The following is a 62,392-nucleotide window of genomic DNA, read 5'->3' as shown; positions in this document are numbered from 1 at the left end:
TTGCCAGAAACATTCTCTGTGGCCATAACTGGGGGCATAAGGTTTTGCTGGAACGGCTTCCTTTTAAAAGCATGCCTTGGCCCTCGAGTGCACATGATCACACAGTCATTGTCTAGGTTTCGTGGATGAGGTCAGCCTTGCTCACAATTTTCATTTCACGGGAAAGTCGTGCCTTATGGACTAGCATCACATGAACAAGGCAAGGAGAAATTTATTACTTGTGTACCATTTTAAATGCTCTTGTTCATGATGGTTGTAGATCTCTTTATTTTTTTGTAAGAATTTGCATGTAAATTTGTTAATAACTCCTAAAGAGGAACAACTATGTTCTGTGAACCGCCCTGAGACCTCCGGTTATAGGGCGATATATAAATTCTAATAATAATAATAATAGTAATAAAGTTAATTCCTGCCTTGGGATCTGCAGACATGCAAAATGGGGCCAGTGGAGAGAGCATGAGTGGACACTGAAATATTGGTTTTTTGAAGTTAAACCCTCCCCTATTCCACCTCCAAAAAAGGAGAAAAAAATATCTATGGGCACATGGAAAGGACAGTGGCCGCTGAGGGCAGAGCACTAGTGCAAGACTGTTGAAAGAAAGCTCAAGACTACTGAGGTTCTGGGTGCAAGAATTGAGCATCAAGCTGGACGCATGAAAAGCAGCAGAGTGAAAGGCTAGTGTTGAGCAGGAAGCTCACTGTTCGCTCCTCACTTACACTGCCAGTTAGGAAAATGCATTGGCCGAGTTTGCTCATTCACCACAAGCACACCTGACCCACGGCCGGGCGAGTGCACCTTTGCAGGAGGGAGAGTGGTAGGGTCAACGCAGCAGGCAGGACCATACTGTGTAAATTCTCTTTTAAATGACACTAATAAAAGGCCTTGTAATGACAAAAGAGTTGAAGAGGTTATATAAAGGAAATAATATGTAAAATGAAAATGAATATTTAAAATCAAAATATGTATTTATTGTAGGAGAAGAAGGGCCTGGTAACAAAAAAAAGACTGCGAAAATGTTTATGTATATTGCACTTATAAATAGTGTGTTTTGCTTTGGATACTTTTTTAAAAAAATATGATTGGGTTTTATAAACAAGAAGAAGGTTATACAAACAAGTATACCAAGTTTTATCATGTCATTTGTGTATCACAAAAAAAGGATAATAAATGTGGGGAAATATCTACAACATGTGTTTCATTATTAGTGGTCAATGTACAGGTTCTTGGTTCATGAATTGGTTTAGATAGAAGAAAAAGAAAGAAAGAAAGACAGACAGAAAGAGAGAGAAAAAGAAAGAGGGAGGGGAATGGTGAGTGGGATGGGGTCGGGTGGTTACGTTTCTATTCTACTTAGTGTGGGTGGATACTTTTTTCTTACTCTTTTCTGGTAGCAGTTTTTGCTGTTTTATTTTCCAAAGTGGGTCCCCTTTCTCCCCCCCCCCACTCTGGGTAAGGCTGATTTATTCAGGATGCTGATCAGGAGGGGGAATGGCTAAAACATAGCTACAGTGGTACCTCGCAAGACGAAATTAATTCGTTCTGCGAGTTTTTTCATCTTGCGAATTTTTCGTCTTGCGAAGCACGGATTCCCATAGGAATGCATTGAAAAAGAAAAAGGAAACAAACTCGCAAGACGTTTTCGTCTTGCGAAGCAAGCCCATAGGGAAATTTGTCTTGCAAAACGACTCAAAAAACGAAAAACTCTTTCGTCTTGCGAATTTTTCGTCTTACGAGGCATTCGTCTTGCGAGGTATCACTGTATCTAACCAGCCTGAGGGCAGCTGAGCGTGGAGTAGGGCTCCCTGTCTGTGCTGCATAAATTGAGAAGTGGCACATAATTCTATACTGAGTGTTCAGTTCATGAATGTCTTCAGAAGCAAGGTGCTGAAAATTCAGAAGACAGCTGAAAATTTTGATTATCTTGGTGAATGACTTTTTTAAAATGCAAAGCACATCTATCAGGAATAGAACAGTTTTTTTTCTCAGAAAGAGCTGCATTTCCTTGGAGTGGGGATGGGGGGAACTTCAGTCTCATGAATTAGTCTTGGCCCAACAGGGAGTCCAAGTTGCCCCACAAGACCCATTTTCCCCAAACTACGCCCACTTGCCCATCAGCTGACATCACTTGTATTCTGATGCACAAGAAATCTTGTGTTTCCAGCAGGAAATGGGCATTCAGCCATAAGAGCAGGATCCGCCCCCTGCTTCTTAGCTGGGGATTGGGGGTTAAGCCCTGCACAGTTTGGCAGAATTCCATGCAACTCTTTCGTGATTCAGGACCCCCCTGCTCCACTTACCGTATTTTTCGCTCCATAAGACATACTTTTTTCTTCCTAAAAAGTAAGGGCAAATGTCTGTGCGTCTTATGGAGCAAATGTGTGGTCCCTGGAGCCGAATTGCCCAGGGGCAAAAAGCAGATCATGCTTTTTTTTTTTTTGAAAGAGGGAAGTGGGTGTTGAAACAAAGTCACTGATCGTTTGCCGATTGGGGAGAGAGATAAGGGACGCTAGAGATAAAGGAGGCTGCCTGGGAGGGGGAGGTAAAAGCCCATGAATCCTCAGGATTTTTGCAGTGGGTCACCCCAAATTCACTATCAGCTCACATAGCATGTCCATGGCTGCAGCCTGCACCAAAAATATCACGTATCCACTGTTTCATGGGGCTGCAATGGTGCAAAAACGTGGTTACAAAGCATGGATCCACATGGATCCTCAGGATTTTTGCATTGGGCTACCCCAAACTCACTGTCAAATGTCTGTGGCCACAGCATGAACCACAAAAAGCATACATCCACTGTTTCGTTCAGAATATTTGTTTTCTTGTTTTCCTCCTATAAAAATTAGGTGTGTCTTATGGTCAGGCGCGTCTTATGGAGCAAAAAATACGGTAAGCAGGAGGAGAAGACATTCAGATGAGCAACTCTGCCTACAGAGACTGGAGCTTAATGCAGGACTAGCAGGTCCTCTTTCCTCTGGAAGTATCTCTTTCGCAACTGCTTTATTAAAAAGCTGCAAGTCAGTTCCCAGGACTAATACACTCCCAGTGTGAGCTTGAAAAATCGGAGTACTCCAGGGTTGTTAAGATTGTTTAAATTTTGAGTTAACAACGCCTCGAGACAGCAAAGGATGCTAGGTGTCCACTTCATCTGCTGCTTTAACAACCATTCCTGCCCCAGTCTCAATATTCATGGGGATGTGATGATGCTAATGTAACCTCCATCCATTTCCTTTATTTCTAATGCTGCTGTAGAGCTCACATCCTTGCAAACTGTTAAATGTTATATAGAAAGCATCAGTCTCACACTATGGGGTTTTTTTAGGAGCTTTCATCTGCTGGTAGCTTCAGAAGTAAATAGACATGTTTGTTGTTTAGTCGTTGAGTCGTTTCCGACCCTTTGTGACCCCAAGGACCAGAGCACGCCAGGCACTCCTGTCTTCCACTTCCTCCCGCAATTTGGTCAGACTCATGTTAGTAGCTTCGAGAACATTGTCCAACCATCTCGTCTTCTGTTGTCCCCTTCTCCTTGTGCCCTCCATCTTTCCCAACATCAGGGTCTTTTCCAGGGAGTCTTCTCATGAGGTGGCCAAAGTATTGAAGCCTCAACTTCATGATCTGTCCTTCCAGTGAGCACTCAGGGCTGATTTCCTTAAGAATGGATAGGTTTGATCTTCTTGCAGTCCATGGGACTCTCAAGAGTCTCCTCCAGCACCATAATTCAAAAGCATCAATTCTTCGACGATCAGCCTTCTTTATGGTCCAGCTCTCACTTCCATACATCACTACTGGGAAAACCATAGCTTTTACTATATGGACCTTTGTTGGCAAGGGGATGTCTCTGCTTTTTAAGATGCTGTCTAGGTTTGTCATTGCTTTTCTCCCAAGAAGCAGGCGTCTTTTAATTTCATGGCTGCTGTCACCATCTGCAGTGATCATGGAGCCCAAGAAAGTAAAATCTCTCACTGCCTCCATTTCTTCCCCTTCTATTTGCCAGGAGGTGATGGGACCAGTGGCCATGATCTTCGTTTTTTTGATGTTGAGCTTCAAACCATATTTTGCGCTCTCCTCTTTCACCCTCATTAAAAGGATCTTTAATTCCTCCTCACTTTCTGCCATCAATGTTGTGTCATCTGCATATCTGAGGTTGTTGATATTTCTTCCGGCAATCTTAATTCCGGCATGAGATTCATCCAGCCCAGCCTTTCGCATGATGAATTCTGCAAATAAGATAAATAAGCAGGGAGACAATATACAGCCTTGTCGTACTCCTTTCCCAATTTTGACGCTATCTGTTGTTCCATATCCAGTTCTAACTGTAGCTTCTTGTACTTCTCAGGAGACAGATGAGGTGATCAGGCACTCCCATTTCTTTAAGAACTTGCCATAGTATCATAGAATCATAGAGTTGGAAGAGACCACAAGGGCCATCGAGTCCAACCCCCTGCCAAGCAGGAAACACCATCAGAGCACTCCTGACATATGGTTGTCAACCTCTGCTTAAAGACCTCCAAAGAAGGAGACTCCACCACACTCCTTGGCAGCAAATTCCACTGTCGAACAGCTCTTACTGTCAGGAAGTTCTTCCTAATGTTTAGGTGGAATCTTCTTTCTTGTACGGTAGTTTGGATCCATTGCTCCGTGTCCGCTTCTCTGGAGCAGCAGAAAACAACCTTTCTCCCTCCTCTATGTGACATCCTTTTATATATTTGAACATGGCTATCATATCACCCCTTAACCTCCTCTTCTCCAGGCTAAACATGCCCAGCTCCCTTAGCCGTTCCTCATAAGGCATCATTTCCAGGCCTTTGACCATTTTGGTTGCCCTCCTCTGGACACGTTCCAGTTTGTCAGTGTCCTTCTTGAACTGTGGTGCCCAGAACTGGACATAGTACTTCAGATGAGGTCTGACCAGAGCAGAATACAGTGGCACTATTACTTCCCTTGATCTAGATGCTATACTCCTATTGATGCAGCCCAGAATTGCATTGGCTTTTTTAGCTGCCGCGTCACACTGTTGGCTCATGTCAACTTTTTGGTCAACCAAGACTCCTAGATCCTTTTCACATGTACTGCTCTCAAACCAGGTACTGCTCTGAAGCCATAGTTTGCTGTGTTCGACACAGTCAAAGGATTTGGGGAAATAGACATAGCACAGTAAGTTACAAATCCTGGAATATGGCAGCAGAGAGCTATGGGCAAAAACCTCTTTTTGCCTTGAGCGCGTTGCTCCCCTGGTTGGAGAAGACAGTAACATGTACATGCAATTCTCAGTAATTTCAGTATTTATCACGTGAGTGACCTTGAGCCATTTGCATTCTCTCAGACAGACATGGCTCACAGAGACTATTAAGAGGATTAAATGGGGGAAGGAGAGATCTTGTTTATTACCCTGAGATCCTCGAAGGAACTGCAAGATTAAAAGGTGCTTATTTATATCTTTATTTTATATGCCGCGCTTGATCTGAAGATCCAAGGGTGGTTTGTAGCAGAAAAATATAAAATGAAACCGCGGAATACATCACATAATAAAAACAAAGAAAAACCTATAGCCCCCCCTCCCACAAACACATTTAAGAGGCCTGACCTCTCATGGAGGAGGCACTTGAATAAAAGCTTCAGATTATGATCCCAGGCCAAGGTCTGTGTTGGTTCATATGGGGAGAAGCAGTGTTTGAGGTATTGCTGTCCTGAGCCGTTTTAAGGCTTTATAGGTCAAAAGCAGCACTTTGAATTGGGTCCGGAAATTAATTGGCAGCCAGTGCAGTGCGGGTGGCGCTGTGGGTTAAACCACAGAGCCTAGAACTTGCTGATCAGAAGGTTGGTGGTTCGAATCCCCGCAACAGGGTGAGCTCCCGTTGCTCGGTCCCTGCTCCTGCCAACCTAGCAGTTTGAAAGCACGTCAAAGTGCAAGTAGATGAATAGGTACCGCTCTGGCGGGAAGGTAAACGGCGTTTCCGTGCGCTGCTCTGGTTCGCCAGAAGCGGCTTAGTCATGCTGGTCACATGACCCGGAAGCTGTACGCCAGCTCCCTCGGCCAATAAAGCGAGATGAGCGCCACAACCCCAGAGTTGGTCACGACTGGACCTAATGGTCAGGGGTCCCTTTACCTAGTGCAGCTGGGCCAGGATAAGTGTCAGATGCCTAGAGTCATTGGGGCAACCCAATGAGATGGATGGCGTACAAATGCTGTTATTTTATGCTCAAACTGTCTTATGAATACATTTCAATTTTTCTTAAGGAATTTCAATATAACAAATTATCAAATCATATAATCACATACATTATCCCGCCCCCTTTTCCCCCACCCCCCTTCCATCCTTCCCTCCCCCTCCCACCAGGGGCTTCCCTCAGCTGCTCTCTGATTTCTCTGCACATATTTTTCTCTGCACGTTATAAAATTATACATATCCTTACATTGTCTATCTATCATGTTATCAACCAATAAATTTGTGTATGTTTATTGAAAACCTGCCAAGGAGTCTCGTTCATTTTGTTGTCTTTTTAGATGATTTGTAAAAAGTTCCCATTCTTCCTTAAAGTCACGGCTGTCCTTGTCCCACAGTTTGTATGTATGTTCAAACTGACTTGCCCTGGTGAACAGCCTGGCCACTGAATTCTGCACCAGCCAATGTTGCTGCCTTCAGAGGCACCCTCATATATAATGCGTTGGAGTAATCTAATTTAAAAGTTTGTCACAGCATGAATGACAGAAGTTAGGCTTTCTCCAGATAGGGGCATGGCTGGGCCACCAGTCAAAGCTGATGGAAGGAACTCTGCACCGCTAAAGCCACCTGAGTCTCAAATAAGCTACAAAGCTGTTCCTTCAGAGGGTGTGTAACCGCATAAAGAGCAGGCAACAACCCATCTATCTGGTCTAGGGTACCACTCACAGTCTTATCTGGATTGAGCTTCAGTTCATTGGCTCTCATCCAGTCCACTGAGGCAAGACAACGTTCCAGTACTCCCGCTGCCTCACCTGCACATGTAAAGGAGAAATAGAGCTGAGTATCATCAGCATATTGCTGACTACGTACTCCAAACCTTTGGATAACTCCACTCAGTGGTTTCATGTAGATGCTAACAGCATAGGGGCTAAAATTGAATCCTGAGGAACCCCACGTTGAAGGCTCCACGGGGCTGAAGAACATTCCCCAAATATCGCCCTCTGGAAACGTCTGTCCAAGTAGGACTGCACCCACCCCCTAACTCAAACTTAAACCCAAAGACATGGAGGGACGCTATTGGCCATCTAAATTAATGGAGAAAAAACAGTTCTAAGATGGCAGGCAACAAATGACTTTCTGAGCAGGTTTTCTTCCTGTTCATCTGATGCTTAGCTGCAACAACAGCAGTCTAAGGGCTTATACACACTTAACTTTCTTTTTAAAAAATGTTATTGAAACATTTTCATGGATAACAAAAGTGCATGTAACACCTCTGTTTTCAAGTCATAAGAGTCCTTTCTACAGGTCAGTTACATTCAGTGTGAGACACTTTTGTGGAAGGCATTGTGAGGTTGGAGAGGAGATTATTATTATACATACATACATACATACATACATACATACATACATACTGCAGCCACTCTGGGCAGCTCCCAACAGAATATTAAAAACACGATAAAACATCAAACATTAAAAACTTCCTTAAACAGGGCTGCCTTCAGATGTCTTCTAAAAGTCAGATAGCTATTTCCTTGACATCTGATAGGAGGGCGTTCCACAGGGTGGGCGCCACTACTGAGAAGGCCCTCCCTGGTTCCCTGTAACCTCACTTCTCGCAGGGAGGAAACCGCCAGAAGGACCTCAGAGAGAGAAGTGGGGAGAGAGGAGTCAATGATAATGATCTTTCATTCTTTTGCATAGTGTATGTGCAGAGTCTTTGTGTCAGCATCACGTCTATAGGTTCTTTCTTAATTTGCCCTCCTCTTCCCAGGCATGGTTCTGCACTTAAAAACTCCATGTCCCGGTGTTTGCCCTGAGTTTTCCCCATGAAACCTGCTCCTTTTTGCAGGGAAAGCTCCGGAATCATAATTTTTAAAATGGAAACCGAGCTTTAAAGTGCTTTGAAAGAGTGGAGGAAATGTTAAGCGTGGATAAGGCCCTACAGTGTTCACAGCAGTTGAATTAAAGCCCCAGACATCTGGGTTTAAACTGCTAACATCACTTTTATCAGGTTGAGGTTTTTTCCTCACTTGTGCAGATATTTCTTTGCTGGGCTGTGTGAACCATGCTGTCCCGATGGACTTAATATACCGCCCTGCACTAATATTTCAGTCCACCTGGCTTCCATAATTAGTTCAATATTTAACTGTTTGGTCTTCCCCTTGCATTTTGATGGTGTCATTTAATAAAGGGATTAAAGTATTACCAGTGTCTCTCTGAGACTTCACTAAACAGCTATCAACTGGTAATGACCTCAAGTCGCTGCTGGAACAAGTGATGTTCACACCAGTGAAAACTAAGCTGAAAGTCTCCGGGTCTCATTACTAATCCCCTTGAGCTCATCAGTTCATCAGCCGTCATCAGCCCTTCTTCACCTGCTGTCGCTGGGAAAAAGCTCATTTAGGGTGAATCCTACCTTATAATCACTAGCCACTAGGGAAATTGGTCCCTGTTCACCAAAAGCCTTTAAGAACGCTCATCCTATCTCCACCAGCCATGAAGGTGCTAGCCCTTGGTGCAAATATACCACAGCTGTTTAATTGAGTGAAAGTTGTCAGTCAGCATAGCCTGTGTAGCCTTCCTAATGTTGCAGGCTGCGACACTAGAACAGCTGAACTGGCACATCTAGAAAGCAATATGGTCTGAGAGGGAGAGGAGCGCAGACACAACCAACCAAGGTCCCCAGATTGGAGACCCCAGGTTCTGGCAGACAAACGGGGTAGCAGTTTGATTAGCCTGCCCAAACTACGTCCCTTCCCTCCGACTTTTCCATATATTTCTTTTTTATAATAATTTTTATTAGGTTTTTTTACACACAGTTTAACATTGTTCAATTCACCTTCAATATAATCATTTCTTACATTTTGACTTCCTTCCATCCTTTTGTCCGTGACGCTCCTGTTGTAATCCTTTATCTGCTGCCATCACTACCATTTATTTTCTATTATATTGTGACTTACATAACAATCATTTATTTATTCTCCTTCCATTGCCTATAGTTCGAATCCTAGTCGCAATTTCATTGGACTGTATTTTTTTCTTAAACAGTCTGAAAAGAATCATCACTCTTCGACAAAATGTTCATCTTTTGGATCTCTTATTTTTGCTGTCAGCTTCTCCATCTCTGCATAGTTCGATAACTTTAAAATCCATTCTTCTTTAGTTTGAACTTCTTCTTCTTTCCACTTCTGCGTATACGGGATTCTGGCTGCATAAGCTGGCATGATTCTGGCATGCATAAACAATTCAACCATTTTTTTTAGGACCTCTGCCCTTATAATCCCCCAAAGAAAAGCTTCAGGCATCTGGGGAATCCTTTTAAATTCATTATGTATCATTTCCCAGAAGCCTGTCGCTTTCTTTACAAGCCCTCTTTTCCATTATCTTTCTTGAAATGGCTAAAACTTCCTCAACTACATTGACTTACTCAAACAAAAACAAAAAAACCAACAGTAACCATTTTCTGTAACTATCCAATCACTGAACGTCACTTTCAATCTCTTATTTGCATATGTGGACCTGAACTATCTCCGGTATCCCCCTGCTGGCCCAGGGTGAGAACTTCAGTACATAACAGTAAAGAATACAGTCAAACATACAGCAAGTTGGTAAATTGTTTAGAATTAATTTCATCGGCTAGGTGTCTCCTACTGTCCATTTTAAGATTATCCCAAGGTGAACCATGGCAAATAAAGTACCTCTGGCTTGCAAGGAAACCCTCCCTGGAGCTCAATGAGGATGTCCTCTCTGGGCTGTTGATAGAGTCTCCTCATGAGCCCGGGGGGGGGGTGCTCCCTGCTTCTGGGTTCCCAGCGCCGCACATATGTACAGTCACGCACGGGTAGATGGTGTGCTAGTGGGGAGTTGTCTGTGTGGGAGGTAACATAAGCAGTCAAATACAACATTTCCTGTTTGCCTAGAGTGGACATGCAGGAGAATGTTGGTCCAGCCCGTTGAACTTCCTGTTACACCTGGTCTGGAGCATCCTTCCTTTGCATGTGACCAGGTAGGTGGGCGTGGCCCTTTCAGACCCCACAGAAGGTCCAGTCACACAGCCATCTCCCTCTCTTGAAGCCTTTTCTTCTCTTGGACAGCAACACAGGGATATACCCACATGGGGTACATCCACTCCTTCTACTTGCTTGTAACTTCAAGCCTAAAGCCCGCCTTTAGGGATCACACTGTGCTCTGATGGTGAGTAAACTTCTTATTGTTACTAATGAACAAGACTGTTGTGTCTTTATTAATTTATTAGGGAATCAAAGGGGTCTTACTGGGAATAATATAACTTTAGAGAGTCTAAGAAAGCCAGTGTGGTGTAGTGGTTAAGAGCGGTAGACTCGTAATCTGGGGAACCATGTTCGCTTCCCTGCTCCTCCACATGCAGCTGCTGGGTGACCTTGGGCCAGTCACATTTCTTTGAAGTCTCTCAGCCCCACTCACCTCACAGAGCGTTTGTTGTGGGGGAGGAAGGGAAAGGAGAATGTTAGCCGCTTTGAGACTCCTTCGGGTAGTGATAAAGTGGAATATCAAATCCAAACTCTTCTTCTAACGAATCTGCAACTAGCTGCCTGCTGTGTAAAAGGGGGAATGCACTCTGCTGTATGAATAAACTCACTAGCATGAGTTAGAAAGGATAGTATTTAATCAATATATCCTCTCCTGCTACCCACAACATTCCTGCAGTCTATATATATATCTCTTTTTTATTGGAAGTGTTTTGTTGCCTAGTTTTATGCCATTTGCCCAATGGATGCTGGGGGCCACTAGGGGTATTATATAACAGAAATATTAAAACTTTCCAAGCACATTCCAAGGTTCCGATTTGAACTAATCCACACACACACACAAACACCCTTCAAATTCTTGCAGGACCACATTTGGTAAATGGTTGTTCCTGTATTGCAACTTCCTTTCTGAACACATCAACAGCTAGTATAACTGTAGATGCCATAACTGTCATAAAAAGAAAAGCAAAAGACAGAAATTATTTGTTGTGAGTTTGGTTGAGGAGTTTGTCTGCATGATACCCGAGTCCCTTCTCATTCCTGGACTCCTGGATTCAGCAAGTGTTAAAATCTAATGGAGGATCCCATTATTAAACTAGTTAGTCCAATTTCTTTGTGAGACAAAGTACTAAGTGGCCTAAGTACTGTTGTTAGCATTACTATAGAAGTTGATCTGTGCCAAAGTGCAATTGGGTGGGCTGGCTCCCTCACCTGGATGGTGCTTATAAATGCCATCTCCAACTCCTCAAAAGATTCCATCAATGGTGTCTCTGAAAAAAATTACACATCATTTGGGAAGAGAGGTGAACTAATGCCAGTGTACTGGAAGAAGCAAAGATCACCAGTGTCGAAGCAATGATTCTTCAAAATCAACTTCATTGGACTGGGTCATGTTGTGCGGATGCCTGATGGTCGTCTTCCAAAACAACTACTCTACAGTGGTACCTCGGGTTACATACGCTTTAGGTTACATATGCTTCAGGTTACAGACTCCACTAACCCAGAAATAGTACCTCAGGTTAAGAACTTTGCTTCAGGATGACAGAAATTGTGCACAGCGGCGCGGCGACAGCAGGAGGCCCCATTAGCTAAAGTGGAGCTTCAGGTTAAGAATAGTTTCAGGTTAAGAACGGACCTCCGGAACGAATTAAGTACGTAACCAGAGGTAACACTGTATTCCGAACTTTAAAATGGAAAGCGTAATGCTGGTGGTCAACAAAAGAGGTTTAAAGACTGTCTCAAGGCAAATCTTTAAAAATGTTGTATAAACACTGACAACTGGGAAACACTGGCCTGCAAGGGCTCCAGTTGGAGGACAGCATTTACCAAAGGTGTCATGGGCTTTGAAGACACTCGAACTCAGGATGCAAGGGAGAAACGTGCTAAGAGGAAGACACGCTTGGCAAATCCACACTGTGATCAACTCCTGCCTGGAAACCTATGTCCCCACTATGGAATGACGTGTGGATCCAGAATTAGCTTCCACAGTCACCTACGAACTCACTGTTAAGACCACGTTAATGGAAAACAATCTTACTCAGCTACGAGTGACCGCCAAAGAAGAAAGAAGACTTTGAAGACAAAAGGCGGAGTGTGTGTGAGCTGAGCCAAAAGCAGGCAGAAGCTGGAAGTTATGTTGGAATTCAAAGCCATGGCAATGGGAGAAGCAAGACCTTTTCGGGAGTTAATGCTGTGAGCCGCTCCATCCTAGGCTCAGGTTGTAATGTACACAGTGTAAATAAACCATGTATCCTAAAGACACCACAGTCTCTGCTGTCCCACATTCCAAGGAAACCAAATATTGAGTAAGTGCCTGGAACCCCTGCAATTTCACACCACTTGGAGACTGGGGTGGTGTGTGACAATATAGTTCCCTGTAACAAAATCCAGGGTTTCAAATGCCTGTCTATTCTCAATTCATTTTTTTCAAAAGTTGCTATGGTCGTTTTCTGGGGGATTCTGTAAGGATGTGAAGTTGCCAAAAGATAAAACTAACTTATTTCTATACGCGACAACAGCGGCAAGAATTTTGATTGCTAGCTATTGGAAAGAAGACAGCATCCCAACAAAAAGAGAATGTTTGGGAAAACTTTGCGATGACCTGGCACTAGCAAAACTGACGGATATAATAAGGAGAAAATCCAAAACTATGGTTGTGAAGCAATGGGAGTGTTTAAATGATTATTTACAAAACCAGGGCTCGACTATAAAAATCTGGTTGTGTTTAGAATAATCTTGTGCGTAATATAAAAAAATGCAAAGTGAGACATTAAGGAAATCCAAAGGGAAAATATGAAGAACAGAGGATGTATAAGGTTGATAACAAATGTTGGAAATGTAAAGAGAAAGAAGGGACGTTCTTTCATCAGTGGTGGGAGTGTAAAAAAGTTAAAAGTTTCTGATTTACAACGAGATGAAAAAAATGTTAAGATATACTTTTGTGAAAAAACCAGAAGCTTTTCTTTTAGGGATGATAGGAACGGATATAAGAAGGAAAGACTTCAAACTTTTCCAATATGTAGTAACGGCAGCTAGAATCCTGTTGGCCCAGAAATGGAAACAAGAAGAGATACCGACGATAGAAGATTGGAGATTAAAACTAATAGACTATGCAGAACTGGACAAACTAACCGGGAAAATTAGATACACTAAAGACCAAAAGTTCATCGAGGACTGGGGAAAATTGGTTGATTATCTGAAGAATATCTGTGAGATGAACACAACGTTAGTGGGTTTTCAAGAGGCACTGTAAAAAGACAAACAAGTATTGTTTAAGGAAAATAAGGGGACTAAGGAGCAACAATGACAATATTAAAAAGAGGGAATGTGTTAAAAAGATAGAAAAATGGATGACTTGCATAGACGCTGAGGGAAGTCCAAAACAGACACAATTTGTTGAATTTGGGTTTAAATGTATAATTGCTGGAAAATTAATAAAAATCTATTTTTTTTAAAAAAAAGAAGAACAGAGGATTTGATGAATGGATTATTTAAAATGTGTGAGGTAAACGGTGGAAGTCTTTTAAAAAACAACAACACTTTTTAAGGTAGATAAGGATGGGAAACGGCTATGTATAGTGAATACTTATCTACTTTTTAAAATTTTCACCTATGGTCCTTTTCTTTTACTTCTTTATTTTTTCTTTGTTCTTTTTTCTGATATCTTATCTTTCATTTCACTCCTTTATTGTGAATAACATTTTATAGAGGTATAAATAACGGTAAATTTGAAAAGAGGCAAAGTATTCTCTATTTTTTCCCCCTTGGTTATATGTATTTTCTTTTTCCTTTGTAGATTCTTTTGTTGTAAGTATGTATGTTTTCTAATTTGTACTTAATAAAATATAAATTAATTTAAAAAAAAAGAAAAATATAGGATGTGAAGCTGCCGTATATTGTGTCGAGCTATTGCCTATTCTGACTGGCAACAGCTCTCCAGGTTTTTAGCACCCGCTGCTAATGTAAGATGCTTGGGATTTAAGAACCTAAGGTGCATGCAAACCATGGGTTCTAGCTGATGTGGGCTGTTGTTATAGCTATTTTTTATTTCATTTGAACTTCCCAGCAGCCTAACTTACCACGCACAGGAAACTCCATGTATTAGCCTTCTCTCCCTGCACATTATGAATTTTGCTAGTCTCTGAATAGTTCAGATTATAGGCTATGAATCAATAGCAGGGAGCACCAGGCTCTTGTCACTCAAACTATCCAGTAGTGGACATCTTCATGGGAGGGGATTTGGCAGGAAGCAGAAGTCAATACTGAGCAAGCCAACAGAATTCTCCATAAACGGGATCAATTGACTATATATCTAAATCTAATATAGTATCTAGAAGAGGGGGAGGGGGAGGCCTCATGTTGATAATGAAGGGGCTGTGGGCAAGTACAGTATTTTTTGCTCTATAAGACTCACTTTTTCCCTCCTAAAAAGTAAGGGGAAATGTGTGTGCGTCTTATGGAGCGATTGCAGGCTGTTCTGGCTTCTGAGATTCAGAATATTTTTTTTCTTGTTTTCCTCCTCCCAAAACTTGGTGTGTCTTGTGGTCTGGTGCGTCTTATAGAGCGAAAAATACGGTACACGTTTTCACGCCGGAGTAATCAAAGTTGTACCTGCTAAAATGCCCTCTTTGGACAACTAACAAAAAGATTGGCGTCTGTTGCCCTTTGGTTACCTGGAAATCGGGGCGCGGGGGGGGGGAATCATGATTAGTAACTGCTTTTGCTAAATGTTGTTACCCTTTTATCACTACTGCTCATTTTCAAGGTCAGCTGACTAAAGGAACACCGTGGCTAGAGCTTTAGGCACACTTATTCAAGAGCAAGTCCCCCTTGTTGGTGCAATGTGAGCAATGGGTTGAATTACACAGTGCTTGGTCTCGTGTCTGGAGTAGCACATCCCCCAAGTCTGGATGTTCTGAGATAAGGGTACCAGGTGCACTGGGTTACCATAGCAACAGAGCAAGGCATGACTCGCTGAGTCCTTCACATCCCCATTGGCTCAGGAATGTAGAGACAGGTATAATAATCTTTTATTATGTCCTGTTGCATATCTATGTCCTGCCACTGCACTGTTGGCTTCTCAGGGTCTGACTCTGAATCTGTGAAAGTCAGAGGACCAGGCTGTGGGTTTTACACAGCAGCATTAACTAGCAGGGTGACAGTGTTAGCAGATCTCTCTGTACATATGTATCTTTACTTCAAAGTCCTGAGGAACTGTATATCGTGTTCAGTTTTTGCCTTGTGTCTGGAAGCAATAAACACTTTGTTACTTCGTCACTTTGAACTGTGTGGGAGAGCAGTTTTCCCCTTAACTGGGGACCCTGGAAGAAGCAGTCTGCCGGGAGCAGGAAATCTCTGAAGTCTCTGCTGGGGCTCCTCATCCTTTGCTGACGCATCACACTGGTTGAGTTGTGGTGAAGTATCAGCTGATTCTCACAAGCCACCAACACCCTGAACACACCAAGATTACCAAGTTAAGATGTACAGCTGAAAGGGTGTGTTATGTGGGATGTGAAACACAGAGCAGTCAAATACAACATTCCTAGAGTGGACATACAGTAAAAGGGGGGGGGGTCTGGACCAGCCAGTCGGAACTTCCTGTTTCCTCCTCTGCCCAGGTGGGCATGACCTCACCTATGCAGGTAACAAAAGAACAACTTTCTCTCTGACTCCATTCCTCGAAGAAGCAACATCTTCTTAGTCTGAGAGGCTTCCAGCCAAGAGAGGAAAAAGGAACTATCTCCTTATGGGATAGATTCCAGGTGTATATATTTTGTAACCCAAGTCTGCCTTCTGGGATCCATCTGTGAACAGAATGTGTGTGAGTAAACTCTTTTATACTTTTATACAAGGTGTCATGTCTAATCTTTTTAAGACGGAATAAAGGGGAATTACCAGGAAACTTATTTTAGAGGCTTAAACAAGCCTGGCAAGACGTTATCCACTGTACAAGTTTAAAAAGGGGAATGTTACTCTGCTAAATTATAGAACTTGTTAACACAAGTTGGGAAGGATATAATTAAACAATATATCCTCTCTTGCCTCCCTGAACATTTCCACACTTTACAGTTGCACTTTGATGGACACTCACCAGCTACATTTTCTGTGGCACTGGCAATGTTTTCTATTAGGGGTGTGTGGCTGCGGATAACTGTTGCACAGCATTGCAAAGGTCCATTGAGAAAACACACACACACACACTTCTGCAAAAGGTGCAGGGAAATGTAGGATAACCACAAGCATTTATCTCCCCTGCAGTGAAAAGTGAAGGTTTTGGGGAAAGTGTGTATTGAAAACGAGCATTAAAATAAATAATATAAAATAAATCTGGTTCTGTCAGTTTTGGGGAGTAAAAAAGAAGGTAGCTCTTCCTTCCTAAGGATTCCATTCCACCTATCCGAGGTCGAAGGTTCAATACAGGTGAGAGGAAAGTGGCAAACCAGTTCTGCGGTGGAAAGGCACCAGCCCCAACAATAGTGAATAGTAGTTGGTTCACATGGAAATCTGTCGCAAGAGTAACCAAAAGAGTGCAGGGGAATAATAAAATGAGGAAAATCCTAAAATTAAAGGGCAGAAGCAGCTGAATAACTACAGGGTGATGAATTCACCATGTGGCTCAGGAGCAACCAATAAGTAGCATTACTACAAAAAACAAACAACAACAAAACCCACTAATATTGATGAGATCTGAGCCTTAGTAGGAAAGGAGCCACTGCAGATCTAGGATTGGAGGTGGTAGCCTGGCAGGGATCCCCTTGGTGTTGCAGATCCTCTGGGGCTTGCACGTGTTGCAGGCGCTTGCCCACAGCTAAAGGTAACACCAGAAAGGAGGTTTAAATTCCCAAGCAGCAGATGGGGACACTGTGCAGCAAGTCAAATCATAAGAACCCAGCCCAAATCTATCCCTCTAAAGCTCTTTCTTCTGTGGGACTTGGGATCCTCAGATAAAGGGTGGTATAGAAACATAATAAATAAAAACAGTTGGGTCTGGTATTATGAGCAGATGAAGAACATTTACCAGCCCCTCTTTTCTGCCTTGGCTCTCATAGCTGCTACAGGAGAAAGTACTGGCTCTGTTGAAATGTGCTTTTGTGCTCATGGGGAGGGCGTAGGGAGGGGGGGCAGTCAGTTTGGACCTAGGAGTTGCTGAGGATACAAACACGCGCACACACACACTTGAACTGGGGGGGCTTACTTCTGAGTAGCCACGTAAAGGGTGGGATTCAGCTAAGGAGTCCTGTCAGCTGCTCAACGGGTCCTGCTGGGGCAGCAGCGCCCCCTCTCCTTCCCCAAGCCCCCCCCCAATTGGCAGCAGGGGGTGGGAGAACCCCAGAACAGTGCAAGGGGGAGGGGTATTATTATTATTATTATTATTGCCTTGGGCAAGATAAAGCGGCTAATAAATTTAATAAATAATAAAATTTCAAGGCATGCCCCCTTGGTTTCAATGCATTGATGCGTCCGTTTGTTTGTAAGTTGCTTTGGGTTGTTTTGGGCAACATAAACGCGGGTGGCACTGTGGGTTAAACCACAGAGCCTAAGACTTGCAGATCAGAAGGTTGGCAGTTCGAATCCCCGCAACGGGGTGAGCTCCCGTTGCTCGGTCCCTGCTCCTGCCAACCTAGCAGTTCGAAAGCACGTCAAAGTGCAAGTAGATAAATAGGTACCTCTCTGGCGGGAAGCTAAACGGTGTTTCCGTGCGCTGCTCTGTTTCGCCAGAAGCGGCTTAGTCATGCTGGCCACATGACCTGGAAGCTGTACGCCGGCTCCCTTGGCCAATAAAGCGAGATGAGCGCTGCATCCCCAGAGTTGGTCACGACTGGACCTAATGGTCAGGGGTCCCTTTACCTTTAAAGTCACAAACAAACAGTTCCCACCCAGCGCTGACGACATAGCCCTTGGTGAATTCCTCCTTCCATTATCCAGTCCTGTTGCCATCCTCCCTAACCATTGGCCACGCTGACCGGCCTGGGGCCGATGCAACTTTGTATATAGTTTTTTGTTCCCTAGCCAGCCGCGTCTGGATATGTCAGTAGCAGAATTCTGCGTTTTATTAGCGGAATTCTTTGCCTTCCTTCCGCCTTAGCCCTCTTGGTCCCCTCGCCCCGTCACGCGCTCCTCCTGCTCCCTCTGGCGGCCGAGCGCGCCCAGCGCAGACCCAGCCAGCTGCGCGCCCCTCCTTCTCCCTCTCGCTCCGTTTCCATTCCCAGCCGTCGAGGCCGTCTGCGCGAAGCTGTAATTTCTCTGTCAGAAATTATAACTTCCTCGCTCCTCAAGTGTCAGCGGTGGCAGCAAGAGGCTGTCAAAAATGCTCAGCGGAGGAAGCAAACGAGAGGAAGGAGCTAATGGGATTAGAAAGAAGTCGTTTAATTCTGTCACCGCGCGCCAAGGAAGGACCGTCCGTCCCCAAAGGAAGGCCCTGTCACCTGAACGCCAGGAGCCAGCAGGGACCCCTCGCCCGGTCCCTCCGGTCCCGGGGCCAGCAGGACTAACGCTGCCCAGCCGGCCCCCTGCAAAACGCGGTGGGGTTTTGCGCCTCGCCAGCCGGAATCTTGCGCGCCGTCGAAAACGCGCCGGCAGCTGGAGGGCGCAGGAATGCAGCGGTCCTGCGCGCCTCCCGATGCGCCGCAGAGCTTCGGAAGATAAGCCAAATATTTCTGGCTTTTCATAGTTCCAGTTACAGATAGGTAGCCGTGTTGGTCTGCCATAGTCAAAACAAAAAAAATTCCTTCCAGTAGCACCTTAAAGACCAACTAAGTTAGCTTTTCATAAATAGCTTAAATGACAAATCATTATTATTGATAATATGCATCATCTCGTTTGACTTTTAAATTACACCGGCTACTGAGAGGGAAAGCGGAGTTTTTTTTTTGTTTTTGGCGTGGTGGGGGTAAGAATGGGAAACGAAAAAGCTCCTGAAACGCAGCTTGTTTTAAGGAGGGGGGAACCAAATATTGGCTAAGAAGCCGATTACATATTTTATGTACACAAATAATGGCAGTATTGGTACATTTAAAAAAATACAACCACGACCGGTTTGTTACACTTATTTAATCCCAACACATTATATTCGCTGTCTTTGGAAACTACCAAGAGAAGAACCTTTACACGCACACACGAATTATTGGAGAGGGGCCGGGGAATAAACGATGGGAAATAACGTCCACACAGAAAAAAAGTCTACATGCGGAATATGCTTCTCTCCAAACCAGAAACGCTGGAGGTGTTGGGGAAGACGCGGCAGCCTTCTCGGTGGGGCTTTGGGCTTATTTGAAAACTAGAAACATTAAAGGCAGCCGGATCCATGTACGGTTAAGCGGCCTGCACAGTTGCAATGGGAAAGCGGAGCGCGCGCCTTGAAATCTTCCGGCAATCACAAGGGGCGGGGGACTAAGAACTGCTTAACTTTGGCTGGATCGTGAGTGACCTAGATTATTTGCTTCTTCTGTCAGCGCCAACTAACTCTGGCGATGACCGCAGTGTTTTTTCTCTCTCTTTTTTCTTTTTTTTTTTAAAAGGTTAAAAACAGTCGCTCAGGCAGAACAAAGTCGACTAAATCAATTCTTTATTGATTTAGATTTCCAGCAAAGTGCTTTCTATACCTTTTGGATCAATGTTTCCTGCGCACTTTATACACAAATTATAAAGTTAAAATTTGTATAACATCCAGAAATATACATAGTTGACTGATGTTACAAAAAAGCTTGTCTCTTTCTCCCTCGTTTTTTTTTAAGCGCATTTCCGGTAAGACAGCCCCCTCGGTTTTCCATTTTTAAACTCCCTCCTCCCAGTTCCTCGTCCTTTTTTAAAAACAGCAACGCTGAAGTGCGTAAAAGCGCGGCGTCCCGAGGGCGGAGAGCGCCTCATTTCTTCGACGGCGCCTGGAAGGGACGCCGCGCCCCGTTTCACCCTGAGAGTCTGCGGGGCAGAGGCATCTTGGACAAGGGGCGGTGGAGGAGGAGAAAGGGGACCCGGGCAAAGACGGGGCAGCGCGCATTATTTACATGGAGAGACCGAGGCGGCCTCCTTGGGCCTCTGCTCAGTTTGTCCCGCAGCTCAGAGCAACGCGACGGCTGCCCGCAGGCGAGAATCGTCCGTGGACCAGGCGCCAGGGCACCTATCCTTTTCTCTCCGTCGGGTGGACGCGGGGACCGTAGGCCGGGGAGTGAGGCTGCCTCGGCCCGGCCCCGCGCAAGTCTCCTGCTCCGCAAGGGCTGGTGGCAGCAGCGGGGGCCCCGTCGGTCCCTCAGAGGTGCGGCGTGTAGAAGGCGGGCGCGCCGTAGGTTTGCGAGCCCAGCACGAAGGGCGAGAGGACGGCGGGGCTGGGCAGGAAGGGCAGCTGGGCTGCGCACACCAGCCCGCCGGCCGGGTGGCTGCCGTAGGCGCCCGGCGGGCCGTGCATGGCCAGGCCGTGGCCCCCCATGGGGGGCGAATGGCTGAGGGGGCTGAGTGCGCCGGGCAGGCCTCCGCCGCCGCCCCCCACGCCGCCGCCGCCGCCCGTCGGGGCGCTGGTGTCTGCGCCGGGGTTCTGCTTCTTCCACTTGGTGCGCCGGTTCTGGAACCAGATCTTGACCTGCGTCTCGGTGAGGCTGAGGGACAGGGCCAAGTTGAGTCGCTCGCACACCGACAGGTACCGCGTAGCCTTGAACTTATTCTCCAGAGCCACCAACTGCTCGTACGTGAACGCTGTCCGCGCCCTGCGGGGCTTTCCGGACTTGGAATCCGAGCCCGGGCGCTTGCGCTTGGCTTTCCCCGACGGCGCGGACGCCGCCGCCGCTGCTTGCTGGCCCTGCGCCTGGGCCTGAGGCTGCGGCGGCTGCCCTCCGGAGGCGCCTCCGGGCTGCTGGGGCGGCGGGGGCGGCGGGTGAGCCCCGAGGTCGTCCGCTGCGAGGCTGCCGCCGCCTCCCGCCTCGAGGGCGCCCCCCTCGCTGTGGCTGCTGCTCTCCTCGCTGCACAGCTCCTCTTCCTCCTCGTCCTCTTCCTCCTCGTCCTCCTCCTCGTCGGGGGCTTCGCTGCCCGCGCAGGGGCTCCTCCGCTTGCTCGGATCCAGCTCGGCCTCCTCGCTCCGGTACAGCTCGCCGGTCTCTGCACATACAAGCGAAAGAGAGTGAGCCGGGCGGGCTCCTGCGGCCGTCCTCTCCCCTACCCCTCCACGCACAAAGCACACATACAGACCGGCTGGGCCCGGAGTGGCCGGCGCAGAGCCGGGCCGGGTCTTCGCCCCCAGGACAGCAGTGCCAGGCGCAGCCCGTCAAAAACGGGAAAGGAGGAGACATTCCTTTGCCAGCCATTCCGCCTTGGGCACATTTCGCCACCCGCACAACCGAAGTCTCTCGGCTCTTAGTTTGCTCACCCTATCCCTCCCCACATAAGGTCCTCAGACTACAGTTCTGCAAACATACGTGGATCTGCGGTTCTGCCCTAGTAGGGGTCAGAAATGTGTCGTTCAAAAGCGAGGCGCGTCTACTTAGCCACTTTCCCATTATTCGTGATCCTGATGGTGGGCATTGGTGTCCGCACCGGGGAGGGGGCCGTCTCTCTTTCCCCCGCCTTAATACTCCAGATTCCCACTTTTCATTTAAAAGAGAAAGTTTCTAGTAGCCATTCTCATTTGTTTCGTGAGAAACTTGCCTCCCTGCCCGCCCTGCTCTCGGCGCTTTAAGAATTAAGTTGTATCAGGGACCGAGATTTAGAAAAGCAGAGCTAGCCAATGAAACAAACAGAAGGCGAGACTCTTGCCTGGTCTTTTATAAAACCTTTTCTGCTGGTCTTCGCTGGTAGGGGAAAAAAACAAGATTGCAGGAAAACAATTCGGGGGTCTGGAGTTTTGGTTTAGCTTTGATTGGGGTAGTATTGTTTACCGATAAATTTATTCATAATAAAAGCGTGTCAGCCAAGGTAACAGCCAAGACGGGAGCTCATAATATTTCTAACTTGGGTCTTATTTCATACCCAAAAAATTGTGATTTTCATCATTCTGTTAATACCAATGCGCATAAAATCCTCCATGTTTCTGCCATATTGCAGGGGACAGGAGGGTGCCTAAGAAATTGAGGGATCTCGCCAGCGCTGCAAAGTAACCTAGTGTCGTTATACCCATTTTGCTGAAGTACTTTAGGACAGCCCTAAAGCATAGCCCAGTGTTGTTAACCTGGTATTTGGGTCGTGTGCTTTTGTTGTGTTTTGTTTTAAAGATAAATGCAGTGGGCTGTGAAGTTGATTGTCAGAGCAATGCAATTAATAAAGGCTGGGAGGAAGTAAATGGAGTCAGGGAAATTATTCCGGTGGTCAGTGGTGAAAACGGACAGAGATTGGTCTGGACGCCATGTCCACCTGTAGGTGGGCAGCAGACCTGGAGAACCAGCTTCTCAGAGACCAGGTCTGTCCAGGCGTCACCGCTGAAGACCTGCTCTCTGATGCAAGTTAGCTTTGTCTATTTATTTTTAGTTTTTACTTCCTTCGCCTCCATCAGAAAAATCACTGTGAATGCCCCCTTTACGCAAAGCAAGGAATGCTCGGTTGGTTGGTTGTAAGTCACTTTGGGTTACCTTGGGCAAGATAAAACTACTTCAAAATTATTATTATTATTATTATTATTAGTCCCACCCTCTGCACGCCTTACTCCCACTCCTTGTCCTCAACTCGCGGCCTTGAAAGTTCGGGGAGTGGCAGGTGAAGAAGAAGCAGAAGCGGGGCCCGGGTGTGAGGTCAGCTCGTCCAAGCCATCGGAGGGGCAACCGGGGAGGCCCGCTGGCCGGGGGCTCTGTTTGGAAAGGCGAAACCTGAGCGCGGCAGAGGCCTTGGGACGCGGCCTGAAGGTGGGTGGCGTCGCCTTTGAGCCCCGGGACCTATTTGTTGAATGCTCTGCCGCTGCAATTTAGGATAATGCTGGCGGGGAGAGGGAGGGGGCTGGCGGGGGGGGGGCGACACCAGGAGCTTCCTCCTTCGCGGCAGGAAGGAGGGTCTCATTGCTTTGGGGGTCTCATCGCGCGCGTCCAGAGCCATCCAGGGGGCCCGGGAGCGGGGGCCTGCGGGTAGCGCTGGGAAGCGCCCAGAGGACCCCAGAAGGGGAGCCCAGGCCCAGGGGGAGGTTTCACTCCCCTGCTTTGAACCGCCAAACCACAAAACTCCGGGTCCCCCTTAAGTACCCAAAGCGCGCGTTCCCTGGCATGGCTTGGAGATGGGACGCCTGGGGCGACTTCCTAGGCTGCTGGCATCCTGCACTACAGTATAGACTTCAGGTCCTGTTCCCCTCAGCCCAGAAGATTATCAGTCAACGGAAAGGAGACGTTGTTTTGGCTTCCTAAAAGTACAGTACTGCCAGGAACGCGCGGATTCAACTTGGGGGACAAAACTCCAACTAATTTTTTTTTATTTTAAAAAAAGCTTAATGATTAAAAAAATAATAAGCACGATCTCATTGGTCAAAGGATCGGTGCCCTTCGCTTGCTGCCTTGCAGCCTGCGCAAATCGAAGCCGGAGAAGCCGGGAGCGGACCGCGGGGGAAGCTCGGAGAAACGCTTCTCTCCAGCCAGCTGAGCTGGGCGAGTGGCCGGCACTCCGTCCCGCAACACCCAGATTTCGTGAAAATAATGGCCCCCTCATTCCCTACTGCAAAGGACTTGTTGAAGGCAGGCAGAACACAGGCAGTTTATGGCCTGATTTTTAAAAAGCTGGTTGTTGTTCTTTATTTTTATTTTTTTTAAAAAAAGGTCAGAAAGTGCCCTTGATCCGAATGGAGCCGGAGAAGCAAGCAGTACGTCGCTCACTTCCCATCAAAGCTTTGTCTGTCCGTTATTTGCTTATTCCTTTTTTTTTGTTTTTTTGTTTTTTTGGTTATCCCCTGGAAGAAGGATTTAATTGGACCAAATACTTGTATCGATTGCTAGAGCAGATCCAAACTTAATTAAACCAATTCTGTGTAATGTACAAAGCAGTTAGCGGTCACTTAATTTGTTTGGGGTTATATATTAATCGCCAATTAATGGGACTCGGGCGAGAGTCGGGCTCTTGCTGGTGCCCCCAGACATCCCCAGTGTTTTGCTTTCGCCGACGAGGCAAATGAGCGAAGAAGAAAATCTCACTTTTCGAAAGCGAGCAGCTCCCGGGTGGCAAAACGTGGCCTGGGTTTGTTTGTTTGGTTTTAAAAGCCTTAAATCGCCAAGACCCCCCAAACTTCTCAGGGAAGTTCGCGCACTTAAATTATTGGAGGAAACATGAAATCCAGGATACAAGGCTTGGGCGTAAAATGTACAGATTTCCCTCCTGTGCAATATCGACCTCCTTTAAACCAGAACTAATTGTACAGCGGATCTCAAATTTGGCTCGGTGTAAACGAATTTATAGAGAAATTGTTTTAATCCTCGCCGGACAAAAGAAACCGCAACCTCATTTCTGAAGTGAAGAGTTGTCGGACAATCGAGCTCTCCAAAGCTTGGCTTGTCGCCTCCCCGGGGAAAGATGCAGAAACTCCGGCGCGCGTTCGGGAAATTTGAAGCTCAATGAAAGTTTAGGCAAACTGGTTTGGTTTTGCAAAGCCTTTGGACGTGCGCGGCATTTCTTGCGCGGGGGCAATTTCTTGCCACAAAACTGTATCCTTTCGGGGCGCTTCGGGAGGAGGCTTTCCGACTGCGCCCCAAAGTTTTGCCTAGAAGAAAAGTGCGAGCGCAGCAGTCTCGCCGATCGAGGTCCCCAAACTCCTCGAAGTCCCTCTCCTGCCCCACCACGCCCTTGGGATCTGGCCCCAGGAGTTGGGTACAGGCGGGCCCTGGCACTGAGAGTAGGACAGCTGGGCCTCCGCGCCTCCTGGCCAGGACTATTTGGGACATCCGCGGCCCCGAGCGACCCGAGGACCCCTTTGGGCTCCCTGGCCAAACAGCTGGAAGCCGGAGTATCCCGGAGTGCGGGGCCCAAGAGTAGATGCAGGCCTTGGCGGCTGGGTGCGAACCGCGGGGCATGGAGTTGCGCGCCTGCTGACTTTGCGCAGGCCTCCGGCGGCTCGCGCTTCCCGGGGATGTGGCCGGCTCTGCTGGCGGCAGAGACCAGCCCGGCTTCGGAGCGGAGCTTCTTCCAGCACCCCGACGCCCCCCGGTCCCACGCAGGGGTGTCCCAGCCAAGGAACCGGAGGGGAGCAAGGGCGAGGGAGGGGGCGTCGGGAGCCTAGCAGGGACGCGGGGAGGCAAAAGCAATCTGGCGCCCGGGTCGAACGCCCTTCCCGGTCGATAGGCAGCCCTAATAAGTGTAATAGGTTTTAATCGAGTAATTATCCGAATTTTGACCCTATAATTTAGATGTTAGGCGAGAGTTTGCAAGGTGCTTGAAAGAGATATGCACAATTCGATAATAGGATATCGACCCGCTCAGTCCTACACGCCACTCTGGGGCGATTTCCCCCATTATGCAGCCTCTTTACGCTGCTAAGCACATTTTACTTTAAATGTAATCGAAGGAATTTAATTGTTTTTCCAGAGATAACCAGCATTTTGTCACAATTAGTCTGATTTGTCCTTAAAAAAAGCTAAAGAGGGTGGGAAAGAGAGAAAATTGAATCTGTCGCCGGGAGCAAAAAGCCAGGTCTGTGCTTGTGTGTGTGTGTATTTTTTTTTTTTTTAAAAGAACATCCCTGGACCTTAAAGGCACATTTTACCCCGAAAAAGGTTAACCTGGGGGACCAGAACTCGCGCAGGAACCGCGGCGGTTGCGGTTCTGAAGCAATTGGAGGGCTCTGGCAGGCTTCCCGCTAACGCCAGCCGCTCTCCAGTGGCCCAGGCGGTTGTCGCGGCTGCCTCCCCCTCAAAACGGGACTTGGCTGCATGGTGCCATCTCTTGGGAACCTAGCCGGCCACCTGGAGTTGTAGGATGCTGCCTGGCTTGTCCGTTCCCTTCAGCCAAGAAAGCAGCGCGCAGAGTCTGCCCCTGGCCTTAAAGCTTAGGCGCGCATAAAGCAGGCATCTTGCAGCGCTGGAGGGCCGGCCCGGGCCCCTTCCTCTCCGGCAAGAGAGATTCTCCAGGCCGAGGAAGGAGGCTTCTTCCTCCTTTGCCAGGCTCCCTCTCCCTCTGCCTAGCATGGGAACCTGGAGGGCGAGTTCCCCACTTGGTGGCATTGCCTGGCACAAAACTTTGGGCGCGACTGACCGGGAAGAGTTCCGCCAAGCCCTCCCTTCTGCAGAGGGCCTCGGGGGCTTGCCCGCTCTCCTGAACGCCTCTGCTCCCCTTGGCTGGCCCGCGACAACAGAGGAGCGCCTCCTGCGCGGAGACAGAAGTGGCGGACGAGCCGGCCAATGCAGGCGACTAGACGGGACCCACCGGGGTCCTCCCTGGCTGCTGCTGCTGCGGGGTGGGGGGGGGTTGCCAGGAAGGGGGCGAGGGCGGCCCGTGGTACTTACTGCGCAGGTCGGCCGCGGACTTTCTCCTGGCTGCCTGGAAGTCGTCAGCCAGAGCCTTGGCATCCGCGCCCGCCTCGTCCAGTTTCTCCTCGTTCACCAGCGTGTATTCTCCGCCGGCCGCGGCTTTGTAGAGCACGGCGCAGTGCCTGCGGCTCTTGCTGTTGAATTTGTTGGGGTCCAGGATGTCCAGCACCGAGAAAGAGGTGGTTCTGTGCACCACGGGCAAGGCGCCGCCCGCCCCTTCGGGCCCGGCCGTGTTGTTGGCGTTCTCGCTGCCCTGCCTGTCCCTGCTGACGGGGCACGAGTAGACCGGCGGCAGGTCGCTGCTGGGCGTCAGGCGCTGCTCCGCCGGCCCGTCCATGCTGTCCCCCCTCGGCCAGCTGCACGACCCGGGCTCCCCCAAGAGGCACTCTGGAGGGCTCGCTGCCGCCGCCACCGCCGCCACCGCCGCCGCCGCCGCTGCAGCCGGAATAGAGACGTCACCCACCTGAGCCTTGTCTCGCCTCACGTTCATGACTCCTCACAGAGCAGCCCTCCCCCCTCCACCGCCCTCCCCCTCCGGATGACTTCCTTCTGCAAACTTCGCCTGGAAACACCCCCTCCGGAGGAGGAGGAGGAACTTGGCAGGGAAAGCGAGGCGCGGAGAGTGTGTGTGCGCGTCTGTGCGCTCCGCTCCAAAAGGTCCCTGCGCTGCTGCGGCTTCTGACCCCCGCCCCTCCTCTCTGGGGGGCAGCCTAGACATTTATCCCACCCTCCTTTCCAGCAGGAGGGGGGCGGCTTCGTTATGCATTCATATTTAGCACCCGGTGGTAATTGGCTGCAAATTAATCCCTTGCCCAGAACGGCCAGCAACCTTCGTCCCAGAGGAGCGCGCAGGAGGGTGGAGAGGGGGCGGCCGGGAGGGTGAAGGATAGCGGCGCTGCCGGAGATATACTTCGCTGTCAGCTCGGTTTCAGCGCCCTCCACTCATCTGGAAAGCATCTAAATAGCCTTATTTGGCGAGGTGGGAGGAGAAGGAGGCGCTCGCTTTGAAATAATTGCGGGATCCACCGAAACGCCGCGCTTGGGGGCTCAGCGACTGGAGAGGCTGCTTTCCACCCCGAGGCGCAAATTGCGCGCAAAAGTCACTCGCCCCCAGTCCCACGATGGGACTTTACCATCGCCGCCCTCCAGATCCGCCCATAAGTAGCAGCACTTACTCACGAACAAGGACACACTGACGTTCAGAAGAACCACAAATACGTGAGAAGCTCGGGACCTTTTCACAGGAGGGTGGAGGGACGCCAAACGGATTATCCGGCCCTCTTAGCGCAAGGAAACCCCTCGAATTCCACATTCAGGTTCCCCTCCTGACCCTGTTCTGGAATTATTGGGAGAGGAAATTGCCCAGGAGCAGAGAGCCGGAGCCAGATAGACCTGGGATGCCAAGACCTCCTGCAGAACAGTGTGAGGAGGGCGGCGGGATTAGAACTCCCCACCCAATAATTTGCACTTCAGCTGGAACATACAATAAAAAGAACAGGACTTTTCAGCCCATGGGGGTGGGTAGGGAGAAATGCAATTTCCTTTGCTATCTGTAAATTTCTGCAATTTGCTTCTTTGAGGGCGTTAATTCTGTTCTTGTTTTGGATGTCTAGAAGATCACGGCGGCTTGAATTACCTGCCAAAAGAAAGGCCGGGGCTAGAGACAGAATAAACGAAAAATTAGAGGGGTGGGTTTTTTCCCCCTTTTCTTTTTTTTTCTTTTTTGCCTTTGAGTCTAGTGACACATACAAGGGCAGGTCTTTTGCAATTACCGCGAGCAATGATCCTTTGGAAAGCAGAAATTAAAACTTGGAAGGAATAATGGGTAAAGCAATCAGCTGTAATTTTGGTCGGGCTCGGACATGATTAGCCCATCAGTGGGCCGGACCCAGGGGAGTCCCTGCAGGCAGGAGAGCCGGCGCGGAGCGGCTCTTTCTGGACACCTCGCTCGCCGGGTATCCGAGGGAGACCTTTCTTCTGTTTTACTTGGCGCCCCCCCCACCCCCGGCTCAAGAAGGGTCCTTTAGGACTTAGTAATATTTAGGACGCGTGGGGGAAACTCGTCCCTCATGATCTACATCCACCCCTCTTAGACATCTTGGCCACTTTGGGCCAGCAATTAATTGCGCATTAATCCGACGCAAAGCCCCCCAGGGGAAGAACCAACGCTGGATTTCTGTCTTTGCTGACAGGCCCCAAAGGGACCTTCTCGAAGCGGGGAGCCGCCTCCTGGGCCTCCTGCCTCCACCTCTCTCTCTCTCCCCCCCCCCCCCCATCCTGGCAGGAGGAAGGAGCCGGGCGCGCGCAAGGAAGGCCTTCCATTGCTCCTAATCACAATTGATTGTCAATTAGAGGCTCATTTGCGCAATCTCCATCCATCTGCCATCTCCGGTTATCTGTTCTCGGGAAAGTTGGCGCTGATTCTGGGGGCCTCGACGAGCTGTGGCAGGCAATAATATCTCCGTTCTTGCTCGGGCCGGGTCTCAGCCTCATCCCCGACCACAGGCGGGGCAGGAGCCAGGCGGCCACAGCCTTTTCCTTTCCGTTTCTCGGAGGCAGGAGGGGAAGGGGGCCAAGGCAGCCCGAAGCAGGGACAAGATTCTCCTGCTCTCCTCCCACTTGCGCGGTATGGGCGGTCGCAGGTGGCACCGGATCAGAGGGTCCCTGGCTTGGGGGCGCTCCTCTCGGACATCCCTTTCCCGCAGGCCCGTCTGGCCCCGGAAGGCAACCCCAGCTGCCCCCCCCCTCGGCCTCTTGGGCGAGGCAGCAGCTTGTCTTGTCCCTGAGCTGCCTTAGGAGCGATGCCCTCGGGGGGCGCCGCGTTGTAAGGCAGGTGGGTGAGAGACCTCGGCACCTCCGGGGAAAAGAAACTGCAGCAACCGAGGGGGCTCTTGGCCGAGCTCGTGGGACTCGCGGGTGCCCCGGGGCTTTTCAAGCGAGGCCCAGCGTGCGTCGAGCCGGCCACCGGGCCCTCGACGCCCGCTTGGTTCTCTGCCCCGAGGGCTGCCCAAGCGACGGGAGACCGAAAGTCTTTCCATGCCCCTTCCGCCGACCCGCTCCCCCTCCCCGCAGCCGGTTCCGCGTCCCGCTCCGGAGTTTCAGCGCCAAACTTCCTTTTTAATTAGATCTTCCCAAGTCCAGTCAACAAATGAACCTTTTCTTTTCCTCCATTCATCATCGCCCTGTAGCGGCGCAGGCAGATCTCAGGGTAATTAAGGACATTTATCGTGGTGGTAAAACAGTTTAGCAGCCCTTGTTATATTGGGAAGGTCACTTTGATGGATTTACACGGGGTGGGGGAAACTGGGCAGGAGGGGGGGGTGCTCATCCCCCCCTCCACCGCGCCTCCGAGCCGCGAGCATTGATCAGAAACGTGTGCCGAGAGCACGGAAAGGTCATCGCGGGGGAAGGAGAAAGGAGCCCAGGCCCCGGGCTGGGGGTACCGAGAAGCCAGGTTCCGGCCGGGGGGGGGGTCTGTCCTGCGCGCCCTGCACCCCAAGGTGCTCAGAGAGTGGGAGACCCGGGCGAGGAGGGAAGGCGTCTCTTCCCAAACCGGCCAATTAATTAATGAATGAATTTAAACGCGTGCCTTCAACGCCATTTCCGACGGGAAAAGACGAGAGCACCCGTCGCGCGTTGGCCCTTTGTCCTGTCTCGGCTGCACTTATTTGGAGCGCCGCGTAAAGAAACGATTCTCTTTCTTCCTCCAGGCCGCCATCATTTCCCGAGAGCGCAGCGACGGCCAATATGATGAGGACTGGGTACTGCCAAGAGGAGCACAGCCAGGCGGGTCATTTTGCCCCAGAGGAACCACCAGAAACGCTTTCAGTTCTGCTTGAACTCCCCCCGCCCCCAACACACACTTTGCAAAACGCAGAGACCTTTCTACTGTTGAAAGCAGAAAGACAAGCAGCTTTTACACCAACAGCACGACGGCCAGGTTTTGGTTAAAGAGCATCGCTTGCACCCTATGGCACGCGGGGGCTGCCCCGTTTTTATTCTGGCCACTCACTCGGGGTAGCTTCAACCGGAGGAGCGCCCGGTTGCAACGCGGAGCTGAGCTTGTCAGTTCTTTGGTACAACTCCCGTGCTGCAATTAAGTCTTAGAATCATAGAATTGGAGAGTTGGGTGGGACCCCGAGGGTCATGGACCCCAACCCCCTTCAGGGCAGGAATCTCAGCTAAAGCACCCATGGCAGAGGGCCATCCAATCTCTGCGTAAAAACCTCCAAGGAAGGAGAGTCCACAACCTCCCGAGGGAGTCCGCTCCACTGTCGAACAGCTCGAAGTATCTGCAGCTGAGAGGAGGACATAGCCTTGCTTTCTTTATCCCTGACTTTCAGTCCCTTTCAGGCATCATTGTGCTGAGTTATAATAGACTGGTAGCTCCTAGGGGGCAGGGACCATTTTTGGGGCACTTTGAAAATCTCAGGCACAGTGATGTAACCATGATTGCTTGGGCGAGATCCAAGACTCACGGTTAAACAACGTTTCAATCCTGAGAGTCTTTCCTCAGGGAAAACGAATCTGGACCGAAGCGAATGAAAGAACAGCAGGCTGCTGCTGTCCAGCACCGGTCCTAATCGCAAACCTGAATATTATTGTTCTTCCATTGGCTTTGCTGCTGATTCACTTCCCCCGAGGAAGGAATTTCGTGTTGGAAACGCGTCGGGAATTGAGAGCAAAAAATTTAAGCTGCGTCCGTTTGGTATCTGCTTGCCTCGTGGTTCCACACTCCCCCCTTTCGTAAATACGCAAGCTAGCCCGGCCCCCTAGGCAGTCTCTAAATAGGCTGGCTTGGAAAGGACTTTGCTCTTGTCCGTTTGCGGAGGATCGAGTGCCTTTGAAAAGCAGCACCGTCCCGGGACACCGCAGGCAAACCTCTGCGCGTGCAAGGAGTTAAACTTTTCGTGGGTACTTTTCCATTCTGGAGAGGGGAGGAGTCCTCACCTCGCTGAGTCCCAGACACTTTGTGGCTCAAGATAGAGAATGAGGTCTGGCTACTGGAGTTTTTTTTTTAATTGCTCGCAGGTTCTTATAAAACTCTCAGCAGTGGCAAAACCAGCTGATTCTCCTGGTCCCCACTTTTGCCCCCGCGAATTAGGGCACAGGCCTTCGCTCCGGACATAATATATATATATTAACTTGGCACACAAGGAGATGAGCTCCATGTTGTTTGGGTTTCTGCCACTTCCTGAAACGACGCGAGCAGAGATTGTTTTCACGATAAAGGTTAAAAATTATTTAAATTGCTAATCAAGCCCCAGTCAAAGAGACATTAATTCTCCCCAACAAATAGAATGGGGGGTAGGTGGGAGGGAAAAGGAGGCTACGGAGCTGATCTTGCCCTCTATCAATACATTGTCAGCTCTTCATCCTGGAAGATTTAAAAGCTCAGGGGATTTTCAGGTTAGGCTAGTAATGAGCTTAATTGAGGTTAATGCTTCCTGCACATCTCCTTGATTATTAAATTAATATTATCACACGCATGAATCATAATTAGAAGTTTATTTTTTTTTTTTTTATAATAATGTTTTTATTTGCTTTTTTCCAAGGTCAGATACATCGTCAGTTATTCAACAAAGGCAGTTTTACAGAAAGAAAAGAAAAAAGGTTATAAGCAAAAAAGAGATCTTACTTTACAAAACAATTTTTCATGATCTACTGGACTTCCCCACATCTTCCATCCCCTGCATCTTTTTCAATAAAATAAAGTTACAGCAAATTAATACCTTGTTTCCTGTGTTTTGTACTTTCCTCAATTGTATATTAGGTTTAGGGGAAATATTGTTAGTTCACAATTCCAACAGTCCTCAATATAGAAACTTTACCCTAGACTTTAGTCATTTCATCATCAGAACTTAAATTCAGCAATATCAAAAATTTGAAATCTGAAGCTTGTTGTCTAAAAACTTAACAAATTCTCAACATTCACATAACTTATAATGTTTTTGTAAATAGTCCTTAAATTTTTTCCAGTCCTCTTCCACTGCCTCTTCTCCCAGGTCTCGGATTCTGCCAGTCATTTCGGCCAGTTCCATATAGTCCATCAGCTGCGTATGCCACTCTTCCAGCGTGGGTAGCTCCTGTACCTTCCAATATTTAGCCAATAGAATTCTTGCTGCTGTAGTTGCATATAAAAAGAAAGTTCTATCCTTCTTTGTCACTCTCTGGCCCACAATGCCCAGGAGAAAGGCCTCTGGTTTCTTAGTAAAGGTATACTTAAATACCTTTTTCAACTCATTATAAACCATTTCCCAGAATGCCTTCACCTTCGGGCATGTCCACCAGAGGTGAAAGAACGTTCCTTCAGCTTCCTTACACTTCCAACACCTTTTATCAGACAAATGGTAAATCTTTGCAAGTTTGACTGGGGTCATGTACCACCTATATATCATTTTCATAATGTTTTCTTTCAAGGCACTACATGCCGTGAATTTCATATCGGTGTTCCATAACCTTTCCCAGTCTTCAAACATGATGTTGTAACCAATGTCTTGAGCCCATTTAATCATAGCTGATTTAACTAACTCATCTTGTGTATTCCATTTAAGCAGCAAGTTATACATTCTTGAGAGCACTTTCGTCTTAGGTTCAAGTAGTTCTGTCTCTAATTTTGATTTTTCCACCTGGAAACCAATCTTTTTATCTTTTTTAAACATCTCTTGAATTTGGGCATAGAGAAACCAGTCTCGCACCTTGTCCTTTGTTTTTTCTAAACTCTGCAGCTTCCAATTATCTCCAACTTTTTCTATTATCTCACAATATTTAGCCCAACCACTCTCCATGTTAAGTACTTTGGTGGTCTTCGCCTCCGTTGGTGACAACCACCTCGGTGTCTTATTTTCAAATAAGTCCTTGTATCTAATCCAGACATTAAACAAAGCTTTCCTGACAATATGGCTCTTGAACAATTTATGTACCTTTACCTTGTCGTACCACAAATATGCATGCCATCCAAAAGCATTGTTAAACCCTTCCAGATCTAGGACATCAGTGTTTTCTAGTAGAAACCAATCCTTCAGCCAGCAGAAGGATGCTGCCTCATAGTATAACCTTAAGTCCGGCAGGGCAAACCCCCCTCTTTCTTTAGCATCTGTTAGTATTTTAAGTTTTATCCGGGGCCTTTTGCCCTGCCAGACAAATTTCGTAATGTCCTTCTGCCACTTTCCAAAACACTCCACTCTATCCACGATCTGCAGGGTTTGAAACAAGAATAACATCTTTGGCAATACATTCATCTTTACAGCTGCAATTCTTCCCGACAAGGTAAGTTTTAGTCTTGACCAGATTTCTAAATCCTTTTTAATTTCAATCCAGCATTTTTCATAATTATCTTTGAATAAGTTCAAATTTTTCCCGGTCAAATTCACCCCCAGGTATTTCACTTTTTTAGCCACATTTAACTCCGTTTCTTTCTGAAACTCATCTATTTCTAAAGAAGTCAGATTTTTCGCCAAAACCTTTGTTTTTTGTTTGTTCAACTTGAATCCTGCCACCTGACCAAACTCATAAATTAATTCTAAAGCTCTTTTAGTACTAGCTTCTGGCTCCTGTAGTGTTAAAACCAAATCATCTGCAAAGGCCTTCAACTTATATTGTTTACCTCCGACCTGTATTCCTTGTACCTCCCGATCCTTCCTAATCAAGTTCAGCAGTACCTCCAGGACCGAAATAAATAGCAGGGGTGATAGGGGGCACCCCTGTCGTGTTCCTTTTTCAATTCTGAACTCTTCTGTCACCACATTATTCACTATCAATTTAGCTTTTTGCTCTGAATAGATTGCTTCTATACCATTTTGAAACGCCCCTCCCACTCCCATCCCTTCCAAATTTCTCTTCATAAATTTCCAAGATATATTGTCAAAGGCCTTCTCTGCATCTATAAAAATTAATACAGCTCTTGTGTTCAAATTTGTCTGTAGTAGCTCCAGAACATCTATAATGTTCCTAGTGTTGTCAGACAGATGTCTACCAGGGAGAAAGCCTGCTTGGTCTTTATGAGTTACTTCATTCAGAACTTTTTTAAATCTACTTGCCAGAATGTCAGCAAAAATTTTGTAATCCACATTCAGGAGTGAAATAGGACGATAATTCTTGAGTTGAGTCTTTTCAGATTCCAATTTTGGTATCAAAGTGATGAATGCTTCTTTCCACGATTCCGGAGCCCCCTTCCCCTCCATAATTTGGTTACACACCTCCACTAATGGTTGAATCAAATAATCTTTTAAAACCTTGTAATATTTGGAGGTGAGCCCATCTGGGCCTGGGGATTTCCCCAATTGCATGTTCTGAATGGCACTTTCTATTTCCTGCTGTGTTATTCTGTAATTCAGGGTTGTTTGTTTATCTTGGGATAATTTTTTCAATCCGTTACTTTTTAAAAATTGAATAATCTCCTCCTCCGCCTGTGGACCTTGAGTAAACAGTTTTTTGAAATATCTCTGGAAACACTTTCTAATTTCTTCTGGTTTCTGAATACTTTCTCCATCAACCTCCAAGTTGGTAATAGAATTCAATTTGTGTCTCTTTTTCAGCTGCCATGCTAATAATTTTCCACATTTGTTTGCTGATTCAAAAGATCTTTGTTTCATTTGTTTAATTTTCCATTCTACTTCTTGGTTTATCAATTTGGCATATTGTGCTTGATGGAACTTAATTTCTCTTAACACTTCTTTTGACTTTGGGTTAAGTCTAAGTCTTTTTTCACCCTCTCGTATCTTCTCTAAAATCTTATCTCTTTTCCCATTCCAGAGTTTTTTCTTAATAGAATTTTGTTGAATCAGAAACCCCCTCATTACAGCTTTGCTTGCGTCCCAGATTGTTCTCTTGTCCACCGGGGTATTCATATTGATTTCAAAATAATCCTTCAACGTTTTTTGGGCCTTCTTCACAATCTCCTGATCTCTGAACAAAGTGTCATTCATTCTCCATCTGAAGGATCCAGCTGGCACAAGTCTCAGATCCATTTTCAATGCGTTATGGTCGGAGCAGGTTTTAGGGCAGATCTCTATTTTTTTTGTCTTAGGGGCCAGCCCTCTAGTTATCCAAATTTGGTCAATTCTTGTCCATGATAGGTGAGCCTCAGAAAAGAAAGTCCCTTCTTTACCTAGTGGGTTTTTGGTCCTCCAAATGTCGATCAAGTCCATATTGTCTGTCAGTTCAAAAAAAGATTTAGGTAGTCTGCCATCTTTAGTCAAATTTTGGTTTTGTGACTTATCCATATGTGTAGAGACGACTCCATTCATATCTCCCATCAAAATGATGTTAGTGTAGTCTATATGATCCAACATTATCTCATGCAGCTTTTTGTAAAATTCCGCTTTCCCCTCATTTGGTGCATATACTCCTACTATCAAAAATTTTTCTCCTTGTGTTTGGATTTCAATCGCCAAAATTCTTCCTTGTTCATCTTTAAATATCAACTTTGGTGCTAGGTTCTCTTTTGCATAAATCACTACTCCTCTTTTCTTAACTTTGTCTGAGGAAACAAATTCTTGGCCTAATTTTTTGTTAATTAAAACTCTCCTATGGAGCCTAGTCACATGTGTTTCTTGTAGGCATATGATGTCCAATTGTTCCTTTCTCAATATGTGAAAAATCTTTTTCCTTTTCTCAGGGGAATTTGCACCATGAATGTTCCAACTAAATAGCTGCAGAGACATCTTGAATCAAATTGTTAGCCAGTAGGAGTGTCTTTCTTGCTGTCAAGATCTGGAGGTATTGCACCAGGCGGAGGTGGTGGCCAGGCACCTGCTACTCCTTTCCGAAGGTCCTCCCCGTAGTCGTTCAAAAATTTTTCTTGGTCTTCTGCTGATCTAATTCTCACTTTTTTCCCTTTAATGCTGAAGGATAGTCCTTGAGGGAATTCCCACCTATAAGGGATTGTGTTGTTTCTCAGTAGGCTTGCGAGGTCTTTATATGCAATTCTTAAATCCAACAGCTGTTTCGGAATGTCTCTGAAGATTTCTGCAGTTCTTCCCTGAATCACCAATGTATTTTTAAAATGAAGGCCGAGTATGTTATCTTTTTCTTGCTTAGATCTCAAAATGACCAAGCAATCTCTTGGTTTGTCCTTCTTTGCTACTCTTCCCAGCCTGAAGGCGGTGACAATTTTAAAGTCCTTGTCTTCTGCGATACCCCAGAACTTTGATATTTCTGCCGTCAGGTAGCTGATCAAATCTTCTTTCTCAAGTTCTGGTATATTCCTAATCCTAAGGTTGCTTTCCCGGTTTTTCAATTCTGCCATGGACAGGTAGGCTTGCTGTTCATTAAGCTGTCTGCTCAGTGGTCTTACTTCTCCTCTTACTTCCTCTATCCTCTTTTTATTTTGGTCTGCCTTTAAATTTGCTTCTTCGGCTAATTTACGATTTTCTGCTGTTGTTGCCTGCAAATTTCCAATGGCCTCTAAATTTTTAGAAACTTGGTCAGTCAATTTGTTGATTGTGGCTGTCACCTGATCAAACTTAGAGGCCTGCTCATCTGCCTTTTTATTTAACGCTGCCAGCTGTTCCAAAATTTCCTTAGATACAGGATCTAGTCCTCCTGCAGCCATGTCCCGAAAAGCTGGCTGTTTAATTTCTCCTTCTTGCAGACCTGTAACTATTGGAACTGATGATCTGCGAGGCTGCACCGGCAAGGTTGTTTGTATTAGCTCAGATTGTTTTGCTTTTTTGGCAGCTCTTGTTTTTGCGGCTCCACTCATTCCACAGCTGTCCATGTAGCAAGGTCAAATTGTAAATCCCATGGGAAAGACAAACCGAAAGGTAAACATCCAGGCAGAAGCTTTACAAAAAACCCTGCAGTTCCCAGAGACTATATATTCCACAATCCAGTAGGGGGAGCTCCCCAAAAGTTAAGAGAAAAAAAAAAGGTGAAAAGTTTCCACCATTAAATTCCCCTCTTTAAAAGTTCCAAAAAGTTCCAAAAGTTAGAGAAAAACCGAAAACCAAGGGGTAGAACCTTCAAAAGTTCATTTAAACTAGCAGAGAGTACGTGTTCTTTACAGTGGTGCATGCACAGTTCCTTATTTGTAACCACAAAAGTAGCCCCAAAGTAACTTTAAAGTCTTATATACAGTTACCGCAGTCTGATGATTTTTGTATCCAGACAGCCCGAGAGCTGTTTTGAAACTTTGTAATCCACACAAAAGAGAAAGGAAGAGGTTGCTGCCTATATCCTCTTGTAAAAAAGAAATTCTCAACTTTTCTTAACTTTCCATGCACTTTAATTCGAATTTGCAAGGTGTACTCCAACTTCTTAAAAGTCCCTCTCGGCGCTTCAGATTTATAGCTCTTTGCTTGGTGTTTAAACAGAGCCGGAAGACGGACTTCCTTTTTAACGTCTCCCGCTTTCAGCCAAATTTCAGAAATTTAGAGTCCCAAATCTCAAAAACCTTACTCACGAGTAAGTTAATTCCAATCGAATGTTCAAGGAAGAAAGGTCAGCGCTCATCAGCAGCAGCCGCGCGGCTTCACTCCCGCGGAAAGAGCGATGAACTCACAGCACCGCTACCCCCTCCACGTTCCGGAGCCCCTTACGGGGTCCCTTCTTCGTTTCCGAGGTCGCTCTTGGTGCCCGCCGAGTCCCACGACCACAGGCTCACTCTACCTGTGGTTTTTCTTAACGGGTCTCCGCTTTGCCGTAGCGGACGACCCTTTTCCGCGGAGCCCCTCTTCACAGCGCGAAGAGGACCGCCATTGCTGTTTCGCGCCGCCTCCGGAAGCCCCATAATTAGAAGTTTAAATAATGCTCCGGGAAATCCTCCGAGGGCCTATTAAAACGGGGGTACCCCCCCCCTTCTCGCTGGTTTCCCGGGGAAAGAGGCGCGCACTGGCAGCTGGGCTTGCAGGATCCAGGAGTGCTGCGCTCGGGCATGGGGGCCTGGGAACCTCGCGCGCGCGCAGAAGGATCTCTTCCCCGCCAGCCCACCCTCGCGGACCCTGATAGCGCCTGCTTCTCCCATGACGTCTCGGCTCAGCTCCTCTTCCGTGGTTGATCACCCCTGTACCAGAATCAACCAGAATCCTGCTTAACGTCCCCCCTCCTCTGTTGATCGGACCTCACACCTGATCTCTCCAGTCCCCGGAGTTGAAAAGACTACAGTATTAATATAAATGTTGTTGCCATGCACTGACGCCGTCGGAATAATTTCGTCTCTTGCCCTCTGACTTCTGTAGGATCCCCTCCCCTCGTAACTCATCTCGACCCGGGTAGATCCCTCAGAGAGGCCAGGCTGCCTCTCCGAAATCTGTCCCTGTTTGGGCGCAGGGATCCTTGGAAGACGCCTCTGCGCCAGCGCCTTCCCCCAAGGAGCAGCGCTCGCCTCGGCCCGGTGGAGTCCTCGGGGGCTCAGCTCGGAGTCTGCTCTGACCCCGCATAACGCCTCCCCCCCCAATCTTAACAAACCCAAAGCCCCCCAAGGGCCTCGATAGGGGAACTGCGCGTTTTGCCTTTCCAAATGAAAGGAAAACAGGAGTTGTGCAGTTCGAGGTGCGCCAGCCCCGCTTGGCTGCTGGACATTCTTCCTCTCCAAGGCCCAGATCCTAAACTCAAAGGGAGCCCGCGCAAACAGAAGCCCCGCCAGCCCGGCGAAGTGACCGGCTGAGCCCGAGGGGAGGCGCCGCGCAGCCGGGAGCCCCGAGCGGACTGGCGTGCGCGCTTGCCCGGCAGCCGGCAGCCGCGCAGGGGACGGCGAGAGCCGCTGCCAGGCTGCCGCCTCCCCTCGGGGAGCGAGAGGGAGGTCCCCCCTCTTCTTGCTTTAAATAAAACCGGGCCGATCTCGAAATAAAACAAAAGAGGCCAAAATTAGCCGCCGGGACCATTCGTAACGCTCGCCTTTTTGTCAGGGAGCGAGCGCGCGGGGAGAATCAGATGGCTTTTCCCTGCCACAACTATCTCTTTTCTCCCCCTCTATTTATTTTCCTCTCGGTTGCTGCAACATATTGAAGGGGGAGAAAAAGGAAACATTAAGATCAACCGGGAGCTCTGCCGACGGTTTAACGATTTCAAATGAGCGTTGACTCGGGTGAAAATCTGACAATTACCCATCAGGATGGCAGATGATGGTTAAAATTACCAGGAATCAATATTCTCACCGGGTGTCCCAGCCTGATAAGAGAGACCAAGACAATGTTGACTATTAAAGTCGACAGCTTGAGATATTACACTATTAGTTATGCTATTTTTAATAATCTATAATATTTGGGCTATAATTAATTAATTATACGGGTCAGATAATATCTGGGGCTGGAATTAGGTCTGAAAGGTCTATTAAGGTTGGTAATGAGAAAGGAGAAATCTAATCTAAGGACGAGGAGCCGTGAAGGAACAAATAGACAACCGACTTCAGCTAGACAGAGCGGGAGAGATGGGATGGCGCAGACCCGGAGCGCGCGGCTGCCTGGACCAGAAGCGCCCTGCGCCCGCCGGGGACGCCGCAGCTCCGGCTGCTTTTGCCTAAAAAGTGCTCAGGGTCCTCCGGTGCAACGGGAGAACATTCTGCTTAAAGAGACATTAAAACATTTTTTTTAAAAAAAATGCAAAACAACCCCCGCCCCATCCCTTGGTAGGTGTCTCATTAAAACGAGGAGGCGCAGAGACCCGGGCAGAAGCAGAAATTTGGACGGTCAGGGCACCCACCGGCTACCCAATTCCCTGGTGGGGTCCCTTTTCCTTTCTGAACATCAAAGATGCCTAATATTCTTGCACTGCGAAGAAGATGGACATTTCACAAGCCCATTCAAGAACAAACAGACTAGAAGGGCGCATTCCCACAGGGGTTCTTTTTTTTTGGACACGTGTCTGCGCGCGCGCGCTCACCCTGAAAGACACCGTCACGTGACAGCCTCTGAACGGGACCCCGCTCGCCGGATGCTTATCCACTCTTCACCGGATTCTAATAAATTTTCTATATTCTTGTCTTGGATACTGCAGTTCCAACCTTTGTACAGTGAATTTATTAAAATACATATTAATAAAGCTGGCTCCCTTCAAGGTTGTTAGGTGAGGGGTTTTAAAATCACCTTATAAATATGCCAGCCAAATTATTTGTGTTTTGCTTATACACCCATGACTTTTCTATAGATGCAACCCTCCAAAAAATTATTTTATCTGCAGTTTTGGAAAATCTCACGTTAAACTGTATCAGTATAATTCAAGTCTTCTGCTTCCCGAGTATCTCTAGGTTTGCTAACCGTTGCTATTATTTTACATAGATTCTGAAAGCAGAGAGGACAGTCCTATCCAAAATGAGGTTCCTTATCATATATATTCTGCCATTATGTACTCCATCACTTAGAAACAAGGCAATAAATATATCAAAATTTTCAGTCAGGCGAACTAGAGTTTTGCTACTTAAAAAAATAATCCATAGATAAATAGATATATATTTAGGAAACAGTCAAAATATATGCTGTCTAATACATTTGATTTATTTTTTCATAAGTTTTCATGGTTTTCTTACTTTGTTTCTTTATCTAAAGCCTGGGTACACATTTTCTTAATTCCCATTGTTATACGTACCATGAATGGCTAGCAAGGGGAGTTTGTGAAATCTTGGAAACCGTTGTCCTCACCAACATGAGAGCTTATGTTGTTCTGCATGCGAACCCATCATTTACTCTTTGTGACTTTATAATGGGTGGCCATTTGGCACTCCAGTTGTTGCTGAACTACAACTCCCATCATCCTTTGCCATTTGGCCACACTTGTTAGGGCTGATTCAGTTCAGCAACCTCTGAAGGGCCAAAGGTCTTGTTTTGGAAGAACATTTGGGCGATTGGCAGAAGTTCACTTTTATTATGCACTGGACAACTTGAATTTTATACAAGCTGCTTCTTGTCCACCAATACAAGCAAACAAAACCTCACGTGTATAAAGACTTAAACTTTGAACCCCTCATTTTTCATTTTAGGGAAATTAGTCACCACCACTGTTTAACACATAAAATCATGCTATCTTTTCCAATAAAACCACGAGAAAAATAGTACAATAAAACATGTTGTTCAACTCTCACATAAAGAATATTTTCATTTGACGAAACAAAAGGGAAGGGAATAATGAAACAAGGCACAGGAAACAGGCATTTTGCTGTTAACAGAAATGAAACAAGGGGAAGGGAGAAATGGCCACTTTTTATTGAAGCATTGGCTTCATTTATTTAAAGGTGCCATTTTAGAAAAATAGCGGCATGTTCAACCTTTTCACATTGTAGTGATGATCTAACTTTTCATTTTAAATTAGTGCTGTGCCAAAAAGCCTTTCGTTTTATTTTCTCCAGCAATTAATGCCAAAATAAATTGCGTATGAAATTACCATGCTGAGATTCTCATGGGTGGAATGTAGGGTTTTTAAAAATTGTACTTAGCTTACTTTGTGAGTGCCCTTTCTTTCGTTCTGCAAATCATCTTTTTCAGCACCCTGCAGTCCACATGGATGCAAGTGCTTTCAGAAAACACTATAACATCTTAAGCTGCATTCTCCTGCAAGCCTCATGTGTTCCTGACAGCTGTTCATTATTACCTTAAGTCAAACCTTTAAATGAAGAAATTCTAAAATGCTCTGAGAATGAGACAGAAACATTGAAGCCACTTTGCAGGGGGAATAAAAGTTGTGGCAAATTGGTAAAGGGTTTCTGGGAAATGATATACAATGAGTTGAAAAAGATGTTTAAATATACATTTGTAAAGAAACCAGAAGCCTTTTTGCTAGGAATAATAGGAAGAGAGATAAACAGAAGGGACTATAAACTTTTTCAATATGCAGTAACAGCGGCAAGAATATTAATGGCCCAAAAATGGAAACAAGAGGAGCTACCGACCCTTGAAGAGTGGAGAATGAAACTTATGGATTACGCAGAATTGGACAAAATGACTGGGAAAATTAGATATCAAAGGGATCACAAGTTCATCGAGGACTGGGGAAAGTTCACGGATTATCTGAAAAACATATGTGATGAACAGACAACGCTAGTGGGTTTTAAAGAGGCTTTGTGATAGTTAAAGGTGTATTGTAAAAAAGAAACAGAGATGAAAGGACAATATTAATTGGCAATATTATATATAGAAAATGCGTAAAGATAGAAAATATGGATGATTGGTGGAGGAGCTGGTGGAAGTACAAAAAACTGGAAATTTGAGAACATGGTTGTGTTGATCAATTTGTAAAGGAAAAAATTAATAAAAATTATTATAAAAAAAGTTGTGGCAAATTGGAGGATGGGTTTCAGCACAGCCCTATTTCAAACAGTTTTTCTTCTTTGGGCGCTGTATGTGCTTTGGGTCATGTCTTCTGGCACCCAGAAGAACGAAGATCAGGATCCACAGATTCTCAAGTGCAAAGAGAATAAGAGCATGCATGCTCTCCCGTGCACTCTGAAACAGATAATTGACACTGTCAGTTTTGACAAGACTGACCATTTGTTGAGCAAGATGGACTGGGTTCAGTCACCCCAGAACATGTGATGGATGTTGTCAAAACTGGCAATACCTGGATGGAGGAATCCAGTAAGAAAACTTGCTTATCCGGTGCAATTTTCAAATATCATTCATAGAGCTTATTATTGACCATAGCATCCTCTTGGACCAGTTCTAAAGGAATGGGAATTGGGCGCATTGTGTTACAGTAGTTCCAGTCGTACCTCTGGGATGGAGTCCAGAAAGTAGCATTGGGAGGGTGTCTTTCAGCTCCAACTTTATGGGGTGCACGGAACACTCTCTTAGTGTTATATACCACAAAGGACTGTGTCCTAGAACAGATGGGAGTGAGGAGAGGGATGGTGCCCAGGACCCGGTGTAATTGTAGCTGAACCAATATGGAACCGTGACCACAGCGCCATCAAATTCAATGTATCTCTAAATGAACAATTACAATGAAAACCAAAATCCACCACAGTCATATCTAAGTGTGCTGGGTTCTGCCAAACATTGTAACTAGTCACAGTTGCAGGCCTGGGCAGTCCCCCTTCTCCAAGGGTTATCAACCTTAGATGGTTGTTTCGTAGGGCTCAACCCTGACTGAAAACAGAAGGAAGCCATCATCACATGAAGCAGATTCCAAGAAACCCAGGACAAGTGTGAGAGAGGTAGTAGGTGGGAATGCAAATACTGTCAGTACAGAAAGTATTGATCTGATGTGTAGAGATCTTTCCTATTCTACTTAATTCAAGAATGTTCTGGAAGGTTTCCTTCCATGTGGAAGAAGTAGGAAGAAGGTTTCTGATGTTTGGGTTATTCCTTCTGGGAAGCTAGGAGTACAGCTGGTTTAAACTGGTTCTGTTATCCTTTCTGTCAAGGTTTTTTATATATATATATATATATATATATATATATATATATATATATATATATATATCTCACCTCTTTACCCACACCTTTCAACAGATAAGATAGTTTGCTTTGGGGGACACCACGCCTTTCTTGCTGAATTTATGGTTGTTCTTTCTCGTTTGGAACAATTTTATCTGTTCTATCATCGTAATGGTTTTGTTTTTATGCTTGCATATTTTGCAATTGTAACCTGTCCTGAGCCCTTGGATGAACACACACAATACTTTATTCTAGTATCAATGGAGGATGAGTACTTGGGTCCCGGCCCCCATGCAGTCCTCACACTGTCTAGATCAGGGGTAGGCAACCTAAGGCCTGGGGGCCAGATGCGGCCCAATTGCCTTCTATTTAAAATGCATCTCTGGGTTATTTGTGGGGCCTGCCTGGTGTTTTTACATGAGTAGAATGTGTTGTTCTATTTAAAATGCATCTCTGGGTTATTTGTGGGGCCTGTCTGGTGTTTTTACATGAGTAGAATGTGTGCTTTTATTTAAAATGCATCTCTGGGTTATTTGTGGGGCATAGGAATTCATTCATTCCCCCCTCCCAAATATAGTCCGGCCCACTACATGGTCTGAGGGACGGTGGACCGGCCCACGGCTGTAAAAGGTTGCTGACCCCTTGTCTAGATCTATCACATACTCTTTGCCCCCGAGAAACTGGTTTCATTCCAAAAACAATAATGTTTATTTCAGATTGAGTCTGCATTAAGCAGAGCTGGCAAGGTCAAGGTGAATCCACATTTTCCCATTTACATTCAGTGGCAGGGCAACACTTGCTTCTTCATTCACCTGGGGCATGTGCAGGGAGGAAAAGGCATGGATAACATAAGCATGGGGCAGGTTTTCAAATAGGTATCAAGTACCCATGCTCACCTTTGCAGATGGCAGGATCTGGAACAGTGGGAGATTTGTGGTCTACAGGACTTTGTGTACTGTCCTTTGGGGAGGCTGAATTCTCCCACCTAGATCATGTGACTATGTCTGAAAACACAACAGAGCTAAAGGCACGAGTTTGTTAATAGCATAAAAAACAGAACTTTTTGTTTCTAATTAATAATATACCCTTATATAGAGAGGTAAAAAGAAAGCACTTCTCTTAACCCGAAAATGAACTTCATTTAAAGGGACAGAACGAATTAACATTCATAGTTTTTAATAGGATATTCATAGTAATACAATTTATATGCATTTTGTTCTACATTTCCATTGCACTTCCCATAATTTCATCTTGCAAAACAGAACTTGTGATTGCTTAAACTGCCAAACTTGTTAAATACTCTTGTTAGGAGAGTGAAAACTTACACGTTCATTTAAGAGTGCTGAACAATCTTTCACCAGTTGAATTTGATATGGGCAATGTAAAAAGCTTTTAATGAAGTGTCTCTGTATTTGGAAATGGGACACTCAAATCACCAATAATGAACTCATACACTGCAATGGGAGACATTGGTGATATAAAGGCCTCGTTGCTGACAAAATGCACAAAGTGTTGCAATTCATCTTCAAAAACATCAGAATCCAGCATCCAAACGCCCAGTAATTTTTTAATGCTCGTCATCTTTCTCTACCTGGATTATATGCTATACAAAAAACACCAGAAAACTGATTTCTTAGAATCTCCCTGCTGTCCGTGTTGTATAACTATCCCCCCACCTTCTAAAATAGGTTTCTTGTCATCAGCTTCATAAAAAAAGTTTCCCTCTGCCTTAAATGATTCTCATTCGAGTCCTCATTGGGATTGACAGTATATTCTGTTTTAAAAAGTGCTTCTATTTCACCGTAAATTTCTTTCAATGCAAAAAACGGCAGAGACTCTTGCAGAACATCTTGTATTCAATGTGAATCCTACTCAGAGTAGACCCTTTACAATTAAGAAACACTAGCAACTTAGGCCCATTAATTTTAATGAGCAGGGCTATCATAACCGTCACAAACTGAGCCTGTCTGGTACTTCTGCTATGGGACAGCTCTATAAATTAAGTAGGCCGATAAATATGGGGAAAGCAAAATGTCAGAGAAAGATCTGAAATATTTTCCTTGAAGCTTGACTTCGCTTTATTCTGGATTGTTTTATTTAATGTGTTGTAAACAGCTTTGAGATTCCCCCCTTTAAAATATAAAGTGGAATAGAAATAACAACAGCACATCATACTGTCCTCACAGTGGCTGATCACATACCTGTAGGAAGCCTGCAAATTGGTCATGAGCAATACAGCACTTTGCCCATCTGTGATTTTGAGCACTGGATACAACCCATCATTGCCTGTCAGTCACATGTTACATGGAACCTGCCAGGCTTCAGGGAATCCAATCCCCCTCCCTAACGGGTGACTGCCAGAAATAGGAAAACAAGACTTTCTTACCAAGGTATTTTATTCAATATTCACAGAGAGGGACGTAGGTATTGCCTATTGGATAATGGCATTGCTCTGAGTAAGTCCCACCCCCTCCATCTCTCCTATTATATATCATCCCCACATCGGCTGATCTGAGCTTTCGGCCTCTGAGCTTTCTGTTCTCCTACTCTCAATGCCCGCCAGGACCCAGGAGGGGGGGGGGGGTCTGGCATGCTTTCTAAAGACACTGAGTCTGTTAGCTGTCTCTCCCCAGTGGTGCTTCTTCTTCCTGCTCCTCTCCCAATATTTCCCAGCTTCTCCCCACTGCAGCCTGTGAACTGTGACCTTCTGCAAACCACTGTTCTAAATCTATGCTGTCGTCTTCTTCTCTGGGTCTCCACCATTCCTCCTCAGTCCAGTCCCTGACAGAACCATGGCTATTCTTTTATCAGAGTGCCAAGAAAAAACTCAGAAGCAGTTAGTGGCTGTAGTACCAATAGACAGTAATCACTGCAATGTCATGGGAACCCACTCAGTGTTTTTCGTGTCCCATTTCCAGAGCCTAGAGTAGCTCCACTCCAGGTTTTACAAAACAAGTTGCAAGGTGCGCAGCATCCCCTGTTGAACAAAATCCATTGCTTGCCCCAGCAAGCCTTGGAAAGAAGGAAGCTAAATCCCTACCTCAGAGTAAGCCAACTTGGTGGGGCGTACTTCTGAGTAGACTTGCATGAGATAGTTTGTATGTTATTCAGTATTTTTAAGAAACCCTTCTCCTTAGAGGCATTAAACTTCTTGCATTTAGTTTTCTGCTGTTTCAGATTATTTTATGACGTCAACCCAACGTACCTTCACACTCCCTTGAGCACAAAGATCCTAGAAAGACTTCTGAACAGGGGCATCCCTAGGAGCTGGTTAGGTTGGCCCCTGCCAAGGGCAAAGGCTCAATGGAGTGCCAAAATCACACCTCTTCACTCTGGAATGCAGGCAGACAGATGGACCAACAGAGGAGGAGGAGAGCAGACCTGACCCTGGTGGCCATGGAGGAAGTCACTGGTGGAGCACAAAAGTGCAAACTTTTTCAGTTTCTGGTCCATGGTCTCTCCTGGATTTGGAGGTGCCAACATATCTCCTTGCCAAGGATGCAAAGGGGCCTAGGTACGCCTCTGCTTTTGAAGTTTAGATAGAAAAATAAGCTTCTGCTTGAGAAACCCATGGTCCTTATCACTCAGTGTAAAGAGTTCTGCAAAGTGGGCCAAATGGGCAAAATTGGTCTTAATTAGGTAAACCTTCTAAATGTGCTATTGCTCCACATTTACATCATTTAGAAAACATACGTCTCAGGGAACAATTTGTTGTCTGTTGGCCGCCCCTCTCCAAAGTGTTCGGTTATTGTTTTATTAAGGCACCACAATCTCTGATTGATGCTTTCATTCACAAGTTGACCTTGTCATTGTTTCCACAAGTACTCGTAATTGTTACAAAGGAGAACGCTGGGCTTTAATTATCTGTGCTAAAACTCATATGCTCCGGTTACACTCTGCTGATTGTATTGGATACACTGCAATATTTATTTGCCAAAGAAGAAGAAATGGCAACCGCAAGTCAGTCTGAGGGCTCTCACATGGGAAAGTAATGGTGGGTATTACAGGTTCCTAAAATACTGTAATAGCATACAGTAATTCAGGCAACCCCAGTAATCTGTTGATGCTTGGGTTCAGTACAGATTTCTTGCTATTATATCAGGCAGTCTTTTCAGCGGAGAATATATTTGTTAAGGTATAAACATTTAAGTGTAAGAAGAATAGAGTATCAATATTGCACTGGACAAGCTGCAACACACAATGGTTTCCTGAATGCAGTTTGTTCATTTGTTCATGCAGTAGCTATATTGCATGTCTTCAGTTGTCACAGATAGTCGTAGCGAGTATAATCCAACAGGATATTATTTGGGGGGCGGGAATGCTCCATTGAAATGAATGGGAGCTGCATCAGAATACAACGTTGTTTTTGTGCATCTCTATTTATTTCAACAAAGGTCCGTATAGTTAAAGCCATGGTTTTCCCAGTAGTGATGTATGGAAGTGAGAGCTGGACCATAAAGAAGGCTGATCGCTGAAGAATTGAGGCTTTTGAATTATGGTGCTGGAGGAGACTCTTGAGAGTCCCATGGACTGCAAGAAGATCAAACCTCTCCATTCTGAAGGAAATCAGCCCTGAGTGCTCACTGGAAAGACAGATCGTGAAGCTGAGGCTCCAATACTTTGGCCACCTCATGAGAAGAGAAGACTCCCTGGAAGAGCCCCTGATGTTGGGAAAGATGGAGGGCACAAGGAGAAGGGGATGACAGGGGACGAGATGGTTGGACAGTGTTCTCGAAGCTACCAGCATGAGTTTGACCAAACTGCAGGAGGCAGTGGAAGACAGGAGTGCCTGGTGTACTCTGGTCCATGGGGTCTCGAAGAGCCGGACACGACTAAACAACAACAAATTTATTTCAGGATCTTGCCCAGGGGAACTTGCTGCTTAATTTGATTTTCCTGTGCAAAATTAAGCACCAGTGGAATGTTTTTACAAGTAGGATGTGCATATAGTACACAGAAGAAGCTGAATCCATTAGCTACCCTGTCCCAGTTTGGTGTCAGCCACAAATTTGATGGGCAATCCCTCAATACCTTCAACCAAATCATTTATGAAGATGTTGAACAACAACGGGCCCAGGACAGAGCCCTGCAGCACCCTACTTGTCATTTTTTCCAGAATGACGAGAAACCATTAATGAGCGCTCTTTGGGTTTGGTCAGTTAGCTAGCTACAAATCCACCTAACAGTTACCCTGTCCAGCCCACACTTTACCAGCTTCTCTGAAAGAATATCATGGGGACCTTTTTCAAAAGCCTTATTGAAATCAAGATACACTATATCCACAGCATCCCCCTGATCCACTGAGCTTGTAACTTCATCAAAGAAAGAAATGAGATTCAACTGGCATGGTTTGTTTTTGAGAAACCCATGCTGGGCCTTAGTAATCGCAGCATCCTTTTTCTAAAATGCTCACAGACTGACTGTTTATCTGTTCTAAGACCTTTCCTGGTATTGATGTCAAGTTCACCAGTCAGTAATTACCTAGGTCTTCTTTTTGAGAGCCAGTGTGGTGTAGCGGTTAAGAGCAGTAGTCTCGTAATCTGGGGAACCGTGTTCACATCTCCGCTCCTCCACATGCAGCTGCTGGGTGACCTTGGGCCAGTCACACTTCTCTGAAGTCTCTCAGCCCCACTCTCCTCACAGAGTGTTTGTTGTGGGGGAGGAAGGGAAAGGAGAATGTTAGCCGCTTTGAGACTCCTTAAAGGGAGTGAAAGGCGGGATATCAAATCCAAACTCTTCTCTTCTTCTTCTTCTTTTCCTGTTTTTGAAGATGGGGACAACATTTGCCCGCATCAAGTCTGCAGGAATCCTGCAGGAATCCTGTACTGTAGGTGCAACCTCAGAATAATCTCCTGTCGTCCACAGATTGCTAGGGCTAGGAGAAAAAACAAACTAGAAAAATGAGATACCTTCAGCCCAGGTGGGAGTTTCAGAACCTTCATTGCATCTTAGCCCACCTGCTGAAAGGGGTTGTCCTTTGAGCAGAATGAACAAGCTGGTTGCCTAAAGCTACCAGCAGCCTTCAGCATAACCAGGCATCTTGTTTTCACAAGCTAGGAGTCAAGCATTTTTCCACCAAAGACGGGGTGAGCCTTAAAGAACTGAAGAGGGAGAGCAGCTGGTGGCAGTTTTATATGTGCCACACTTGTAAGGCATGAGAAGAAATTTTCCAAATCACCTTAGGGTGGATGTGTGTTGCAGCCATGTGCCGGAGGCATTAAGCTATTGGGGGTAAATCGTTATTTTAGCTTAATTCTTATTTTAAAGCTATTGGCAACGAGGGGGGAAAGCAGCAGCTCTATCGATGAACAGAAATAACAACCGCGGAAGGAAAGGCGGCAGGGCTGACAGCTGAAGCAAATAGTCTTCCAGCTGGATTTTATTTACCCAGAAGACACTTTCATTGTGTTCAGTGTGGCTTATTTCCCATTAAACGTTCACAGGATCGCAACCCGAGCCATAAAACACAAGGCAACCTCTCTCTCTCTGATCTTATCAAGTTCTTATCAGAAAACACATACATGTCTAAACTGTGGAGGGAATGAAAGAGAAGGGAAAAGGAAAGACCAACAACTGATGAGAATCATATACTAGTTCTCTACATGGTCTTTTTATTTATATATATATATATATATATATATACTGGGGGGAGGGCTTTCCCCCCTTGCTAGTTTTGCTTGGCAACTCCCCTTCCCACCTCATTCAAGTACTATGCCCCCTTTTCACCATAGCTGTCAACTTACAGATTTGAAAATAAGGGACCAGCAGCCTTAAAAATAAGGAATCAGCAGCCAAAATAAGGGATTTTCAGAGCACAGCTATGTTCAACTTCTGAGCCCCTCCGAGCCAAAGGCAGAAAGCCCAGCCAGCAGCCAAACGAAGCCTCAAGCGGTGGTTCCCACAGTGCAGCAACCCGGCTAAGGGGATGCAGCAAGGAAAACCACCGTCACCTCTCTGCTGGGAAGCGCTAAGCAAAGGCAAGTCCCCAGGCAACACGGCCAATTTGATCAGCACAAGGCATGCAAGCTCCACCCCCAGTCCTTCTTAGACTCCTTATTCGGTGAGCAATGCAGCCAAGCAACACAGTTGGAGCCTCCCTCCTCCCTGGACAGCAGGGAGGGAGAGGAGCTGCTTCCTTTGAAACCCGGGAAATTTAAGGGACATCATCAATAAGGGACAGCAGCAGGACACGGTGCTGGGATAAGGGAGTTTCCCGCCAAATAAGGAACGGTTGACAGCTATGCTTTTCACCTTCCCAAACCCATTTCTGAAGCTGCTTCTCTCTGTTATTCTGCAGTCCCCCTTTGCACCCCCATTTCCTTCCCGTCCCCCTCCTTTTCTGCCACCAACTCCCCCTGCCCACGCGATAACTTTCTGGATTTTTCACCTCCCACATATTGCATCTACCAAGCTTTAATTCTTAAGCCCCTCTCCTGGTGTGCAGTCCCCTTTGTATTCCCATTTTCTTCTTCAGCCCATTTTCACATTTGATCCATTCTTCATACGTCCACCAGGTGAAGCAGAGGTAGGTTACCAAACTGGTCCTACAACCAGGCAGAGCTTAATAGGGGGGCTAAACTTTGCACCCCTAAATAGGGGACATGGGTGGTGCTGTGGGTTAAACCACAGAGCCTAGGACTTGCCGATCAGAAGGTTTACGGTTCGAATCCCCGCGGCGGAGTGAGCTCCTGTTGCTCAGTCCCTGCTCCCTCCAACCTAGCAGTTCGAAAACACGTCAAAGTGCAAATAAATAGGTACCGCTCTGGCAGGAAGGTGAACGGTGTTTCCGTGCGCTGCTCTGGTTCGCCAGAAGCGGCTTAGTCATGCTGGCCACATGACCCGGAAGCTGTATGCCGGCTCTCTCGGCCAATAAAGTGAAATGAGCGCCGCAACCCCAGAGTTGGTCACGACTGGACCTAATGGTCAGGGGTCCCTTTACCTTTACCTTTAAACTTTGTTTGTTTGAATGATCTGACAATCACACGGAAATGGTTAAATAATATTCCCACACCATTCCAGTGCAAATACCAAAAAACGGCTCCATGTGTTGTGGTCAAGCTACAAACCGGTATTATTTATGCTGTATACTTATGGAATATTCGAAGAATTGATGCTTTTGAATTCTGGTGCTGGAGGAGACTCTTGAGAGTCCCATGGACTGCAAGAAGATCAAACCTCTCCATTCTGAAGGAAATCAGCCCTGAGTGCTCACTGGAAGGACAGATACTGAAGCTGAGGCTCCAATACTTTGGTCACCTCCTGAGAAGAGAAGACTCCCTGGAAAAGACCCTGATGTTGGGAAAGATGGAGGGCACAAGGAGAAGGGGACGACAGAGGACGAGATGGTTGGATAGTGTTTTTGAAGCTACCAGCATGAGTTTGACCAAACTGTGGGAGGCAGTGGAAGACAGGAGTGCCTGGCGTGCTCTGGTCCATGGGGTCACGAAGAGTCGGACATGACTAAACTACTAAACAACAACATATGGGGATTGTTTGTTATATTTATTTTCAGAAACTGAAAAATAAAGTTAAGGGGAAATGATAACATCGAACACCCCATGGCTATCATGCTGGCTGTTCCTGTTTGTGGGACCTCACCTCAAATACTCAAGTCCTTCAGGTCAAAAACTGGATTGAGGAAAAACTTTAGCTTGCAGACATAGATATCTGCAAGTGAGGGTTGTCTGCTTGTGTAATCGGGTGCTCCCTTAAAGAGGGCACGTGTTGTGGAGGGACCTGGCAACCTAACCCTGTGTTGTGGGTGGGTACGTTTGGATAGCCACAACACCCGACTGGTAGGTCCCTTGATGCAGGATTCAATTAGACCAATGGGACACAGGCTAAACGGATCAAGGGACCTATATATACACCTATGCACGTGACCCAGAGCTTCCTCTTTCGGCACATGCATTCGGAACACCCACCCACTTCTCCCTATATTTAGGGCATTTTGCGATTGACCTTGCTATGCTGTCGTGTGTCGTTTGGACAGGGGCACAGCAGGGATTTTCCCCACTTGGCCGATTGGCTGTTGCCATTTGGGTTTCGCCTGCTGCGTAGCAAATCGTGACAACTTGTAAGGTTGCGGATAGGCTCTGGTTCAGGTGATAGGGATGGGAGAACGCTCTTGCCATCCCTATGTGAAGGGTATTCCGTTAAAGGAATCCAGGGACTCGATGGTTTGGTCAACCCCTGAGAGGGAGTTGTGCCCGTGCCTGAGTCCAGGGGGACATTTGGGTAGCGGAGATAGCCTGTCCCCGGCTTTCCGCTTATCCAGGCCTATGCTGGTGGCCTGGGTCAGTGCTACCTCCGAGGGTGTAGGGAGCTAGTCGAACCAGAGCCTAGGCAACCACTCGTGCTGTAGTCAATAAAGTTGTGGCCTAAATATTTCCAAAAACCAAACCAAAATTTGAGTCTTGTCTGAATTTATTTAAGGGGGATGTTGAAAGGTCTCAACATGCAACTGCAAGCAAAACAAATGAATTTCCATTTTCTGTCATATATACTAACCATATTCTCTTATCTGGAGTATTAGCAATCTTTGATGCAGTAATGTTGACAGGATCCTACACGCACACACAAATATGCTTTGCAAATCAAACATAATAACCAAACATAATAATAAAAAGGAGCCTTATAATTCTGACAAAGAATGGGTAACATAAAAATCCCCCCCCCAAAGTACGTAGAGAACTTTCATGTTGATGCCTAAAATGAAACACTTAAGATTACAAGGAATTAAATTACTTTCAACATTTTTTTGTAGCAGCAGCCCCCCCTCCTCCCCTCCCACTTCGCACACATTCTTTTCCTGCATATATACACATGGAACTATTGTTAATTAAGACTGTCTCCATTATAGAACTAATTAACAATTAGCATAAACATAATTAGCTAATGCTGACATTTAGCTCATTACATTGTTTAAATAATTTTCAGAAATTGCCCTTAGTGGCATTCTGTCATACTGAAATAATGGCAGCACTTTGTCATGTAAATTAAATGACATTTGTGTTGTTTCCTCTCCAACTCATGCACAGATTGTGTGTGTCTTTTCAAAGCTACACGGGATTCAGAATTTATGGTCATTTGAAAAACTTGCAGCATAAGAACACCTTTTAAGGTCCTGTTAGATGAACAGCCAGATATGGTCAAAGGTCAAACTCATGACAGCAATAGATGCCTGTCATATATATTTGCTCAGGGATTTTCCAGTTTTTTCAAGTATTGTCCCTGACCCTATTTCATCATTTTGAAATGGTATTTGATCAGTTAATATGATGATTTTAGGATTCTGGAAGCCCCCCTCAATGCCTAAGAGTGTGTGTGCTTTGTTTTGCCAAACATCCTGTAATCTGTTCTGGGTTTAGATCCAAATAATGATGATGATAATAATGATAATGATGATGATGATGATGATAATAATAATAATAATAATAATAATAATAATAATAATACTACAGTGGTACCTCAGGTTACATACGCTTCAGGTTACATACGCTTCAGGTTACATACGCTTCAGGTTACATACGCTTCAGGTTACAGACTCTGCTAACCCAGAAATAGTACCTCGGGTTAAGAACTTTGCTTCAGGATGAGAACAGAAATCGTGCTCCGGCGGCGTGGCAGCAGCAGGAGGCCCCATTAGCTAAAGTGGTGCTTCAGGTTAAGCACAGTTTCAGGTTAAGTACAGACCGCCGGAACGAATTAAGTTCTTAACCTGAGGTACCACTGTAATAATTTTCTTTATCTAGGTATTGTTGAGATTAAAATTATTAATGATTATGTTTCTTGATGAGCAATTTAAAGTAAGATTACTGGGGGAAAGTCAATTGCAGGGCAATTCTAACAAGATTCACATGTGACTTACAAGATAGTTCAGGATTCGTTCCCACCTGCGTTGCAGGTGAAGGGGTGGGAGTGGGGACTAGGCAGACTACCCTTGATTTAAGTTCTTCAGAGACAAGATTGGCAAGACCCTCACACATTTCCAAAACCTTTGTGACGTCTCTCCTCTCCTATTAGAGAGCCAGTATGGTGTAGTGGTTAAGAGCGGTAGTCTCCTAATCTGGGGAACCGGGTTCGCGTCTCCGCTCCTCCACATGCAGCTGCTGGGTGACCTTGGGCCAGTCACACTTCTTGAAGTCTCTCAGCCCCACTCACCTCACAGAGTGTTTGTTGTGGGGGAGGAAGGGAAAGGAGAATGTTAGCCGCTTTGAGACTCCTGAAGGGGAGTGAAAGGCGGGATATCAAATCCAAACCCTTCTTCTTCTTCTTCTATTAGAGTTTATTTCACCCCTCCCCTTTCTTTCACTTATTAATTGGAGGAACTCCTGTTGGATTGAATTTTTTGGGTTAAGTTTATTTACTTGGTTATTTCCTTTTATAATCTATACAGCACAGCGAGAATAATTATAACAACCTACAAAAATTAGGGACGCGGGTGGTGCTGTGGGTTAAACCACAGAGCCTAGGGCTTGCCGATCAGAAGGTCGGCAGTTCGAATCCCCGCGACGGGGTGAGCTCCTGTTGCTCGGTCCCTGCTCCTGCCCACCTAGCAGTTCAAAAGCACATCAAAGTGCAAGTAGATAAATAGGTACCACTGAAGTAAACAGCATTTCCGTGCACTGCTCTGGTTCGCCAGAAGTGACTTAGTCATGCTGGCCACATGACCCGAAGTTGTACGCCGGCTCCCTCGGCCAAAGCGAGATGACCGCCGCAACCCCAGAGTCATCCGTGACTGGACCTAATGGTGACTGGACCTTTTTACAAAAATTAAAGGATGGAAAACAAAACTATAAAATAAGCATGTAGGATGAGTACTGTTGCACATGGGTTAAAATAACGAAGTGAAGACTATCATTGTTATCAGGTTACAGATAGGTAGCCGTGTTGGTCTGCCATAGTCAAAACAAAAAAAATTCCTTCCAGTAGCACCTTAAAGACCAACTAAGTTAGTTCTTGGTATGAGCTTTCGTGTGCATGCACACTTCTTCAGATACAGTTATCTGAATAACTGTTATCAGGCTTCTTGGTAGTGGCGCCCGCCCTGTGGAATGCCCTCCCACCAGATGTCAAGGAAATAAACAACGACAGTGGTACCTTGGTTTAAGAACAGCTTAATTTATGAACAACCTGGATTAGGAATGCTGCAAACCCAGAAGTAGGTGTTTTGGTTTGTGAACTGAATAAGAACATGTTTCTCTTCCTGTTGTGTGTGTTCCATTTGTAAATTGAGCCCCCCGCTGCTATGGGAAAGCATGCCTTGGTTTAAAGCAGTGTTTTTCAACCTTTTTTGGGCAAAGGCACATTTGTTTCATGAAAAAAATCACAAGGCACACCACCATTAGAAAATGTTAAAAAAATTAACTCTGTGCCTATATTGACTATATATAAAGTAATTCTCTTGAATAGGAATCAAATAAACACAAAGAAAGTATTTTATAATTACTTTATTATGAAATAGTAAGTAAACAGAAATATGAAAAATTATAAAATACTTTATTTTTAAATCTTTCAAATTTTTCAATTTTCCCCACGGCACACCAGGCAACATCTCGCGGCACACTAGTGTGCCGCGGAACAGTGGTTGAAAAACACTGGTTTAAAGAACGCTATGGTTTAGGAATGGACTTCCGGAACGGGTTAAGTTCGTAAACCAAGGTTTATGAACCTGTATCTGACTTTTAGAAAACGTTTGAAGGCAGCCCTGTTTAGGGAAGTTTTTAGTGTTTGATGATTTATTGTATTTTTAATATTTTGTTGGAAGCTGCCCAAAGTGGCTGGGGAAACCCAGCCAGATGGGTGTGGTATAAATAATAAATTCTTCTTCTTCTTCTTCTTCTTCTTCTTCTTCTTCTTCTTCTTCTTCTTCTTCTTCTTCTTCTTCTTCTTCTTCTTCGTATAGAAAGCACGTCAAAGTGCAAGTAGATAAATAGATACCGCTCCAGCGGGAAGGTAAACAGGTAAACAGCATTTCTGTGCGCTGCTCTGGTTCACCAGAAGTGGCTTAGTCATGCTGGCCACATGACCCGGAAGCTGTACGCCGGCTCCCTCGGCCAATAAAGCGAGATGAACGCCACAACCCCAGAGTTGGTCACGACTGGACCTAATGGTCAGGGGTCCCTTTACCTAAAAGCATAGCATGCAGTCAGCAGGATAGTTTCATGCAAACTGAAAGGGATGCAATATTCCCCCCAAGGCTTTTCCTGGACTCAACAGTAAGCCACAGAAACCGTGGTAGGGTCTACATCTTGCAATGGCGACCAGATATTTAAGAACTCACACTGAACACTACGTGATCTTCTGGACATTGGCAGAGACCTACTTCACTCGCAAAGCCTTCATATCTGCTGCTTAGTTAGTAGGCATGTGAGTTTTCTTATTTCCTCTTCCTGTTGTGTATAAGACCGGTAATAGGGAACTAGACCTGCTAGGGCTGTTGTCGCCTCCTCTCCCTCATTTGATGCTCATGATTCCCATACAACTTGAGGGCCCCACATGGATAAACAGCGACAGAGACAGGTGTGGGAATGTTCAGGGAGGCAGGAGAGGATATATTGTCTGATTATATCTTTATCCAACTTGTGTTAACAAGTTCCCCAATTTCAGCAGAGTAATACATTCCCCTTTATTTTAAGTTTGCAACAGCAGCGTTTGCTCAGGCTCGCTAAAGCCTCTATAATAACTGTTCTGGTATTTCCCCCTTATTCCCTCATAAAATAGAAGAGACGACACAGTCTTTTATAAAAGTATAAAAAGAGTGTACTCACATTCTATTCACAATCAGATCCCAGAAGGCAGACTTAGCTTAATGAAGTAACATACACTTGGAATCTATCTTATAAGAAGACAGTCCCTTTGTCCTCTCTTGGCTAGAGTGCATCTTTGGCTCAGTAGATGTTGCTGCTTCGATGCATGTGGTATACGAGAGAGAGATGGCTGCCCTGCCCTGTGCTTTTGTTGTTACCTGCACAGGTGAGGCCACACCCACCTCTAGTCACATGTAGAGGAAGTCTGTCCCAGCCCAGAAGGAAACAGGAAGTTTACCTGCTGGCTGGACAAACATCCCTCCCCATGTGTAAACATGTTCACTCTAGGAATGTTGTTCTTGACTGCTCTTGTGTTTCACATCCCACAACAGGAAATGGTTTCTGTGCCATGGAAATAGACTGCAGTACTAGAAAGTGTGCTTTCTTTCTGCTCTGACGTCTTCATCACCCTTCCAGATGCAGGAGGGGACGACGATGATATGAAAGCAAAGGAGGCACTGACAAAGTACTTTTCTCCAAAGAAAAACATCAATTTTGAGGCGCATAAGTTCCACTAGGCAAGGCAGAAGCAGGGAGAATGCGTGGATGAGTTTCATGCACATTTGAGAAAACCTATCTGCTTCCCAGGGAATCCAGCAATACTGACAGGGAGCTGGGAGTTCGGATATTTCAAAGGATATCTTTGCTCATACCACAGGAGGGTAATTTTGAGGGGTTCAGATCTGCTACTCCCTGAATGCCTGGGCTCTTCCCACACTACAAGATGGCTCAATAAATAGAGGCCTGCACTGCTGTGTAATCAATTATGGTTAAGTCTGTGGTGGGGAGAGCTAAGGTTCAAGCTGCGGAGACACCAGTAATTTAAACACAATATCAGGATTCTTCATGCTACCACTGGGAAGAAGAAGGAGACTACTGTCACAGATCTAGGGTACCAGAGTCTGTTAATGAATTTTAGAAATGAATAAACGGTAGTATTAAGATAATATTTGGGATATGAGGGGGAAATACAAGCTGCAGAACTAATCCCTGGGTTAGCTTATGCAGGCTAGCTAAGTGCAGAGGCATTAGGGAAGCATGGGGAACCAAGTACTGAGCCTTTAAAAACCACTGGCAATCCTGAAGAACTGCCCCCCCCAGTGCACAGGAGAGCTGGTGTGTTGTCAAGGTGACGGAGGGTGTGGGGCATGATGTCACGGGAATCTTGTCCTTTTTGAAATCTAAAGGTGTTCTGGGAAGGAGAAGAAGAACAAAGGCAGAACTCCACGTGGCACTCTCACCGAGAGACCCAGAGCCATGCTGCTTTGAGCCCAAGTTTAATGAAGCCTTGAGGGGGGCAATTGGGATGTAACACTGAAATATACTCGGAGTTGAGTGTTGATTTCATGCTCTTTATTTCAGCTCACAGTGAGTGAGTGCTTTCCCCCCAAACTTCTGGCTATATATACATTATTTACACAATGGGTCCCCGTGTGATTGGCTGATCCAACTCCCCTCCTGGAGCCTGATTGGACTGTTCCTGCAGGCCAATCAGGTTGCTGATTCACTTCCTCCTGGAGCTGGATTGGGCGGCTCCTGCAGACCAATCAGGTTGCTGTCTTCTAGGATCCTACCTGCCTATTTTTCTAGGATCCAAGCCCAGTACATAACAAACACTGAAGACACCAGGTGTAAATGTGTGCGCAGCAATATTTCTTAAAGACACTAGCTTCTGCTGTGCCTCAGTTTTCCCAATGGAAACAAAACCCTAGGCGAGTGGCTGGTGCCCCCTGGAATCCTGCTAATGCTTGGCAGAGATCGAGGGCATGGAAACCTGTGTGACAATATTCTCATGAACACACTTGCCCAGGCAAAAAAAATGTCTGTGGCAAATGTAGCGAGTGGAATCATTTTGCTCCAGTCTACAGCTCTAAAAAGTAGAGACATCACCCATGGACTGCAAGAAGATCAAACCTATCAATTTTTAAGGAAATCAGCCCTGAGTGCTCACTGGAAGGACAGATCCTGAAGCTGAGGCTCCAATACTTTGGCCACCTCATGAGAAGAGAGGACTCCCTGGAAAAGTCCCTGATTTTGGGAAAGATAGAGGGCACAAGGAGAAGGGGACGACAGAGGACGAGATGGTTGGATAGTGTTCTCGAAGCTACCAGCATAAGTTTGACCAAACTGCGGGAGGCAGTGGAAGACAGGAGTGCTTAGCGTGCTCTGGTCCATGAGGTCACGAAGAGTTGGACACGACTCAACGACTAAACAACAACAACACAGCTTGCAATGACCAACATCTCAACAATTTCTCAGGCCATGCACGACAGAAATCCAAAGACACAGAAAGCTGTTAATGCAATTGATCCTGATCCTATTGCAATTGATCCTAATGCTGAATCGTTTTCAGAGGGAGCTGATCTCTCAACCACGGACAACCTCAGTGGCCCACACGCGTTGGCCATATCTCCAATACACCAGCGTGAGCTGTTTTACCACAGTGTAAAATTCCCATACATGAACAACAGAGATTTTCATTGATAGGGGTGCCTCAGTAAACGCTATGCCGAATAAAACGTGAAGCATACACATTCTTGCAAGAAACATATGTGAAGTTTTATCTGTATGGATCATAACAGCCACTATCAATACAAACACAGCTGCAATTCCAAACACAGCTGCAATTCTAGGATGTTCAGGCAATGAGCACTCACACTTTACATTGTGGGTGCCCTTTGCAGGATTGTGCGTAGTGCTAGAGTTCCCAGGGAGCTTACTGGCAAACAGGGGCTGGCTTGCCTCTCAGTGTTAATTTTTGGAGGTCCACGCCCGGCGTCAGTAATCACGTTTCTTGCTGGGAGGTGGGGCCAGCCCCATTTTTAAATAAGTTGTGGAGCCGACAATAGCCAGGCAGTCGGCTCTGAAGATTCACTCTCCCTTTGTTTAATGTTTCTTGTTTGCAGGTTAACTTTTTCTTCCTGTTTAGCGGGCGCTGCTACAGTCTTTGACTGGCTGCTGTTGAAGGACAGGGAAGAAATTTTCCTGCATTGGCAGGTTTTGTCTTCCCCATAGCAATCCGTCACAACTTTGGCGGTTATGGCCTTGGGTGGAATCCTTTAGTCTTTTCTTCCCTATATGGAGGGGGGCGTGAAGTGGTGACTCACCCCCCTGCGGCAGTGATTCCAGGGTCCCCTTCTTAAAGGGGTTACATATATGGGTGTCACTGGCCATACACTGAAAAGTCGTCAGTGAACTATCCTGCATGTGGGGATATGGTCTTGGCTGCCTGCTACACTTACGTCTCACAGATCACCCCCATATCCCATTTACCCTGATGAGCCCCAGTTCCCCCCGGTTGGGGGGCTGAGAGGGATACACACCCAAGGCCTAAGCCAAGGTTCTCCTACATTCGGAAGTTTAATAAAGTTGTGGCCTAATTTTAATTCCATATAACGTTGTCAGAGTCTTTATTCCTTCCTTATGATCCCTGGGGGCTGGGGCTGTCGCTGCCTGGTCACGCAACAGCTATTTTTAATGATGCCTTTCTTAACTATCAAGCATCCACGGCGCCGAAGCAACGGTCAGCAATGCTCTGTCTGGACCATTTCCCCCCAAGCTCACACAAATATGTGTACAGCAACATAGACAAGTATATGGATTACCAGCCCAAGCTCCCCATTGATGGTGATATTAAGCCTGCAGCTCAAGCACATAGACACATTGTTTTCCATTTGTGGAAATGAGTAGAAGAGGAATTGGATAGAATTGAGAATGCAGAAAGCTTTGTAAGTTGCCCTGAAACCCAAATAGCCAGGAAATACCTATGAGGTGGAATTAAAGAACCTTTTATTGAGGGTGAAAGAGGAGAGCGCAAAATATGGTCTGAAGCTCAACATCAAAAAAACGAAGATCATGGCCACTGGTCTCATCACCTCCTGGCAAATCGAAGGGGAAGAAATGGAGGCAGTGAGAGATTTTATTTTCTTGGGCTCCATGATCACTGCAGATGGTGACAGCAGCCACGAAATTAAAAGATGCCTGCTTCTTGGGAGAAAAGCAATGACAAACCGAGGCAGCATCTTAAAAAGCAGAGACATCACTTTGCCAACAAAGGTCCAAATAGTAAAAGCTTTGGTTTTCCCAGTAGTGATGTATGGAAGTGAGAGCTGGACCATAAAGAAGGCTGATCGCCGAAGAATTGATGCTTTTGAATTCTGGTGCTGGAGGAGAAACTTGAGAGTCCCATGGACTGCAAGAAGATCAAACCTCTCCATTCTGAAGGAAATCAGCCCTGAGTGCTCACTGGAAGGACAGATCCTGAAGCTGAGGCTCCAATACTTTGGCCACCTCATGAGAAGAGAAGACTCCCTGGAAAAGACCCTGATGTTGGGAAAGATGGAGAGCCCAAGGAGAAGGGGATGACAGAGGATGAAATGGTTGGATAGTGTCTTCGAAGCTACCAGCAGGAGTTTGACCAAACTGCGGGAGGCAGTGGAAGACAGAAGTGCCTGGCGTGCTCTGGTCCATGGGGTCATGAAGAGTCGGACACGACTAAACAACTAAACAACAACAACATGTAGATATGTGTCTACCCAACCAAACTATAAAATGAGAGTGCCATATCACTGCCATAATTGTAGATGACATTGTTTCAGACCTATGGGGCAAGAACATTCTTCAAACTTGATCACAGTGGCCTGTTTTAACACAATGGCTGTATATTTACAATCTTCCCTGAAGGACTGGTGTTGAGG

The 62,392-nt window shown here is 46.1% G+C and overlaps 1 protein-coding gene and 1 long non-coding RNA gene across 2 annotated transcripts; both read right to left on the bottom strand.

The window, feature by feature from the left end:
- Positions 1-19,881: 19,881 nt before the first annotated feature.
- On the bottom strand, positions 19,882-27,068 carry NKX1-1 (NK1 homeobox 1; the record flags this gene model as incomplete). Its single annotated transcript, XM_081911508.1, has 2 exons — positions 19,882-21,254; positions 26,555-27,068. 2 exons carry the CDS (start codon positions 27,066-27,068, stop codon positions 20,416-20,418), a joined length of 1,353 nt encoding a protein of 450 aa, XP_081767634.1. The 3' UTR covers positions 19,882-20,415.
- A 12,483-nt stretch (positions 27,069-39,551) lies between these two features.
- On the bottom strand, positions 39,552-41,189 carry LOC309370073. The gene is made up of 3 exons (XR_014168411.1): positions 41,102-41,189; positions 40,400-40,520; positions 39,552-39,688 (listed from the first exon to the last, which is right to left on the bottom strand). It is a non-coding gene; the product is annotated as an uncharacterized lncRNA (long non-coding RNA).
- Positions 41,190-62,392: the final 21,203 nt, after the last annotated feature.

The sequence above is a fragment of the Podarcis melisellensis genome (genome assembly GCF_964234715.1).
Source record: "Podarcis melisellensis genome assembly, chromosome: 5".
Lineage (NCBI taxonomy): Eukaryota > Metazoa > Chordata > Lepidosauria > Squamata > Lacertidae > Podarcis > Podarcis melisellensis.
The sequence above is the reverse complement of the archived record's forward strand: the minus strand, read 5'-3'. Positions and strand labels throughout refer to the sequence as shown.